This window comes from Idiotropiscis lumnitzeri, chromosome 3, assembly GCF_059441095.1.
Source record: "Idiotropiscis lumnitzeri isolate Australia: NSW breed Sydney's pygmy pipehorse chromosome 3, RoL_Ilum_1.0, whole genome shotgun sequence".
Lineage (NCBI taxonomy): Eukaryota > Metazoa > Chordata > Actinopteri > Syngnathiformes > Syngnathidae > Idiotropiscis > Idiotropiscis lumnitzeri.
Genome location: NC_142393.1, coordinates 22,185,659 through 22,237,015, shown reverse-complemented (window position 1 = coordinate 22,237,015; position 51,357 = coordinate 22,185,659). Strand labels below are relative to the sequence as shown.

The 51,357-nt window shown below is 41.9% G+C and overlaps 3 protein-coding genes across 5 annotated transcripts; 1 reads left to right on the top strand and 2 right to left on the bottom strand.

Annotated features, from left to right (window-relative positions):
- Positions 1-5,088: 5,088 nt before the first annotated feature.
- Positions 5,089-14,354, top strand: bcap31 (B cell receptor associated protein 31). Its single transcript, XM_088291495.1, has 8 exons — positions 5,089-5,219; positions 6,921-7,014; positions 8,962-9,062; positions 9,183-9,327; positions 10,805-10,940; positions 11,305-11,431; positions 13,301-13,401; positions 13,950-14,354. The coding sequence occupies exons 2-8, from the start codon at positions 6,923-6,925 to the stop codon at positions 13,974-13,976; spliced, it is 729 nt and encodes a 242-aa protein (XP_088147621.1). The 5' UTR covers positions 5,089-5,219; positions 6,921-6,922; the 3' UTR covers positions 13,977-14,354.
- A 1,028-nt stretch (positions 14,355-15,382) lies between these two features.
- slc6a8 (solute carrier family 6 member 8) lies at positions 15,383-32,496 on the bottom strand. Its single transcript, XM_088291494.1, has 13 exons — positions 31,648-32,496; positions 26,933-27,064; positions 25,883-26,150; positions 25,137-25,269; positions 22,688-22,822; positions 21,811-21,914; positions 21,584-21,708; positions 21,318-21,430; positions 19,825-19,962; positions 19,642-19,744; positions 18,317-18,417; positions 17,917-18,087; positions 15,383-16,973 (listed from the first exon to the last, which is right to left on the bottom strand). The coding sequence occupies exons 1-13, from the start codon at positions 31,958-31,960 to the stop codon at positions 16,839-16,841; spliced, it is 1,971 nt and encodes a 656-aa protein (XP_088147620.1). The 5' UTR covers positions 31,961-32,496; the 3' UTR covers positions 15,383-16,838.
- A 2,918-nt stretch (positions 32,497-35,414) lies between these two features.
- Positions 35,415-50,442, bottom strand: slc35a2 (solute carrier family 35 member 2). 3 transcript variants are annotated; one of them, XM_088289572.1, is made up of 7 exons: positions 50,308-50,442; positions 49,867-50,157; positions 43,126-43,308; positions 41,432-41,583; positions 40,902-41,024; positions 38,945-39,501; positions 35,415-36,104 (listed from the first exon to the last, which is right to left on the bottom strand). In XM_088289572.1, the coding sequence occupies exons 2-7, from the start codon at positions 49,928-49,930 to the stop codon at positions 36,077-36,079; spliced, it is 1,107 nt and encodes a 368-aa protein (XP_088145698.1). In that variant the 5' UTR covers positions 49,931-50,157; positions 50,308-50,442; the 3' UTR covers positions 35,415-36,076. The 3 variants fall into 3 exon arrangements, with proteins under 3 accessions (XP_088145698.1, XP_088145700.1, XP_088145699.1); XM_088289574.1 differs by having other exon boundaries at positions 50,265-50,395; XM_088289573.1 differs by lacking the exons at positions 49,867-50,157; positions 50,308-50,442 and adding exons at positions 48,180-48,210; positions 48,930-49,001.
- Between the last annotated feature and the right edge of the window lie 915 nt (positions 50,443-51,357).

Genomic DNA, 51,357 nt, shown 5'->3' with positions numbered 1-51,357 from the left:
GATCACTGAATTTGGCCAAAGAATACTCAGAATTGCCACAAGATTGACCAATTTTCCAGTCACAGAAAAAACATGGAAATGGAGAGAAAAAAAGTCAATTGTTTTTGTGCAAAATAATTTTTCTTCTCTCTGGGGGGTTAGCTTTCAATGGGCAACATTAACCTGTAGAGCTTTTCTGCTTTTAGCCGGCACAGCTACCAACCAATCGAATTACAAATTCCCTTTGAACAGTTGTGCTCTTTCAGACCGAAGTCATGATTAATTGCTTCCAAAGAAGTGCCAAAACTAGCGACTTCCAGTTCAAGAGTGTTGATGTTGCGCTGTATATCAAGTGTGTGTGTTTTTTCTTCCTCTGTCTTCTGTGTTGAGTGACAAAGCTGTAGTGGCTCAGTGTGCTTTGTGTCCTATTTTGCTGTGCGTTCTGAGTTGACATTCATCTCTGGTTTCAGTAGTGCGACCATGACGACCCGTTTCGAGATCGCAACGGGTAGCAGGTAGTCCCACGCTTCACTCAGCATTTCATACTTGCTCCTTTGTCCAACAGCAGAAAGCAAAAATATGTAAAAGTAAAAAAAAAAAAGTTAAAAATACTGTTTATATGTTCAGAGAGCAGAGGTTCGACTTTTGAACGAGTCAACCTGGCTGTGGCAGTGCCACGGGTGCAAGCATGGGCTTTGGCCCCTCTCCAACCAATCAGCAGCTCATGTGTCAATCAGCTGCATTCCATCTTGATTTACTTAGCAATGAAAGTAATTTAGATGTCTGCAGCCAAGTGAGATGTCATATTAGTGTTGTAAACGAGTCATTGTTTTAAACGGCTGTTTTGGAGTGCAGGGATTGGATTGGAAAGGAATAGCTGCTTGTGGATGGTCTTAATTAAATGATTTAAAATGGAAATGATGAAATATAAGATGTTGTACAGGCTTAACCGGGGCTACCTGGATTTCTGACGTGGTTAAAGCACCCACTTGCTCCGGTGTAGCGGCATGCCTGGTGACACATCACCAGTCGGGTAAAAATACACACAATCATGCACTGATTTTTTTTTCCATAAATCAACCATCCAGCCAACAGACAATGTCACCGTGACATTGGTTTTACAACTTTTAACACTGCTGCAGTCTTGCAAATAGACAATGCCACTAGGATGTTGACATCACCATCATCCTCCCAACAGAGCGAATCGGTTACCGTGGTAACCTGTATTTCATGAAGCATGACATCATGTCAGCAGAAAAACTGAAATTGATGTTGCTGAGGTGTCTCACTCAGGCGGGAAGTTACACAGTACTTTAACACCATGGCATCATTTGGGCTGACATTAGAAAAGAAAAAAAAAATCCCATCCTCTTGAGGGAATCAAGTGAAACGATTGGCTCCTTTCCTCCAGGGTTTCTCAGGGTTAATCCGCCTGGCAACAGCCAGCCGGTCCATCTTGTGCATCATTTATGATTGGGTGGTGGCCAGTCACATGACCACAGCTGCCATGTTTAATAAATGAACGGCAGGCTGCTTGGAAATGGAAAAACAGAAGGCCAACAGGGCTAATAGAGTTAGCTTTTTAGCAGGTCTCCTTTCTGTGTGTCCTTCTGATGTTTCTTAATCATTTGAACCAAGCACCGTGACGCCGCCGAGCTTCACGCCCCCTCCCCCAACAGGAAGCCACATTAGCCTGAGAATGAACTGCCAGGATTGGGGTGCTGCATGTTGCTGATAACAGCACTCTGGGGGGTGGGGGATGAGGGATTATGGAGGGGCGGGGATGGGGGTTTTGGAAAGAAGCCAAGCTAAATAAAAGTGGAGCAGCATCATAGCCGCTGCTTCATGCTGAACAAAATGTGTCCTAAAAAAACATAGGAGTCCCTCACCCATCCTCCCAACACACATACACATATGCACGCACACACAAAGAGCATCCTGTCGACCAGGGTTGGCCAAACTTTTTTTTTTTAAGTTTCTGTCAAATCGGTTATTTTTGTAATCATGAAATAATTCAATTCTTTAATTGTATTATGGATGTATTTAATCTCCACTAAACAAATTGTTTGTTTGACTATTTTAGTTGTACAATTTATTTAAAAAAAACAAAAAAACAGTCAATAATGATGAGTGGTACACTTGCCTGACTTGTGTGCGGGCTGTGTGGGATTGGTGCCTGCATTGGCAGTTGTACTTCAAGAAGGTTTATTTTAATATTTCATTGTGTCATATATAATACAGAATTTAATACATTGTTTGAAGGTAATTAACATTGGAAAATATTTTAAAAATTAAACTTTTTATGTTTTATTTTACTATCATTACATTATTTACAATAAATCAGGCAATTCTATGAAACATAAATATATGGTTGTTTTTATAGGTAAAATTGTTTATTTAACTATTTTAATTTGATCATTTGGAACAGGTATATCAGCCAATTTTTTTTTATTTTTTAATATTTAAAAACATACAATGGAACCGCAAGTTGCTAACTTAATAGGCTCTTTGGACCCGTTTGCAAATTGAAACATTCATAACTTGAGGTCAGTTTTCCCATTCAAGTAAATAGATATGCAATTAATCCATTCCAGCCACAAAATGAATTTACCGTACTTTTTTTTCCCCAAGTATGTGGTTTGTATGTATTTATTTTTTGTTAAATGTATACAGGGCCAGTGCATATAAATTAAACAGTTTGCCGTAAATATGCCAGATTATAGCCAATGGCTAATTTGCCGGTTGATGCTAGGCAGGTTAAAAATGGATATAACGCAATATATAAATAAATGAAAACACACCATTATAAAGAAATAAAACAGTTGAAAAACATAATTATGTATTGTTTATTAACTTCACTCGATGAGAGAAAAAGGGGAGGACTATCGCTCCTCCATTGAAAATGAGTCTTCTTCCATCATAAGATTGAGAAACTTTGATTTATGTGTTTCTTATTATATCAATATCTTTTCTAATCCATTGGTTGATTTGGCATACCAATTATGAGCTGTCTATGGGATTAAAGCGAACCATTTTGAAACCAGGAGAAAAGGGGAACTCTAGCTGAGCTCTTGCACTAACATTGAAAAGAAAGGCAAAGCAAATGTATCAATTGCAGTTGACGACAGAAACATTGCGAGAGGTGTGAAGAACCACCCAAAGATGACAGTCAGTGTCAGTGACATCACTGCCAACCTCCTCCGGGCCTTGGTGAAGCGATCACAATCCACAGTTGGAAGAAGACTTTGAGAGAAGAAATATACAGGCCATACCACAAGATGCAAAGCACTCATCCACAAAAGAATGGGAAGACTATATTTGATTTTGCAAAGAAGTACGGTGAACAGCCACAAGAGTTTTGAAACAAAGTTTTGTGGACTGATGAGCCAGTCTTGACCAAAGTGATTGGAAATGCCAGAGTTTCATTCTCAAATAAATGTTCGGCCTGTGAAGCAGGGTGCAGGTCATCTCATGGCTTGGACCAATAATGTGAATATCGAAGGTGCGACAGGTGCAATGCAATGTGGCCCAGACGGTGTCAGGGGTCCATGAAGGCAGGGGAAAAAGCTGCCGTCCAAAATGTGCGTGTGTATGCACTTGTGTTTTAGGCAGGGGTCTGGGCACACAAAAACATTTTTTGCATCTCAGCATGACACGAAACAATTATTGACTGGCTTCTCGTTTAAAAACTAGTTACCCATTAACTTATTGTGCATATGTGATAAATAATATAATATGATCATACTTTTATATGGTTCATAGTCATAACGGCCCTCCAAGAGAAACCATAACGAAGTTGTGGGCCTGTGGCCCATGACAAAAATGAGTTTGACACTGGTGTAATAGAGCATGCATTACACTTCCTGCAGAGGAGACTTGAAGGAGAAAACACCAGAAACAATAAATGAAAGAGGCTGCAGGAAAGACATGGAAAAGCATTTCAAATGAAGAATGGAACGGGATGCATAAGTCAATGGTTGGAGGCTTGAGGCAGTAATTGCAAGTAGAGGTTATGCTCTTAAATATTAAATGTTATTCATGTAAATTTGATTTGATATTATATTTCCAATACTTTTGCTTATTTGGAAAGCAGGTAGCTTCAAACAAAAGGTCCTCTGTTGTGAGATGTTTAACCCATGTAAATGGAAATACCATGAAAGAAAAGATGGACTTCTGCACTTTTGTGTCATAGTCATCATTTGATCTGTCTTGTCTTCAGTAGACAACAAAAACAAAGGAATTGCTTTGGATGGGATTGTATTTAACTTTTGAAATTATTATTTTTTTTTACAGGCATCCAACCATTATCCCAATGGCTTTATCCTCACGAGGGTGGCAGGCGTGCTTGGACCCGATCCCAGCTGACGTCGGGCAGTAGACAAGCTCCACCCTTAACTAGTTGGCAGTCAATCACATAACACACAATCATTCACACTCACAAGCACACTTAGGGACAATTATGAGCCTTTAATAAACGAACCATGTATGTTGTTTGAGTGTAGGAAATCGGAGTACCCGGAGAAAACCCACACTGCCACTGTGGGAACATATATACTCCACAGAGGAAGGCCGGGGTCGAACCCATGACCTGTGCACTGTGAGGCGTGAGTCGTGACATGCAAACCAGTAGTCACCCTATCTTTTGTACAATGAATTGGAATTTAATCCCATGTAAATGTATCTTGATTTCACCAGTTTTATTTACGCTAAATAAAGTAATCATTTGAACCGCATTTAGTATTTACAGTGAATAAAGCATCCAATAATTGCTTTGTTTATTCATTTTAAAAATAGAAATGTATCCATTCATTATCGATTTGGTGTGAAAAAACACATAAAAATAAAAAATAAAATGGCTCTCTAAAGCAGATATGGACTGTGGCTCCCTCTGCTGGACCTCAGACAGATTTAGTCCGGTGAAGCTCATTGGAGCCATCCAAACGTCGATTCGGTCGATGTGACGTCACGTAAACACGACGCGTAAGTGATCAATTGAAAATGTGCACCAAATTACACGTGGATACGTATCAAATAAAAAGACAAAAACCCAAAAATTACGCAACATGAACGCAACAAATGCGCGTGGAGTCCAGCCCCTTTTCGCGGATCTAAGCAATCACATGGCTTCTTCGAGATGAGCTGGCATTTCCCCCGGAAGTAGCAACTGTTCCAAAGCTGTACAAGTACTTCAACACCCGTATTACATTTGCTATTAGCGACTGGTAGTGATTCATCTGCAGGTGAGTGTCAGAGATTGTTCTTTTAGATTTTATTCTTTCACCGACTTTCCCTGCGGCCAGTTTGGGATTTTTACCTGCACTCGCCGCCAGTAAATAGACGGCGCCTGTTCAGCGCAACTAAGCACGCACGTATTTAAAACCTGTTCTCAGTCGTGGGTAACATAGTTCGCATTTTATTGCAACTTCCCGTGTGTACGATGGAACGAACAGAGAGTGTGTTTCGGGGAGTTTTCGTCCTAACGTGGTTAAAGGAGGACAAGATCCAAGATGGCCCATTTTTCACTAACAAGATCAGTTAGTATATATATATATTGATCAGGAAACTGATATTAGTTATATTTTCTTTTGTATCTATTCATTTTGGAGAAATTAAGAAATAAGTGACGAGTTGTAAAACGTCTACTTTTAACGAGGAATGTGGCCGCGCCCCCCTCCGCTCTCCTCAGGTACTGCAAGTGTCACTGAAGTTATCGATTACAAACTCTCCATTGGGAATCATTGTACTTTCATTGCTTATAACGTCCATAAAAGGTAATCAATTGGCACCAAAATTCATGTGGACATCGCTACCTATGTCCACATTAACATATCAAAAGGATTAACTTTTCCTTGTCTGATTTATATAAGAATGAGGAAATGTGGACGTGATCAGAGGAACATGGATTATGTTGTTAGGACGCTGCACACAGCTTCTTTGTTGATCATGGTGAGGACTCACAGCATAAAAGCACTAGTCAGGATATTTACAGAGACAGAGGTGGGAACGATTGACAAGCACATTTTGGCCCCAGTTTTTTGACTGTAGGCGACCCAACTACAACACGGCATTTTATTCTTTGGAACGTGACAGCTCCGGGCTACACATACACTTCTCAATGTAACCTTCCTATGAGGCCACACTCGGCTGTGGCGTCAGCCTCCTCGCTGGAACTTTTTGTTCACTGAACATTGACGCTCCCGGAGCGGCCCAAATGAAAAGCGTTTGCCGCTTCGCGATGCGCACCGTTCACAAAGACATCCTCCAGGCTCCATAAATGAAGAGTTTACACGTGTCGCACCGCTGATACCTTCATGAATTGGCCGCAAGCCGTGGTGGACGTGAACTTGCATGAGTGGCAACAGCCAGGCATCCCCAGCTCCAAGTCGCCGCTCAGAGCTGATTGCCACCAAAAGCTAATTGCTGCCCTGAGCAGTGCTGTCAATTTTAACACCGTCGAAGAATGTACTATTGCTACCCTTGGGGGGTGGGAGGTGTAAACATTGATGCCTGGTTGCCTCCTCACACTTAACAAAAATTAGCTTAGCTAAAAGTCCAAAGTAAAACAAGTCGGGGTTTGTGTGCACATTCTTGCTCTTGTCCGCTTCAGCTTGTGTGAGTGGAGAATCAATTGGCAGGGTAGTTTTGATTTTGTGGACGTCATCACATTAGCTCATGTTTGATGTCAATAAATCCAAACTATTGTGCAGAACGCATTTCTACTTTCACAGGTTGAAGTGGACAAGAGTAGTAATGTGCATTTGCATTTTGGTGGCGATCGGTCGCCGTTTTAGAAAACAGAACTGACAATACAAGCAATATTACTTCGCTTGTATACCTGCTGTGACGTAGACGCTGAAACCGGGAAGAAAATAACAAGCTGAGCTCCAAAAGGGGGCGTGCCAATTTGTCGTAAATCTCATCACCACATGTGTTTGTCACAGTGATGAGTCTCCAGTGGACTGCCGTGGCCACCTTCTTGTATGTGGAGGTCTTTTTGGTGCTCCTCCTCTGCATTCCCTTCATTTCTGCTAAGAGGTGCGTGCTTCAACACACATTTCGCCTTTTTTGGTGCTGGCTTGGTGTGAGCCTCTCGGGACTTCATGAGCCATGTTGTCGTGGCCCTGCCAAACTGGCAGTGGCCCTGTATATATAAAGAATATATATTTAAACGGTTCTGAAAATATTACTTCTGTGTTGCTAATTTGCAGGTTTATTTTTTTCTTTTGTCCTGTATGAAATCTAACTGAATATTTACTATTTGACATTTTCCGGGTTATATGTCTTGTTCAGGTCATTCCTTAATTGAAGGATGGACCCGAGGCACAAAATATGTGTGCTGCATAATAAAAAGATCAATGATGATTGATCAATTTAAGTGGATAACTCTCAAAATATTTACTCATTCACTGCCAGCCCAGGTAAAAGGAATGTACGTCTATATCCGTCAATGGCAGTAAATGAGTTAAAATCAAGAACAGGTTTATTTCATCCTATTTATTTAATTCAATTTGTACTGTTCCGATTGGCCAGTGTCAGTAAATTTCGGGTGGCCCGAACTGGTCTCATACTGGCCCCAGATCATCAGCCACTGTTAATTCAGAACTCTACATTAATATTCATATTAGAAGTCTGAATGGAATGTTCTAGATTTTTGTATGAACTTGACAAATTAGTGAAGTAGGGCTGCCAAGATGAGTCGACTAATTACGATCGTTGACAATGTTATTATGTATTATCATCTTAATTGTCTTTTTTTATCTCGTGTACTTACCTTAAAGACTTCAAGCTTTAAGCTACAGATGGTCATATAAGAGCAGCTGCTTGCTAGTGCGATTATGGGCCGATTTACATTATCCAATTAGTCGACTAATCGCGACTACTACTGGTGATTAGTCGACTAGCAAAATAATTGTTTGTGGCTGCCCTATCGTCAAGACAGAAGGAATCATGTGACCTGCTGTCCTTCTGGTGCTTGTTTGGCAACAAGATGCAGCCAGACAATGCAAATCATTCCGTTCAAGATACGTGTGGTCCATTATGATGAGGACGCGATTCACATTCACCACCAATATGATGAGTCACTGTGATACAATTCACGACGATTATGATTCGCTACAATTACGTTACAAGTCAGTGCGATCACGATATAATTTGCACAAATAATACGATTCACACCACAATTATGATGAGTCACGCTGATTGCAGTTTAGTGATTAATTATGTAATCTCTAATTGCGCACAATTCGCTTTGATTACAATTTACTACAATTCTGATAATTATTTGACGGGGACAATGAAGTCGAGCATAGATATAAGCTTGCAGCTGATGTAATACATATAGAGGTTATAGCTTATGCTAAATCTCACCTCCAGTCCGGAGTTGGGCCCTTCCACTGTACTAAAGTACAGTATAAGATATAAAAATATATCAATTAAAGAAACCAGACAACTCGATAATCAAATATTGCAATTACAGTATGACATAACGGTTTCACTTAAATAAATAAGAGCAGAAGCCAAACATGTTAGAAAATTTGCTACTATCTTATTTACAGGTGAGTACAGTTTTTGTTTAGTTTGTATGAGACGATTCACTCGGGTTATTTATTAATCCAATTGTGATACGAGTCATTGTGATCATGATACGGTTCTCTACGATAACGATTTCTTTTCCAATTCAATACATTACGATATGATTCACTCTGATTATACAATTCACTCAGACTAAAATTCACCGAGATTATGACTCATATTGTCTGATATTATTCTCTACGTTTGTGATTTGATTCATTCTAATTCAATTCACTACAATTGTCACTATAAACCTGGTATGATGATTCACTGGAATTCTGATGAGTCACTACATACTTATTGGATCTAAAGATTCACGATTACAGTATGCATCACTCCGATTATGATACAACACAATTCAGTCCACTTAAGACTCGTTCATTGTGTGTGTGTGCGTGTCCATGCTTCCAGGTGGAACAGTGTCTTTAGGTCTCGGCTTGTCCAAACCATCGCCTTATATGGCAACACTTCCTTCATGGTGGCCATGGCCATCCTTGTCTTCCTGCTCATTGGTGAGTGTCTATTTATGTGTGGTCTTGTGTTTGCGTTTATATGTGACAAATATTCGTTTGAGGGAGTTGGTTGTGTCCGAAGAAGCCACCAACTGATCTTTGGTTTGTTGTGTTGTATAGATGCCTTCCGCGAGGTGCGAAAGTACAGTGTGACCGAGAAGGTGGACCTGACCAACAATCCCACGGCCATTGAACACATTCACATGAAGCTGTTCAGAGCGCAGAGGAATCTTTACATCGCTGGATTTGCACTCCTTCTTTGCTTGTGAGAACACGCACGCACGCACGCACGCACGCAGTCCAGCTTGTCCTTCCCATGTCGTCACATTATCAAGCCATAGTCCAAACCAAATTAAATACATTTTAACCGCAGTCATTGAAATACATTTTAACCAGTCCAAAACCGATTTAAAAATTAAAAAAAAAAATGTATGTGCAAAAGAAAAATGTTCTATCGCGTCAGAAAATATTTTTCTGTCATGACAGGTCTAATAATCGCTAATTTTATTACATGGGTAGCGAAGAAGTCGTTTGTGATAACATTTTGCTTGCACCTGTGCTGAAGAAGTTGCTGTTGGGATTGCAAAGTGTTGTCCCACTGAGGCATCGTGTTGCCCAAGCTTCAAAATGCATGCGCTTTGAACTTAGCTCTTTGCATGCTTTTAGTTCACCACTAGATGACACTAAATTTGTTGTAGTAAGAAGAGCTTCCAACAGGGGGCAGTGCACCCACACATGCACACACACTTACACACACTCTCTCAATGCTGCACTGTAATAGACAGTGACTGGTGTATTTCCATGTTGGGAGCGACACAGGTTAGCGGAAAATGTCGGCAGCTGATCGGATATTTCCGGATCATCTCGGCCCCGCGGCCATATTTGGGCACCGTGAGTCACTTCCTCCCAACTCTTCTCATGTTCTCGATAAACGCAACCCTGAGCGCGGCGCCTTGATTTGTTTGTCCTTTCATGTACTGTCAGTTACTTTACATGAATGACATTAGTTCTGGTCACGTTACTTTTTGACATAATCAGCACCACGTGTCGACACCATGTGCTCAGTGTGTGTGCATGTGTGTTTCTAAATATAAGTTGACGACGTGCACTACATTCTGTGTGTGCTGCAGCGCAACGTGTGCGAGAACGTTAGCCGACTTTAAATGCAGTGGAAAGTTGATCGAAACTCATTTGAAAGTAAAACTGTCTCAACCCATTTAAAAGGCGGTAAAATAAAAAAAAAATAAAAAGATCTGAACTCATTTGATATGCAGCCAAACCCTGCTCTCAACTCGGTCTAAATTTGATCCAGTCTCATTTGAAATGCAGTCAAAACCTAAATTAAAATTTGTCTAAACCTGAAACTTATTTGAACTACTTGCTGTCCCTGTTCTAAACTCTTTGCAAATGTACGTAGTCAGAAATGCTCGAAACTAGGTCTGTACACTATATCGTCATCGCTATAATGGCAGCGTGTGTGATATGGAAATTGCAATAAAGTATCAATGAATACTTAAGGACATCTATGCTGACCAATCATGTGCAACCTTAAATGAGCGTCACCATCCAATAAGAGAACAGCATCTTTGGGCATAACCAACAGTAAGTAACTCAAATTATTTTAGCTGCATGCAAAAATGTATTTCTTGCATTGGATAATAAAAATGTCATTTTTGTAGCTACATGGGAAATAGCGCTGTTGTCATACTTGATTGAACGTTTGTGTGTGTGTGTGTGTGCAGGTTGCTGCGTCGTCTGGCCACTCTTCTTTCCCAGCAGGCCTCCCTGATGGCGTCCAACGAGGCCTTCAAGAAGCAGGCAGAGGGCGCGAGCAATGCCGCCAAAAGTTTCATAGATGAAAATCAGCTTCTGCAAGAAGTGAGTAGAGGGGCGCTGCTCACTTGCTTCGTTCTGATCATCACTGAGACGTAAGGTGCTGTCAGTGTGGCCGTCGTCTGGTTGCTTTGTGTGTCCCGATGGCGACAGTGAGGGAAAGTGAGATGATGACGTTGAGGATGAAGACGGCACGTTGGCAGCTGTTTGACTCCATTGCTGCTCAGCTGCTCTCGTCACTCACCGCGTTGCCTTCATTGACCTTTTCTCAGTCAGGACACTTGATAATTACATCACAAAATACAAAAGTGCTCATCATGTGGCCCTCACATTTTGGTTGCTCTCCAAGCGCGGTGCAATCTTTCACACCTTCTTACAAACGTAACCAAGACTCTTCCTCATCTGGCAGAAACTCAGAGAAGCCGGTCTGGAGGTGCCAGAGGTGGGGAAGAAAGGAGGCGGCGTCCACGAAGAGAACAAAACTCTGAAGGAGGAAGTGAAGACCTTGAAGGAGGAATTAGATGCCACCAAGAAAGGTGAGGAGGCTCACATCTAAATGACATAAACTATTTCTTTTTCTTTCCATTTAAAAGCGGTTCCTCATTCCTAGACCTGTTTTGCAGCATATGGTGAAATTGGCTTTTTAGGGTTGGCTCTGTGAGACATTAGGGTAGCCATATCCTCGCCCCATATACCGCTTAGCCAATGGCAAGCATGGCTTTTGTTAAATTGACTACAAGTGCCACGCACACAGGGCATGCTTCTAAAACAGGGGTGAGCAAACTTTTTGATTGGCGGGCCACAATGGGTTCTAGATTCGACAGAGGGGCCAGACCAGGAGCAGATGGATGGAGTGTTTTGGTAAAAAAAATACATTTCATTTTAAAACAAAGTGAACAGAAGCATTACAACAATTTATGTCTTTGAAAAACCACAGTATTTAGAAAAAACCTTAACAAGGTTTATTTATTTGATTTATTTATTTTTTTTTCCAATTTCGGCGGGCCGGATTAAAACGTTTAAAGGGCCGCATGTGGGCCCTGGGCCGTAATTTGCCCACACCTGTCCTAGAGATTCATTGCAATAACATTCATGAATACACTAAACTGCACAAATGAGACCAGGCAGTATAAGTCCCCTCCATCACGGGTTCCAGGTTCCCGGTGACTGTATTAGTCGGATTAGCGTTATTAACTTTGTATTTTCGCCCTTGCCGGTCATTTTACGGCATTGATTGCCTTTTAAATCCCGTGCGTCATGGAAAATGGCATTTTAAACTCACACAGAAAATCTCCATCAATGCATTAAACGTTAAATTCAAATATCTAAACAATGTGAGCTTCCCATCAGTCTATAAAAGATTTAGTCATAAGTCACTTATTAATGTGTAATAAAGTACCGTAAATTCCAGTTCAGGGCTCCCACCAATGTTGAGCACGTGAGAAACTGCACAATGCTCTGGCCCTCTCAGCGCACACGGTGGCACTTGCGTGCACCACGCACACACATTCCATTTCTGCCCTCATTCCTTCACCGCCACCCCACTTGAATCTGCAAATAGGCCACCACACCATTCCCGCTTCCCTTCCAGTGTCAGCCGTGCGCCTGAAGTTGCACACAGTTGTTCTACCAAAGTTTGAATATATTGACACACACACACAGCACTGACGTGACGCGACACTGCAGGTGAAATGCGGCCCCTTAATTGAGGCTATTTTACGGGTTTCCGAGAAAGCGGACTAGAATTTTTGGATGTTTTATTAAATGACTTGTGGACAATGTGGGAGCAAATTGATTCAGATTGCATTGAGACTTCGAGTTCATGAAAAAGTTTGAACAGCCCTGATCATTTTCCTTCATAAATTGTTGCAGGTTCAGATGAGCAATTTGATTTCAATATATCTAACATCAGACGAGTTAAGTGTTAAGCTGCTTTTTATGAAATGGGTGAGTCATAAATGGTTAATTGAAAACCAAAACAATTTTAAAGATGTTTTGGGACAAAATTTTGCTGAGTGCAGCTTTAAACAATGGCCCTAAAAGATGAATTGATTCTCAAAAGTAATGAATTTGATAATCAGCTTTCACCTTCCTTCTTTAAGGAAGTACATCAATACCAAAATAGATTAATTCAAAATGAACCGGGAACGCTCATGTTGACAAAGACCAACATTCTCGCTATAATTTGAATTGGGTTTAATTAGTTTTAGAAACGGAAAGGTGTCGTTTTTTGTTTTTTTCTTTTTAATTTGAGAGTTTTATTTATTTCGTTACATCTTTTTTCTCTCAAATTTTAGCTGTGGTTATTTAGTTAATTTTCGTTAACTATATTAACCTTGGGGCAGACAGAATAATTAAAAGTGACTTTTTCCAACACGAAGTAACATGCGTGTGCATGTTTGCAGCTCTGCGCAAGAGTGACGGAGATGTTTCAGCCATGAAGAAACAAGCGGCCAACTTGACGCTGGAATATGACCGACTGCTGGACGAGCACAGCAAACTTCTGGTAGCCTCTCTTTCTTTTCTCACTTTCTTTCTTTTTTGTGCCTTCCTTCCTTTCCCTTCTTTGGCCGATCTTGACCTTTCTTTTTCTCTTCATTCGTTTCTCTTCTTTCTCCGCCTCTTTTTTGTCTTTTGTTTCTTTGCCTCTCTTCCTTTTCTCTTTTTTTGCCTCTTTTCACTTACTCTCCATCTTTCCTCCTCATTTTTCTTGTCTTTCTTTTCTCTCCTGTTTTTTTTCCGTTTGCTCTTTTCACTTTTCCTTTCTTCACTCTTTCTGTTCTTTCATTTTCATCTTTGTCTTTACTCTCCTCTTCCCCCCTTCCTTTCTTTTTTTCGCTATCCTGTGTCTTATCACTTTTCTTTCTTCACTCTTTTTTCCCCCCTTTTTTCCCCTCATCTTTTTCACTGTCCTTTTCTTCTCTCTTGTTTCTTCATACCGATTAAATGCCTGCCAGTTAACTCTTCGGCGCATACACACAGTTTGCTGACGCTCGATGCCTCGTTTCCTCCAAGGCTACAGGAGGCACTGATGTTTTGTTTTTTCGTCTGCAGGCAAGTGGCGACAAAAAGTCTGACTGAGGATTCTGAAGATGGTTATTCTTCATCTTCATGGTGGTGGACCTCCTCTGTGGTGTGATGTCACTTCCTGTTGGACGCCTCTTTTTGTTGTTTTCTTTGTCTTCGGTTACTTCAAAATAAGAACTCATACACCCATTGTTGAGATGTCCCACCCTCGCATGGGGGCAAAGCGCATGACCCGAGCGGTCTATTGACTCGACAGGTGTTTGACTCTCTCGGCTCTCATGTGGCCTTTAGCATGGCTTGTTAGCCACACTTGCTAATGTGATGCTTTTTTTTTCTTTTTTTTTTGTTATGTGTGACTCGTGTGTCACATTGCCATGGAAACTGCAAACACAACCTGTAATGTGTCGCCTCCAATACACAACTTGACACAAATTTGTTTTTCCTGTGTGTGTTTATGTGTGTACATACGTTTAATGTGCACATAGTAGCTGGAAACAAGTTTGGGGGTGTTGAAAGGCAGCTGTTGGCCTTCTTTTAGAAAGCCCCTTTTTTTAGCCACTACCCTCCAGGATCTGGTTCCTCAAAGCGCTAACTCGAACCAGCCAACTGAGTTATAATTGGCTCTGTCATCCACATTGCTCGTGACACCGGCGCCAAATTGGGAAAGAAAATGACACTGCAGCGTCAACATTCAATGCTCCCGGTCAAAGATGTTCTCTGGAGAGGAGATGCTCCGCTCCCATTTCACTTGATAGACCACTTTACTTGTTTGACTTTACCAAATAAAACTAAAATCAATTCTGTAATAGTGACAAGATGGTGAGATCATCATATTATAGTAGCCATGTGATTAGCTCGTCTGCCTCACGCTTCTGAGCCAGGCGTGCTTATCACGGCGAGGATGTGAGTTGGGATTATTTCTCGTATGTGCCCTGACGTTAACTGGCGACCAGTCTGCCGTTTGTCTATTTGTGAATCGGAACAATAAAATATGTAATAGTATAGTTATATATTTAGTAGTCTTTATGAATTATGGTTTGGGTTTACCAACAGGTGGATTTTTTTTCCTGGAACACTATTGCTAGGCGGCACGGTGGACGACCGATTTGCACGATGGCCTCACAGTGCAGAGGTCGTGGGTTTGATTCCGGCCACGAACTTTCAGTGTGAAGTTTGCATGTTATCCCCGTGCCTGCGTGGGTTTCCTCCGGGTACTCCGGTTTCCTCCTACTTTCCAAAAACATGAAAATATCCCCAAAACCTAGAAAAAAACTACTTTTTTCAAATCTACATCAAAATTACGTTTGGGGTTGCATAAAGGCACCTTGCATTAAATTTGGATGTTGAGCAGTGTAATCAGTTCATGGAAGACAACAAAAATTAGAAATTTACTGTTGCAAAGCTGAAATTCTGAGCATTTGGACAATTTTTAAGTACAAAAGGTATCCAAACGATTCATCGTTTATGTAATTTGATTATTTTTATTGAACACAAAATTAATCATACAAAATAGTTGCCGAATAATTTGATCAAATTGACAATTTATCGATTAAGTTTGACACCTCTAGCGACTAGTCCATTGTGTGTACATGTGCCCCTGGGAGTAACTGGCGATCAAATCAGTCCATTTCTTGGGTGGGTCGCGACCCTGCTGGCCTGCAAATACTTAAAATCCACATCTATGGCCATTGAAACATGTTGAGCCGTGGTTTACTTGTTCCACAGTAACAAACAAAAAAAAGCTGCTATCATTAATAATATATTTTGTTTATTTTTTTAATAGTCTCTATTTGTTGAGTTTTTCATCTTTGCGGTTACCCCTCATGTTAAGTTTTGGGTAAATTAGACCCCTTATGTAAAAGAGTATTTGTTATGGCTTAATAAAAGTAATCATCTATAATTATTGTTAGTAATTGAGTTAATAATGAAATACAGACAATGTGAATTGGGACTCTTTCCCGTTTTTCACACTTTGGGGTCATTAGCACAACATCGTTGCTGTTCCTGACATCCAGGAGGATTAAACACCACTTCCTGCCAGTTACATTCCCACGCGAAAACGACAGAACATTATTTACAAGTTTTTCACATTTTCTTATATACCTGCGGGTTTCAAGTGTTTTAACTTCAATGCCGCTTGCTGGTCATGTGATTGGTGTGTGTAAAACGTTCAATAACAAAAAAAATAAATACAATTCTGCGACGTCATGAGCGACGTAATTTGTTTAAGCCAAAGGCGACAGGAAGCCTGAGGGGCGGCGGCTCAGGTGATTGGCTCGTCGCATGGAAGCTGATCCTACATTGACTAGATTTGGTACATTTTCTGATTTTGGTGATGACAATATATAAAAATGGACTGCACAAAAGAAAATTAGCGAGCTAAAATGATCAAACACTGAAAAGTTTTCTGCACTTTGAACGTTAAGGAAAAAAACTACAACAAAACAAAATCTATGTAAGTCAGTGTTAAAGGGGACATACGGAAAAAGTGCTTTATTAATGTTAGCATCCTAATATTTGTGAAATAGTTATAAAAATATGTCTCTAATTGTTGTTTAAAGGGTATCTTCATAAATGTTTTTTCAACGCCAGGTAATGCTTTTAAATTGTGTTTGTTTGGAGGGGTCGTGAGCATATGTCTCCTTTAAACCAACAACAATAAAATTCCCTTTTTTTCACGTCAGCAAAACAAAAGTCCGCTGATTGGCTGGTGAACAACATATGGCATTAAGACAAGAGCGTAAGGCAAAACGCACCACCACTTTTCAGTCTTCCTGTGCTGCTTACAAAGAGGGTGGTTTCCAGTCCTGGCTTTTGAGCAGCACCAGGCGCTTCACAGTGGTTTGAATTTGGCGGGTCAGACAGGAAGACGAGCGTGATAAAGTGCGAGTGAGCGAGCTTGGCTGACATTCGGGGTCACATGACGCTCTCAAAGATGATCACTTTGTTGTCATCACTGGCGGGCGACAGCGAGTTGAGCGGCTTAACATCGGGCGCCATGTACTCCAGGTGGTGGCTGCCCCACACCGGGCTGGTCAGACGAGCCCAGCGCTGCAAACACAAAACAGGAAGTCACGGGACAAAGTCTACTGGTGCACATCGTCCTTGGGACGTTGTCTTAAATGTTTAAAAGCCATTTTGACCCATCTCTTTCATCCCATCCGCATCGATGCAGCAAATCAACCTTCTTAAAGGTTTTCCTTTTTAGTTGAAAATAATTTGCGTTAACTTCCAGGATCCCACGTTGTAACGTTTTTTTCTCTTTGGTTCCCATTTTACATCCATCGACGTCGTGTTCGTATTATCTCTTCGGTCGTTTGTCTCAGATTTCAACCATTCAAACATTTCTCTCTGACGATAAAAGGCCATGCCCGCTCTGACTCGAAAGCGAAGAATTATGATTCGCCGTTCATTTTCTGTCCCGCCGCCCAAATGGCATCATTTACATTTGACGAAGTGCATTGTGAGATGTATACAGCACAGGTGTGGGCAAACAACGGCCCGGGGGCCCACATGCGGCCCGTTGAATGTTTTAATCCGGCCCGCCAAACTAGAAAAAAATTAAATGAATAAACCGTGTTAATGTTTTATTTTCTAAATAGTGTGGGTTTTCAAAGACATTTATATTGTAATGCTTTTGTTCACTTTCATTTAAAATTAAATGTATTTTCTTTTCTCTGATGAGGTGAGGTTACCAAAACACTCCATCGATCTGCTCCTCGTCTGACCCCTCTGTCAAATTTTAGAACCCATTGAGGCCCGCCAATAAAAAAGTTTGCCCACCCCTGATATAGCACCACAAAACTTACAAATGAATTAAAAATAAAAAGTATCCATTTTCTATGGCGCTTATTCTCATTAGGATCCGTTCAGAATGAAAATGATTGTGTGTCCAGTAACTTGTTTTGAAAAGTGCTAGAGCAATAAAATCATGACAATAAATTTCCCTGTCCAAACATCGTCTCATCTTTGTCAAGTGCTTGTGAACACTGACCTGTGTGAAAGAGCCTTTGGCGCGGAACATTTTGTAGACCACACTGACCGGGATGCAGAACATGGCAAAAAGGCCCAGACACCAGCCGATCGCTTCTCCCCACCACGGGTACACGTACGTGTTGTTGTACGTCAGTGCCTTGTAGTTGATCAGATGGAACAGGAAGATGCCCTGCAAGCCAAACACATTTCATTCAGTCACGTTCTCCAGGCCAACCAAGGAATGACAAGGTGACATCCTCCTTCCACATTTCTTCCACAACCATTCCAACTTCAAACGGTTCAGCCCGTTCACAAAAGATTGAAAGCTGTGAGCACGATGCCGTAAATTCCCACATTTATGGTGAAATTACGAAAAGAAGTGACATTTGACATATTTAGTCATCACACGCATGACGTACCATACACACGCACGGCGTGATGAAGGACCAGCACCACTTCATCCAGGGCAGTGGCCTGTAGCCGATCATACGCGCCACGTCGTCCATGAAGCGGTCGGCACCTACCGCGGGATGACGACAGCAGCAGCAGCAGCGTTATCATTGTCAATAGCAAAAACATTCGCAAAAGTTTCAGTAAAACATTAGGATTTATTTTACTGATACATTTTTATTTGATTGTCAACCCCCCAGGTCCCTTCCCTATTTATTGAGATAAATGAATAAATAATAATACATCAAATGTTATAATTTATAATTAATATAATTGCAATGAATCTACCAATTAGATAATAACATAAAATGCAAAATGTTAAACACATTTATGAAATTGTTTATTTTAATATTTTCTATTTGGATTATGTGTAATGCATTAATTATCGGCATTCGCAAAAATACAAAAGTGTTTTGTATTTTTTTTGTATTATTAATTTTATCTTTTAGAGTGAACAGAATTATTATAGCTCAATTCATTGTGTATTTAAAAAGCAATCTTAAATGTACTTTTTTCAAATTTTTTTCATTTTACTGTTTTTTTTTTATTTACCAAAAAATAATCTGTTATTTAGATTAATCCATTATTCAGATTTATTAGCTAAAAAAATAAACATGAAAAAATAAAATAATATAGTGTTTATTGTAATAATAAAATTGTAATTTATGATCAATTATTCAATTGAATTTATGAAATCCTTGTGAAAATTGTTACATTTTCTAATGTTTTTTTTTCTTTTATCATTTGCAATAATTAGGGCCACACACAGTAAGTCAAGGAACCATAAATCAAAAAGAAATATATCACAAGCCTCATAGCATCAAATTGTCTAAATCACATTAAAATATTAAATGATCATTTTGAGTCACTGATGGTGTTGTGGTACACTCGCCCGAGTTGTGTGCGGGCAGCGTGGGTTCAGTTCCCACTCAGTGACGGTGTCTATGTCTGCCCTGAGACTGGCTGGCGACCAGTTCAGGGTGTAGTGCGCCTTTCGCCCGTAGTCAGCTGGGATAGGCTCCAGCACCCTCCTGCAACCCTGTACAGGATAAGTGGTGTGGATAATGACATGACATGACATGACATGATCATTTTGATGTTGTAGCATCCCTCCATGTTCCATAGCGCTTATCGTCATTAGCGTGCCGGAGCCTATCCCAGTTGACTATGGGACAAAAGTGTGGTTCAGTAAGGAATTGCAAAGGCAATTATGCTATGAGGCTAAAGATAAGCTTAATCAATCATTTGGATGACACCATAGCATATGTAATGGCTTTATCTAATGTGCTTGTACCGTAGACCCAGGACACCACGACACATTCCCAGAATGCCTGCCACAGGAGTGTCATCCCGCTGGCTGAGTAGTAGTCAAACAACTGGAACACGTACATTCCTCCCTGCGAGCGCAACAGTCGACTGTTGGATTCACGGACCGATGCGGCGTGAGGCCAAAGTGTTGTTGGCGGCGGCCACCGACCTGCGTCACCATGGAGAGGTCGATGATGAAACAAATGACGCAGCAGAGGGCGACGGCGATCTCCCTCTTGTAGCGGTGTTCGTATTTACTGGGCAACAGATCCAGAATGCCCGTCACGAAACCTTCAACGCCGACGAACTGAAATTGCACACACGGGAGGGACACTGTGACCATCGCACCAAGCCGGGGTTATTATAGTTTGGGATTTTTCATTTTAGTTTAGTTTTTAGTTTTAGTTTTTTAGTTTTTGTGGCGTATTTGTCAGGTGTGATTTTTATTTAAAGGGTAAAGCATTGCTCATTAAAAACTCAAAAATGTGATTGACTTATTAACAATAATGCTGAATAACCATGAACAAATGAAACATAACAGTTCACTTCAACTTGTGTGCAATACGTCCAAGAAAAGTGCAGTGCATTAATGCTGCTTCTAAAGTCAAAGCGCTGATGAAACACACAACAAATTATTGAAAATGTTGCTAAACTTTGTGGTTGTAGTCTCCGCACGCCTTTTGCAAAGCTATTATAAGCGACATTAAAAATGACACAAATTCAATCATTTCATAAATTAGTCCACTATTAACGTGACCCTTAATCCGTACAACTCAATTGAAAAAAAGGATTACTTTTTGAGAGGCAGACAGATTAAGGGAAATTTGGGGGAAATTATTCATCATGGTCTAATTTTTTGATTAGAAAAACCTGGCAATTGAACAGCAGTGTGCACACTTGTTAAATTGCCATACATCATCGTTAAATTTAAGCGCTTGCATGAATGTGCGCATGAGAGAGAGAGAGAGAGAGATGGCAGTATGCCGCACATGAGACTAGTATCTTCGCTGGACTTCCACAATGTCGTTTTAGTTAGTTATCATTTTTCCCAAAACATTCTCATTTTCATTTTATTTTGTGAACAAAAAACATCCATCCATCCATTATCTGTACCGCTTGTCCTCACTAGGGTCGCGGGGGTTGCTGGAGCCTATCCCAGCTGTCTTCGGGCAGTAGTCGGGGGACACCCTAAACTGGTTGCCAGCCAATCGCAGGGCACACAAAGACGAACAACCATCCGCGTTCACACTCACACCTAAGGGCAATTTAGAGTGTTCAATCAACCTGCCATACATGTTTTTTGGGGGGGAATGTAGGAGGAAACCGGAGTACCCGTAGAAAACCCACGCAGGCACGGGGAGAACATGCAAACTCCACACAGGAAGGCCGGAGCCAGAATCAAACTCACGACCTCCGTATTGTGAGGCCATTGTGCTAACCAGTCGGCCACCGTGACGCCCTTAACGAAAAAATGTGATTGGAATATTTGTTTTAGATATTTCATTTGTTTTTGCTTACGATGATAACCTTGCACCAAGCACATGTTTGTGTAGTTTGTTGGTGTGCGTGTACCTATGTATGTGTTAGAGTGAGTCTGTGTGGACAAAAAATCGTGTCCGGGGGTGTGCGTACGTGTGTGTGTGTGTTGTCTTTGTGTGTCACCTGACTATCCAGACCAAGAAGCAGCAGCATGAAGAAGAAGAGCGCTGCCCACAACGGTGCCACTGGCATCAAACTGACCGCCTTTGGATATGCAATGAATGCCAGACCAGGACCTGGAGTGCATATGTATACACACACACCCCCGCACACGCACACACACACGTTTAAGGGGATGGAAAGTGGCAGTCCCATAAAACCCCAAACTCGATTAAGCTAGCTCCACAATGTAAAAGCTTGACCAAACATTTAGCATCCGAAGTGGTCACCTGACTCGGCGACCTGCGAAATGTCCACGCCCTGCTCGGCCGCCATGAAGCCCAGGATGGAGAAGACCACGAAGCCGGCAAAAAAGCTGGTCCCGCTGTTAATCAGTGCCAGCAAAAAGGCGTCTCTGAGGGCAGGAAAACACAAAGTTGAGTGGCGGGCAGGCCTCTTTCGTCACCCCCCCCCCCCCCCGTTCGCCACTGGAGGTGCACGGCAACGCTAGACGTACTTGTAGCAGTCGTTGTTGAAGCGGTTGTAGCTGCCCAGAGCTGTCAGCGCTCCCAGACCGATAGCATATGAGAAGAACACCTGCGTGCCGGCATCGATCCACACCTGCGACGTTCAATGCTCAATGTTGATCATTTTGGCATACACGTGTAGAAATGTGATCATTTGTACATGTAGTAGCTCCCAAAAGTGGACAAACCCCTCACATTTTATGCAAATTTTATATCTTTTCATGGCATAACACAAATAAATTGCCCTGTAAAGTAATCGGCAAACCTTTTGTATAACGGTAGAACTTTACAGTAACCGCAAAATATCTCAACCCAGCCATTCATTTCTAAACCGCCAGCAACATCAGTCAGGACCACCCTAAGTGAAAATGTCCATTTCAGGCCCAATGAGCCCTTCATTTTCCCTCCCGGGTGTCACGTGACATGTTAAGTTTCATGAGTAAATGGCGTGTTAAAGGGTGTGTTAAATTCAGTGTTACTGCTCTCCCATTGCAAGTTCAATACGGGACGTCATGGAAAGAACTCGATGAGGATCGGAAGCAACAATTATTCGTCTATGGCTTGGAATGAGAACCTTGTCGCTTCCCCTTTGATTGGAAACTTTTTTCAGGACTCAAACTATATCTTTGGACAAGGACTTTCACTTCAGACTAGAACTACTTCTCATGATGACCAGATTCTCTTGGGACGAGAATCTTCTCTTTAGATTAGACTTTGTCCCTTGTGGCTAGAACTTCTCTCCTTTGTTGCCTTGGAGCTATTCTATATCTTGTAACATATCGGGATGAATGAGAGGCAATCATTTTGTGCACTTTATAGGTTTTGGTCAGTCCAGTGTGTCTCATATGTCAGAGATCCCAGACTGACCTGAGCCTCCTCCAGCTTGGACCAATCAGGTTTGATGTAGTACACGATGCCGTCGTAGGCTCCGGGCAGCGTGACTCCACGGACCAGCAGGATGATCAGCACCACGTATGGGAAGGTGGCCGTGAAGTACACGATCTGAAACACACACACGTGCATGACCATATATGTTTGCCTGCGGAATGTTGCGCGATGACTTGAAAAAGCAGAGAGGGAAAAGGAAAACCAGTAAAACACAAACATCAAGTTGAGTGGAAATGTATTACTCTCTATGCTCCATCCGACGCTTGAAAGACCAGCGGGCGAACATTTCTGTGGGAAGCTGTGCAAATGTGGTGGAAACACAGACAGCTCTCCGGAACTGGTTCAAACTCTTCCAAACATCGACCTGAGTCACCTTGAGCACCTCGTAAAGTTTTTGCGCCGCCTGCTGTTGAACGCCATCGGGGATGTTTGGATTGAGAGCCAAGCTCCGTGAGAGTGCACACGCACACACACTTACACACACACCACAACATTTTTCAATCACCATCCATTGTCTATACAGCTTGTGAGGTTCAGGGTCGTTGGGTACATCTTGGACAATCGCATGAAACACAAGCACCAGTGGCGGAGCAAAGATTTTATCCTTGGGGGGGTCATGGGGTGGCCAAGACTATCCCAGGGGGTCCACAAAACAAAACTTTGGAAACATGTTATCAACAATCACCATCCTTTTTATATTGAATTAAATTTGAAGGTGCCTGTTAACGCACACACACACACACACAATTCCAAATAAACATTTTATATTTTGGTAATAATTTTATTCCATAATTGGTTCAATAATTAAAGAACATAATGTTAAAATGAGAACTACTGACGGAAAAACAAACAATTAATATTTTTTTCGAATATAATCAATAATTGGAATATTCTTGAGTAATTAATTTCTAATTAATTGTGGGGATTTTTGGGACTGATTTTGAATGTGCCCTAATTTTTTTCTCAGTCACATAATAATACTATTATTATTATTATTATTAATAATAATAATAATAATAATAATAATAATAATAATAATACATATCATAATAATGATATAAATATTAAAAAATATATATTTAGGGACACATAAAGCCATCACTGATTAAAATTAGCTAATGACCAGTGTTATCAATAACAACATTTTATGAATGTGTTGAAGATATATTTTATCCCATATTTTACTCGATTAGTATTGCAAAAGAATTGTTCCACAGCGTGACCTATGTTTGACCATATGCATGAGAAGACTTCAAGAGAAGCGGATGCCTGAAGACTGGATCAACGTCTGCAACATCAAAGCAGATGTTCCGAGACACACCTCTGAAACAAAAGGACTGAGACTTTAGTGCGGGAGCACTAAAAGGCATATCTGCCTTGTCAATCAGTTAACGACTGCCATTGTCTGTTTTTCCTCTCGTGTCTGAAATGTTTCCATGTTCCTGCTGGTGCTCCCCCCTTCATCCCTTCGTGCAAATACATTATATTGTTAAATAGAGGGCTCGGCGGAGTTGGAGATGAGCACACCTCCGTTCGTTCTCCTCGCGAGTAAAAGATCAACTCTTGTCTTCCTTTCATTCATTTTGCCTATGTTCAGTGAATGCTTAGGTGATTGAACCTGACAGAATGGAATCAATTATTTTATTACTCTAATAAGATATTCTACATGCTTTACATGTACATTTGAACTATTTCTTCAAATCAAATGCCTGGTTTAAATTGTTTAAAAAGGGGGCCTCTGTTCGATGACCCCGACAGGCAGAGCGGGAGAGCGGGAAGGCACCTCAACACTCTCACCAACCTCCCCGGCCCGCAACCCCTTCACTCCATGCTGAAGCTACAAAGCTACAATGTCCCATTGTGTCACGTGATGTCATTGCTGGAATACACATACCATCTTCATGTGACGCATTATGTAACATTTGTCTACACACAACTACACACACAACTACACACACACATGCGCACACACGTCGTGCCTCTCAGTCACGTCCCACTGCAGAATAAATGACCCCTCCTCCTCCGCAAAGGACAAATTACAGACTGCCACATCACAGCGTCGCCGTGTCCCTTCTCAGGCCTCCTCCCAACATCGTTGCCATGGGAACGCTGAGTCTGCAATGTGACTGATGCGTGCAGCGTGTCCGTTTGTACGTTCGAACAAGGTGCGCACACGCGTTCGGGGTTCGAGTTTGGCTCGTCCGGTTTGAGAGCTGCCCACGTGACCTTTGACCACGCATCAGTGATGAGTGCACCACAGCGCATCACACGCACGCACACGCACACGCACCCCTTTACAAGGACAGTATGAGTTAGGTCCTCATAACTGAGTCTGAAACTATGCTCCTCTCTTTCTGACGTCACCATCTGATGTTTGGAGCAGTGTGAATGTGCGTCGTGTGGTAACGGCGGGTTCTGTGGGTTTTACCTTTCCAGTCGATTTGACGCCTTTCCATACACAGAAGTAGATGAGCAGCCACACAGCAATCAGACACAAGGTCAACTCCCAGTTGATTTGACCCGGATCATCTAAGCCCGATGAGATGTTCAGAACCTTGTTTCTGCGCACACACACATCACACCACAAGGCACATTACATTTCACGTGACAAATTACACAATTGTCACATCACCTGACACACTACCTGTCAAATGACCTATCACTTGACATATTTGTCACATGACACATGACATTACTCCATGTACATGCACACACCGCATGTAACATACTACATGTAATATAACACACATGATCACGAGACACACAACTGTGTGACAACTTTTGGGAGACTGCATGACATGATGTGCCCCGTTACAGTCCATGACAAATAACCTGTCACACGACATATCACATGACATGTGACACACACACTGTAACATAACAACACTACATGACATAAAACCTGACACACTACATGATACATAACACATAAAAAGTCGCACAACACACGAGACATTACGATGCATCACACACTACATTTAATGTGACACGCTTCTCCAAATGTCACACAATATGTAATGCATGTCAAATTATATGACCTATTACATTACATGCCGTAACCCATGACACACTACTGCACACCACACAGTTAGGCGACACATTAAAATACAGGACGCACTCCCTCGGGCAACATATTCAGGTAGCAGGTCACACGACGGCGTTGGCAGGACTCACTCCCAGAACTCGATGATGGGCGATCTGGCCTGGGCCACCTGAGCGCAGGTGAGGTTGCTGCCGGTGATGGTGGCATTGTCGCTGGCATTGGTGCATTGGTGGAGGCTGAAGGCTTCCACGCAGGAGTTGGTGTTCCAGGGGTTGTCGCATGTGGACCACGGCAACTGGGCGCTGAACGAATTGATGAGGTAGTACAAGGCCCACGCCAGCACCATGATGTAGTATATGTTGCAGTAGAACACGATCACCATTGACGCATAGCCCAGACCTAAACGTAACAAGTAAAGGACAGTGCTTGTCAAACTGTTTTACTTCCTCAAAAAATATTTGCCGTCCAAGTACAGCCAAATGATCAATATTAAAAGTGACCGTGAACTCCCATGAAGAACACCCACTCGTGTAGAATGTGCCCCCATTTATATAAAAAGCATGTTCCCCCCTCTGTATATTCGTATAATCCCCAGTCTACAGATTTGCCCGTAGCCTTTATAATTGGAGTGAATTGATGGATAGAATAATGACTTTAAAAGTATTTTTAAAATCACGGTTTTGAAACTCATGCTCTCGCACTGTCCGCATTTTTTGCTTTTAAATCTCTGCAACATGTTTTGAATGTTGTACTTCTACAGTGATTAAAGCATATCGGGTATGTTGTGTAAGGAATGTGCTATAAATCAATGATTCTATTTTCCTTTTTTCGTTTCTTATTAAGCTATCTAGATAATTATCCCTTCCTGATTTGGGATCATTTTTGGTCCAAAAATAATTCAATTTTACAATAAACACAAGTGAACAAGTGTAATGTACCGGATTTAAAAAAAAGTTGAAGCTACTGTGACATAATGGACAATTTGATGATTTCATGAAGTGATTCTTTTGCATAGGAGCCCACGGACCACACACTTTGCAAAATTCTTTATTTTCACCACGTGCAGCACATTTTGAGACCTATTTGTGGGAAGCATACTTTAACTTCCCAAAAACATGATTAGGACATGAAATGTGCGTGTGTGTGTGTGTGTGAGGAGGGATGGGCGTGTCTTGGCCTACCCTTGAATAACGGTGCGATGTTCCACACGTTGATGCTTCCCGCCTTCATGAACTGACCCAGTGAGATCTCCAGGAAGAAGATGGGCACCCCGCCCACAAAGACGATCAGCAGGTACGGGATAAGGAAGACGCCTAACAAAGAACAGAAAGTGACCTCGTCAAGTTAACCGTTAACCTGCTCGACTTTTTGTCACGTCCGCCCATAACGGTTAATTCACAACAAACAAACAATAAATGTACAGTAGACCAACATACAATCGGGTAGCTGGTGACGTAATACTCTAGTCATGAAAAACATAATGTCGCAGTGACAGTTACACGAGTTACATTTTTCGTGTTGAAGAAAGTTGTATAAATAGATCACGTGGTGGCCTTGTTTTGTTGAGCAAAGCTCAAAAAGCTCGAGATCAGCTAAGGACAGCAATATGAAAATGAGGACAAATGAGGACAGGAATATGAAAATGAGGACGATGATGTAAACTGTGCATTATTGATATATTAAAAATGACAAATTCAAGCAAACATCGACATTTGCATTAATACAGATTTTTTTTTTTTTTAATGGGCTCAAAGAGGACACAAACGGCCAGCATTGAGCCCAAAACTACACGTTGTTGATATTCATGACAAGCTGCCATTCAGCGTTCACGTCGGCGGAATCACGTCAGGCGAGAAGAATAGTGAGGCGCGTTAGCCCACTAAGCTGCAGTCCGTGCTACAGTTAGCAAAATAATCTGGCTAATCCCAGCTAAATCATTGTGCTAATTGAGTTTTTATTTTTAGAAAAACAAAAGAAAATGAACACACAGACATTGTTCCAAGACAACAAGAAGCGTTGAACGAGAGTTCATTTTGTTGGGACACATGGCATAAAATCCTTTCATAATCAAACATTAAGATAAAATTATTCACGGTGCCTGTGGTGATGTAAAAACCAAATTCCAGGTTCAAAGTTCAACTTTCACAAGCGAATAGGAGTTGAGTTCAGGCCAGAGTGCAATTTGTCTCTTCAACAGACATACTGTAAATAGCCAACTTGACTTCCCTGATTAGCATTTAAATTGCTCTTCCTTTTTGTAACCGGGATCTCAAAAATAGTGTCACAGAAAACAACACCTAAAGAGACAAAGAAGTGTCTGAGAATATCCTTTTTCAATCGGCTGATTTCATTATTGGAGCTTTGAACTGATCGCAAGAGGACTGCCCTCATTGTCTTTGAAAATGTTTCGCCTCTCAATAAAGCGGGCTTGATGACTTCATGTTTAGGGTTGATTGAGTCAACTTTACTACTCCACAGTGACGTTTGACGCTTGAAGTCCACTGATAGCAAACCCCGCGCTTTTAATATCTCATCTCCCAAATGGCCATTTTACAGAAGATGTATCACTTATCCTTCTTTTGCTGTCGCCACACTAGACTGCGCTAAAGCGCAGTGAGTCGCTTTCAGCATTAGTTTGTGTTGTAGCAAATAACTTCTATGCCGAGTAAAGTTCTCATTAGCAGGCAGTTGTTTTCTGTGAACAGTTTGACAACAAAGATGAATTTTCACTTTGCGCCACTGCCCAATTACTCGCCACCAATCCCTCCGTATGGTATAAATATTTTAAGATTAGCGGTGATCATAATAGTTAAAGCTATCAAGGCTAAACGCTATTCCCGTCAACCACCATCCTATTTTCATACTCTCTGACCGGCGAAGACGACTGAAGACTACGTAGCCTTGTTGGCTGGACATTTCGCTGCCCCACAGAGCGTTGTATTCCTGTGACAATAGTAGACCAGCAAGTTGCACATACTTTCTATAGAACTCAGGAAGAGATCAAACAATTTGTACAGGAGAAACAAAACAGTAAAGAACTCCCACTAATCCGAATAACTCCGTTTTATCAAGTATTTGTAATTGTTTTTTTGGTTTATTTCTGTTTATCCGCACACATATGTCACTTAGTGAGACTGGTTTGGAGCGCAAATAAGGGTTGGTGCACTGTCCCGAAAAATATCAACGACATCATCGATTCATCGACTTTGACACAACTTTCATCACATTGTAGTCGACAAGCGAAAGATTTGATGATTTTCAACCTCTAGTTATAAGCTAGCTGGGACAACACTCGCTTGGGTGTTGGTGTTGAAGCCCCATCGATTCAGCCCCTGAGCAAATAAGCGAGCCGCTGTCACCCCGACCGGTGTGACAAGTCAGTGACATTTTTGTAATCTTTTTTGAGATGATGCCAATGAGTGGATGATTCGCAGAAGCAAACAAACATCTTGATGCGTCCTGGTCAAATGTCATCAATGTGATTTGACGTCTACTTCAGACCTCCCCGCCAGCAGGTGGCGCCAGTCACTAACGTCTGACACCTGGAGGTCGGCCAATAGGATTAAAGGATTATTGTCAACTGGCGCTAAACTGCAGCGCACGTGGCGTCAGGGATGACCGCGTCACGCTTGTACACACTGAAAATATCCCACAACACGCCGGGCTTCGTCACCATGGCAACGAACCATCAATAGACAGGAGAGGGGGTGGGGCAAGAGACAGGTTACCCTGGCAACCAGACTGATGACTCCGCCGAAAGACTGGCGGATCCTGGAATCTCTCCAGAAACACACACATGCACGTACAAACAACCCACAATTGAGCACATAAACACACACACAACATGAAAAACACACGAATATTTACATAGCACACAGCACAAATGTGCACACCTGTGCACGAACACGTGCCCACATGCACGCACTCGTGCACGCAAACAGTTATTTGAATGTATCTCGTTTTGAGGCCTGCAGATCATAAAATAATTACGGTGTCGTGAGAATGTCTTTGTGTTATTTGTGTGTCTTATGTTTGTGTATGTGTGTGTGTGTAGTCATGTTTGTATGCGCGCGTGTGTGGGTATGCGTGTGTGCGAGTGTGGTTGGTGTGTTTATGCGTGTATTTTGTGTGAGTCAAGTGTGCATATGTGCATTGTTGGGGTGTGTGCGTGTGTGTGTGCGTGTGTGTGGGGGGGGGGTGTTGGGGTGTGTGTGTGCGTGTGTGTGTGTGGGGGGGGTGTTGGGGTGTGTGTGTGTGCGTGTGTGTGTGCGCATGTGGACGGAAGGCGGAGGGTGGGTGGTTTGAAAAGTGTGTGACGGGATGGAGGAGGAGACGCTGGAAGAAACGAGGAAGGAGGGAAGGAAATGAGAAGGAGAGCTAACATTAGCCGCAAGCAAAGGTCCGAGCTGACATTGCCGCCCACAGAGTCACTGATAAATGGCGGCATGACCTTCAAGAGGAGTGTGACCTTCAAACTGCGCCAAAGTCAGCAGGGGTGCGGCGACGCACGGCAACTTTAGGCTTCATTCAACAGGCCTTGAATTTTGTAAGAAGGTTGGCGCTGTCTTTGTAACGAGGTGAGCGATTGCTTTTGGCTGAATGCATACGACAGCGTAGACGACGGACACAAAAGCAGCAGATAGTGACCTTCATTTTCATCCTGTGAGAGCGAGGGGACCTTTTCCTCTGACTCCCCACTGACTACGGGCGAAAGACACACTAGACCCTGAGCTGGTCGCCAACCAGTCGCAGGGCACACGCAGACACGATCACTGAGCGGGAACCGATCCCACGCTGGTCACACGCAAATCAGGCGGATGTACCACTACACCATCAATGTTGCTTTTCACAAGTCGAGTTGTTCAAGTGAGGCAAGGTGACCTGGGCAAAATTGCGGTTTGGATGCACATTCCACGAGTCAAATGTTTCGCAAATGATTTCTTCTGCAACATCCACTTTAAATGGGCATTATGTTCTTCTTGTCTTTGGTGATTTCATGGCCACTGACTGCAGGATCGCTTTCCACCGCGCTGCTTCTTGTCATCTTTTCTAAAAAGGATTCTCTCTGGTTCGCTGCCATGTTGTTAGAAAAAGAAAAAAAGGAAGTTTTGTTTGGAAAAATACGGCATACCATTATTTTATTACTTTTTCTTTTTCTCATTACAATTCGATGATTTTATTAAATGTCAGTGTCTTGTTAGTATGTTTTTTTCTGGAAAATTTAGATTTTCTTTCCTTTCGCTATGAATATTTTTCTTGGAAAAATAAACCTTCATTTTTACAGAATTTTTTAATCTGATGAAAAACATTACTTAATTTTCTCCTTATTGACTTGCATTCATGCCTTACTATTATTTTTTTTTTATCATGACAAAATACAACTATCCTAGTATTGTTATAACCTTTTCCATGTAAAAGTATTTTTCTTGTTGTAGTTGGTTAGTATGTGTAGATAGAACTTAGTCTTGATAACATTGACACTTTTTCCCTCTGACTTAATTGCTGGTTTTATCACAAATTCTTATTTGGAAAAACACGACTTTTGAACATTGTGCCTTTTTCACATTACATTACATGTTTTTAAGTTGGTGAAAATTAAGACTTAATTCTGTTAATATTGACTTTTTTCTTGCCTTACAGTGAGAATTTATCTTACAAACGTAGCAGTTTGTCATTATTATGTTTTTGTTTCATAATTAACTATTTAACTTTTTTTTCTTGTTCTATCTTGAAAAAAAAACTTCTCTCAGGTGGTATTCGGACTTTTTCTTGGAAAAAAATAATTGCTTACAATTTTATGCCTCGGAAAAAAATGCCACTAGTGTAGTGCAACTTGTTTGCAGTGCGTCGTGCAGGCGAAGTGAGTGAGGGCTCGAGCGCTTGAGCTTTGGCTCACCTCCTCCATTCTTATAGCACAGGTAGGGGAACCGCCACACGTTCCCCAGGCCGACCGCGAAGCCCACGCACGACATGATGAAGTCCATCTGCCTGCTCCATGTCTCGCGTTCCTGACGCACCGGCGGCGGCCCCACGACCACGCCACCTTTCTTGCCCTCGGATACGGGTCCGTCTGACCCGGGTCCGCTCGGGCCGGTCCCTGCTGCCGCCGCCGCCGCCATCAGCCCTCCTCCAATGTGAGACCTCCTCGCCTCCTCCGGGGGCAGCAGAGAGCAGTTTGAGGGGTTGGGGGGCGCAGGCTGTCTGTCCATCAATCAAAAAGGCGCTCGGTCAAAAATATCCAAACGCTTTCCCTCTCTCGCCCTCTCTCTGTCTCTCGCTCTCTCTCTTTCTCTCTCTCTTTCTCCCTCTCTCTCCCCCTCTCTCTCCCTCTCTCTCTCTCTCTCTCTATCTCTCTCTCTCCCTCTCTCTCCTTCCTCCTTTTCGAGTGTCAGCCGTCAATCAAATCAACGTGGAAACGTTCCAAAAGAATCAAACCCAAATAAAACGTCCAAAGTTTCCGACGTCGACGTTCAGAAACAATCCACAAAACACTTGAACGTCAGCTTGAAGAATCTCATCGGCGGGCAGATTGAGGGGAGGGAGGGGGGTTCACCACCCGACGAGCATGGGGTCGCCGAGTCCTCCTTCTAGTCCGAGCGTGGTGGGTGTCGGGGGGTCTTCACCGGAACGCGCAAGGCTTCATGGAACGAGACGCAGGCTGGGTGGGGGTTGGCTGATCCTGCTGCTGCTGATCCTGTCAGCGCCCGGGCGGTCAGCGGGAGCCTTTTAAAGGGGATGCTGCTCATGGTGACGTCACTGCTCACGCACCGCCCCCACCTTCTCTGGCGTCACAGTCAAGGGTCTCCCTCGCATACATGCGCACGGTACTGAAGCGTAAAGTGGATGAATGAGCCTCTAAATATAATGAGAATGAAATGAGCGCGCGAGAATTATCACGCGTGGTGTGGAGCATCATTGGATAGCACTCACACAAAAGTAAACATAAAAATAACATTCTCAGTCACGCGAGTTCAGACACACACAAACCCACACCGACGCAAACACGCTGCACACACGCGTGCGCGCCTACGTGCAAAAACACTCACATGGCGCACACGCAAATTCTGACACAAACACACACGCGCGTCGACCCCACGCGCACACACTTCCATATACTGTACGTAACAATCACTCACAATATCGCTCATTCGCTCATGCGCGCTCACACGCACGCACAGACACGCAAGAAACACAATTAAATAAACTCTCACATGCAGACACATTCATTCATTCAAACGTTCTCACATTCATTCATACAAAATCACAACATTCATCCATCCATCCATTATCTGGACCGTTTCTTCTCCCAGGGTTCAATGCAAAAACACACGATCACACATTCGCGCCCATGTTCTTTTTTTTTGCTGGCTTAGTTGCTTCTTTTAGAATGCTTTCCACCTTGTCCTTTGGTCCCATGGACGATGTTATGTAAATCAAGTTTATCATTTCAATATACAGCACTTGGTAAACACCGACTGAATGCAATCGCGTCACCAACCATCAAAAGTGTAAAATGCAGGTATGTGGGGACGGTGCTGAGACATGACGTCGTCAAAAATTGGATAATTATAATAATTGTATTCATCGTCCTTAACCAAGTCTTTGTCTCCCTCGCGTGGTGGCAAGCGCGAACTTCAACCATGCGCTCTAACAGGACAGGAGATCGTCTTGAAACCCGAACTTTGGCCTGAAACCTATGCCTTGTTTTAAATCTGAACCCTTCTTTCCCCAGTGGGCATCTGACGTCAATTCACGGTGACATGAAAATCATTTAATTTTAGTGACACATTTTAATTGTCTGGCACTGTTGTCCATCTCTGTAGAAATAGGTCCATTTTCATCTGAACTGCTATCATGCGCTCCGTTTTTACATTTGCTTCAGTTGTGTTATCCATTCAGACGTTGTAGGTGGAAGTGCTTTTTTTCCAGTTTACACTAATAGTCTTTCTTGCAACTATCAGAAGAATATACATCGCTGGTGTCCATATGTTGCATGTTCTCGGGACAAAAGAAAACGTGGTAAAAGAAAACAAAGGAAGGAACAACAAATCAAACCAATTGGAAAAAAAGGAGCTGTGCGCTATGTGGAAAGACAAGAAATTAGCTGAGAAAAAAAAATCTCTTATGTGATAGTAAAAGGAAACAAAAATTAAAATGCATGGGTTTTTAAAAATAAACCAAACCAGTTTGATAAAAAAAAGCAAGTAAGAGAACATATCAAAGAGGTCAAGCTTTGAAAATTGTATATAATTAAACTCATAATCCTCAAACATTGGGATTGAGATGATTGTTATTTTGAAATGTAAATTGCTCTCACACACAAGATGAAAGTGCAAGCTAAGGTTTGATCGAATCCAAATCTATATTTTGAATTAAAGGAAGATGAAGTAAGAAAGGATGTGCGCAAAGTTAAATTTAAGAAAGCGACTGGATTTGATCATTTGTCGAATGAGTTGTTGAAGCGACCTGGCTTATTTCCAGTTCTTTTTTAAGATGCTGTTGATTTATTTTCAACAAGACCTGGTGCCTAACGATTGGTATAAATCTAAAATCAAGCCAATTCCAGAGTCAGACCGCAGATCTTCGAATTCCGATGAATTACAGAAGAATAAGGCTCCCATAACGAGAGATTGTCATGGTACTTGGAATACAATAATTTACTTGCTGATGAACAGAATGGGTTTCGGGAGAAAAAAGCTTGTATATGGACCACATTTACTCTCTTGTTACGGTTGCAAACGAGAGACTACAAGAAGGACGAGTCAACTTTTATATATTTTATAGACTTCAAGAAAGCTTTTGACAGTGTTAATCGTGAGTTACCGAGCAATTTGCTATTAAGGATGGGTATAGACGGTAAATTTCAGTTCAAGCTATTTAGAAAAAAATGCTATTGTGTGTTCAGGTAAATGATTATTATGATTGGTTGGCATCACCATATGATGTTAAACAGGATGACACACTGTCTGCCACTTGATTTATTAATTTAATGTTTATGAATTGTGGAGTACATGTCGAGTTCGAGAGCGCAGGTTACGATCTTACAAAAATAGCAGAATTAGGACAGCGAGTGTTGCATCATCATCTTCTACCAGTATGTCATCAAACATGGCAGCACTGATTCTTTTGGCAATTTTGCTGCCTAAAATGATATGAAAACTTCAGTAACGATGGCAGCCATTACTTGTACTATTTGGGCTCCCTACACCAGTGGTTCTCAACCTTTTTTTTTCGGATCTGGTCCCTAAATTTGGCGATATGGTCCGGACCACCAACGGGGTGGTGCTCACCGCATAATGTGCAGACCGGAACGGGGTCGGGGGCCAACAATTTTTATGAATAAGGCCGCAGGGTTGAGGCCAGAAGGGTAAAGAAATAGCCTCCGGAGGGCGGGGGCTGACCATCATAAAAGGGTCAAGTGCCCAGCTCTGGTAATAAGTAAACGTACTGGCAGACGGAATTTTTCACATTTAAGTTAAAAACATTATTTTCAAGATTTTACATGATTTGGGTGATAATTACCAAGTATTCACATGGTAATTTTCATTTTTACACGATACGGGTTTTTTTTCGTCGAGTGTGGCAGCTATATACTTCCGTAACATTGTGAAAAAAAATCTGAAACAAAATCTCTGCAAACACTACCACATATAAAATGGCCAATTGCCTTTTAAGATTTATTGTAATTTGAACATTGTCATGTATAGAAGAAAAATCAACATGCAAACAATAAAATAAAACAAATAGTTTAATGCCTAAGCTTCTTGGTTTTCCGTTTTTTTGCTACCGGACATGAAGGGCATCTCGTAGTCTCCGCTTCCACTCACTCTCCGAAAACTTGAAAAGCGTTCACTCTCTGCAGGGGTTGAGCAGGTGGACTGAACCATTTGACGTAAACGGAGAGGGGGAGGCGTTGAGAAAGCTTCCTAAACAATTACACTTACGGTTGCCACCAATGCATTGCAAATGAAATATATGGGTAAGTGTACGTTTATTACCGAGTGTCATATTATTTTGTCAGGATTCTCATTTTATTAGGGGCCCTGACCCCCTGTCCACCGTGGGCCCCGAGAATCCTTCTCTTTATTCCCGCCTTCTCGGCGCCCTTGCTTGTCAGTAAACAATGCTATAATATGATAGGAATATAAATACACATATGTCAAGACAGAGTCATGTATCAAAATAGTACTTTAAATTTCACTCTGAAATGGCTGTTACATTTTCAGTCATTTCAGATACACTGCGGAAAAACAAACTTCAATACAAGACATGCCCTCCAAAAGCTACGAGAGGATGGTGCTCTCGTGTGTGCGACAGGTCGCGTCTTAAGATCCTTTCTCCTTCTTGCGGTACCTGCACAACAGAGACAGCGAAAGAGTTAGAGGAAAAGGAGGAAGAGGTTCATGGTTAGAAACCTGGGGGCAAGCAGTTCCAGGATTTTTTTTTTGGTGGGGGGGGGGCGGCTATTTAAGCAATAATCAGAATTATTGGGACGGACATGTTCGTCCTTCACTCTCATGATGGATGTCAATCTACAGGATTTCACTACGCTATCAACTATGTTAATACATGTTAGTAAGTAGTTGGTGATTAGATGGTACGTGTCAGTTAAGCTGAACTGAAGGGCAATAATACATTCTTTGCTTACACCAGGAGTTACAACAATCGACATTCCTGCATCATTTTTTATATATATATATATATATATACATATATCATCATAGTATGTGTAAAATGCACTTGCCATCAATTGTGAACCTATGGATGTACATTTTGATGTATGAATGCTACTGTGCCTCAAAGAGATCATACTACCACCGATTTGTTCAGCCGAGGTGCAAGGAAACAGTCATCACAAATGACTTTTTTGTATTCCTCCAAGTGACGAAGTAAGTGCTTTGCATTTGTTACACATGCTGTAGTCATGAGGTTGAGTATGTTCACTAAATTTGTCTCCTTTGGGTCAGCACAGCAGTAAAACAGCAGCAAATGAGCCTCTTGAATAGTGAGGCGCCATCCATGTAACAAAATTAGCGATTACTAGACCTATGATTAGATTTAAAAATAAATGTACATTGCTATGACAGAATATCTTTTGTTGCATATTAATTGTGGGTCTTTAAAATGAACATTGAAAAGTCACACTTTTCTACACTCTCCCTTTAATAAAATAATCTCTCCTTCTAGGATCACACGATTGACGTGATGTAACCTGGCATTTACTTGATAGAAATCAGTCATGGGGAAAAAAACGATTGTTTGTTTTATAGATGCATCCATTTTATGTCCTCATTTGGGTCGTGGATGAGCTGGAGCCTATCGCAGCTGACTGAATGACAGGTGGCGTTCACCCTGGACTCGTCGCCAGTCAGTGTAAGGGCACATAAAAACAATAAACTGGTCATCAGCCAGTCTTGGTAGCTATAGACAAACATGGGACCGGTCGCCGTCCAATGTAATGGCACATACAAACTAAAGAGTTTACCAGTGAATGTCAGGGCACATACAAATGACTGGTCGGCAAGCGATATAAGGGCACAATAACAAAAACAAGTGTTTCATGTGGACAGCTGCCACTGGTTAACATCCATCACCAGTTCATGCGGCGGTGACATGATGTCAGCAAATGCTGCGGCCCCGTGACTCAACGGATTTGGCTCAAGTCCGGACGAGAAGGCACCAATCTAAGAGTCTGCAGGTGCGCTGCTCTCGTGTTCTTCCTTCTTTTGTCCAACAAGCCGGTCGAGGATTAAGTGATCAATCCTTGGCGTGTGCTTGATGCATAAAGGATCAACAACAATCAGTGATCAATAAGGCTTCTTTCTCCATGTAAGGCTCCTTCTCCTCCTCCCGTGCGCTTTGTGCGGCCAGTTAGTCAGTTAGGTGGGGGTCAAAGGCAGACAGAGAGAGGCTGTGATCGAAAATTATTTTTCACTCAAACCCCCCGCATAGGACTCTCGCATGCTAACTTAGTCGTCATGGTACGCCTCTGTACCGAACATTATTTTCTGGTATAAAGTAGATACTATGATGAAAATGAAACAATGATAAAAGTTTATAAATAGAAATCGGTGCCTCAAGCGCGTCGTCACGTCCCCTTTGTAAAACATTTCTCGTCCTCCGTGCCCAATCTAAGCGTCAGTGTGGGACGGGCCGTTCCGTCGCTGGGACGGAATGCCCATCTCTGGCAATTTGAAAGAAAAGAGATGTAGAAAGGCTCATTTGTAAACTATACACTTAATTGTCTGTGTCCTACTTTTTTCATTCATTAACTATGATAAATCATTACCATGACCAGTGTCTTCACATTGCTGAATGGCATTCGTTATTAAAGATACCAAGTATCCAAGAAGTAGCTCTCAGTTTCACAAAAACTGGCGGCCCCTGATCTAGTGTCCTCAAAGTATTTCACAATACATCATTCACAATAAAATCTAAATATATTCTATGATTCAATGCACTTATTAATTTCGGGAAATTGGTTGGCATTGGTACGATACAAATTCATGAGTTGAGATGCCAAATGTTTAATAGTCGAGCAACGCATCACAACGCAGATGGACACGACATAAAGCGCTCAACTTAAAACATGATGCATTTACAATTAATTACATAAATATTACACAAAGTTCCAGTAGCTGAGAAAGATCCTGTACGTTGTCATTTTGCGACAGCAATGACATATCCAACAACGCAAACAGAGTAGTTCTTGAGTGTGCTCTAAAAAAATCCCCATACAGTGTCGCACCGCATATCTACGATTTGATTCTCCTATACATTTTTGGGGGATCTATCAGCCATTATTCGCTAATAAAACTCACTTATTTGCTCGTGCGCCTCCTCCAAAGCCAAGTGGAATATAAAGTATTGCTTTGGCGCCATCATGTGGCATCTATGGCGCAGATGTGGCCCGAAAATGTTATGTTTTATATTTATTAAAAAAAAAAAATTCTTAAATTATTATTGTCAATTAAATGAAAGACAGGACATAATTAACTTGTTTTTCCCCTTTTTTGAATCGTTTTGCAACGTGGACGCTATGATTTGTTTTTATAATGTGAAATGTGTGCCTTGATTCAGTAAAGATTGATGAAACACTGGAGAAGGAAATAATGAGTGAATGTTTTCGAACACAGCCCGCGAGAGAAAGAGAGCAGAGGAGGGGATTCAAGGGTCACTTCACCACCACTAACTTGGTCTGAAAGCCCTCCATGTTGGCGCCGTCCTCAGTTTTCAACGTCGAGGAAGAAAAAGACAAGAGTTGGTGTGGCGATTTAGGGAGGCTGTACATGTAGACGGCACCAATGACCAGCCCGGCACCGACGGCAAAAAGCAGGTCGATGTGGAAAGCGAACAGGTAGAAGGACATGATGGTGGAGATGATGATGGAGAAGGAGGTGGCAAAGCCTTTCAGGATGTTGTCGGCATACTTGACCACCACAGCCACCAGGAGGCCACCAAACGCTTGATTGAGGATGGTGCACCACACCATGGGCGTGTAACCAGAGAAGAAGCCACGTTGGGCCACGGCGGCACTGTCATTAATGAACAGCGTCAACATGCCCAGCACGGTGCCAAAGATGCCCAGCTGCACATTGCGCACCCACACTGATGCTGAGCTTCGCTTCAGGATCTTCTCAAAGTAGACGCCGGCAAATCCCGACGACAGGCAGCTGATGACCACTGCCGTGAGGCCTATGGAGTAGTTCTGATTGGCTTTCTTCGTCTCTTTGTTGCCCCCTTGCTGCACCTGCCGACCAAAAAGTGGACACGCGTGGTGAAGAGGGCTGGGTCGTATAGTACCATCCACTATAGCATGAATAGTCATTTCTCCCACTCCAAATAAAAAAAATCTATTGTATCAGATTTCAGAAATAAAGAATACATTTTTTTGGGGGGGTGAAATGTCGACAACAAATGGGAAGGAATCGTGGAGAGGAATGAAATTTACATTATCTCACCCTTTGGTTTTTTTTAAAAATAAATAAAAAAAACTGTAATTAATATATTAAACATCAATCAATCATTCTTCCTGTGTCAGTGGTTCCCCCAAATTTTTATAGTAAGTACATAAACCAGGAAAAGTATATCAGTTTCAATTTTACCATGTTTTAGAGAAATCAGTAAATTCACTTTAAAAAAAAAAAACCTTTTTAGTCAGTAATTCTCAATGTCTAGGTGGGAGGCAGTGGCGGCCCGTGCACTTGACACCTGGGCCTTCAGTGAAGTCCTACTTGAATAAAATCCCCCTCATAATGCCGTCATTTATGACACCACGGCTGGAGAAATAAAATACAGACGAACACTTATACACTACTGAGTGTTGCAGGACCTAGCTTTTTCTTGAAAGGTCCATCTTGAAAATGGCCTGGCAGGTGTTTAATTAAATCCACACTTATCCCTCCTTCGGCCATTGTGGTTTAAAAAAGCAAGTATATATGTTATATTTTTGAATGGTCGCCAGTTACAACTGACGGTGTGTTGATTCCGTATCCAATCACAAAACGCGTTCATCGCCCTCATGATCTGATTGGCTATTGCAACTGTTACACAGATAAGAATAATAGAGCAACTCACACAACTTTTTATCAAATCTCAAAGTCCACTGACTTTGACAGAAGAGATGCCCACACAATTGCATCTTGAAGGCCTCGGAAAGAAGAGTGCGTGCTACTGGTATTGTGAAACCTGCCTGTCAACACGAGTTAGCGGAATTCTGACTGAATAAAATCTCTGACTGAAAAAAAATACAATGCTACGATAGAATATGACCTCAATCAGAAGAATATGATCATTTTTTTCTTGATTATGTTAGGCCAGCAGAGAAGGCCTTGAAGGCTCGCCACTGGTGGGAGGCATGTCAGGGACCGATCACAATTTGTCCATTCAAAGTCACTGTAAATACGTCGCTAATATCAAAAATAATGGGAATGCTTGACAATGTTGTGTCCCATTATGTGTTAGCATTAGCTTTACGCTAGCGGCTTAAAGCTAAGATGTGTGATTATTTTAAATACAGTAGGTGTAATTCTCTTTTCATATAACAGAGTTTAGCCAAGTCAAGTGCAGACGGGCCCCTTAACAGGAAGTCAACAGAACATGTCGAGGCCTTGTTGGAGTACAAAGAGATGAGGGCGGAGGGAGGCCTACCTGTACAATTGCGACGCCAATGAAGAGTATTAGCAGTGAAATCCACTGTATTTTGGACAGACTCTTCTTCAGCATCAGCACACTGAAGAGTGCCGTGGTCAGGATTTTAAGTTGGTATGTCACCTGAGAACCAACCACGAGAATGGGAATCATCACCATCAAGAGTTAGCACACCTTTCTCAATCACCCCCCCCTCCAAAAAAAACATTCTTTCAATAGTATTGTTTCACGAAAATACAGCTACTCTGGCATTGTTTTTTTGTGCATATAGTGTAAATATATTGGCATTTGAGGTTTCAAAATAAATGGCCAGTTTCTATACCTGATAAGAACTAACGTTTATTAAAACTATGCAGTAAAACAACCCCATGCAAAAATTTAAACAAAAAAATTCTTAAAGGTTATGAATTGAAACAACAACCAACTATCTGAAAGCGTGGTTTGATCAAGTCCAACAAGGGTTAAACTGCCTGCATTATCAATCATAACAACGCTTGCATTTGTCTAATGGTTGTGATTCAAGTTGTAACCTGGAAGCTGGCGGCGGGCAAGTTGGAGATGGCGATGTACTGCAGGTTGTTCTGCAATGTGTAGATCAGAGATGGAACGGCCATCTTCAGTGTGTCCCTGTATTGTAGCAAGACGGTGTCTACTAGGAAACACACTGTCTCCTTTACATTGACTGATGGACCACACAGACACACACACACACACACACACACGAGAAACATGAGACAATTAGTTTCATTATGTGGCAGAAATAAGCAGACCATTTCTTTAGTCCAAAAATACATTCAAAATAAAACGTCCTGCAATCATTTTGAAGAATGTAACAGTAAGTTGTTTACATTAATTTAGTAACATTTTGACAATACTGATAATTGTGAGCACATGCACTAGGGCTGGGCGATATGACCTCAAATCAATATCGCGATAAATTGGGTGATTTTACCTCGATAACGATAAATGCGCGATAAATTCCCTCTGAGGACCAAAATCAAAATAAATGGCAGGAAATGCATATTAACTGCTTTTTTTTATTGACCAACTGGTACACATTACTTTCAATGAAAAATAAAAGTACAAAAACCAGTTGTACAAACATTCCAAATAGCTTGCTTTGCATGATTTGAACAATGTCACAAAGAACAGGAGAAAAAGGGTACCTCACAAAATCTTTTTCTGCAAATAGATTGTGCCGAGATGCTGTAATGCCATTTGCAAAGGCCTAGATTTGTGTAAAGGTATCTTGTAAACAATATAAATAATGCCATGTGCAAAGGAGCTAGTCGCCTGTAAACAAAATGCTAAATAAAATGGAAAAAAATGTCAATGGAATGCCAATGCCAAATAAACGCGTGTGCTTCATCAGGAAAATGTGCCGTCTCGAGCACTCTGGTGCGCGGTCGCCACTTGTCGTCTATGTACTGCACATTCAGGCTCATCCATGTTGCGACTCGACCACAAGTCGGATGTGAATGCAAAATGCTCGACATGTCTACGCTCCCGTCCCGATGTTGTCCATATAAGGAAGTGCTGTTTGCGACAAATATTTTCGTGCCTCTTGTCGGCTACGTTCATGAGGCGTTTAAATCCTGCGCGCCCCACTTTAACTAGAGGAGCTATATCTTTAGAGGTATGTGCTAGGCTATCGCGTCCACCTCTGAGACGTTCTCTCGTATGGTGTCGCCTCCGTTATGGGCTGTTGTCACTTGTCGAACCTTGCTTCTCACTTTGAACTTTTAGTACAAGCTCCAAGTCAACAGCATGGTTGTGTTGTGGGTAGTGAAAAATAAAAGGTTGGACGCGCTGTTTCAGGTGCTTACGACGCACTTTGTAGTTCATGTTCTTTTGCTCAAACATCGTCTTTATGGAACCCAAAACATTTCCAAACGACAGATGTCGAATTTCTTTTCGGGACAAGCGCGACAGGAACAATTTCAACTTCGTCTGCAGCCATGTCAGCCGCTTCAGGATTTGAATCGACAGCTACGAACGACGCGTTCTGTTTACATTCTTCTACAGCGCATGAGTCACGTGACTACATGCGCTGTAGCCGTCTTAAAGGGGCATGAATATCACCGCAGACAGAAACTACTTTCCTTTTTCTTTTTAGACACCGAATTTACCGAGATGGGCAAAATGATGTCGGTCATTGTAATACATTTCGGTAACGGTAAATTTTCGGTTTATCGCCCAGTCCTAACATGCACCCATGACTTACATCTCTTCTGCAGCAGGATGATGATGAGACATGCCAGCAACTTGAGGACCTCCGCCATGACCACGGCCGACGTGACCAAGAAGCGCTCGCCGGGCAACATGCGCACGTATTTGATGCTGAGGATAAGCGACGCATTCTGGACCACCAGCACAGCCAAACTTATGTACTTGAGCTTGTGGCTCACTGACACACACACAAATAAAAAACAAAAAACAAAATCAAACATCTCGTCGCTGTCAAGCATGTTACCAAAACCACAACTATTTAGGGGAGGAAAAAAACCCCATCTGGGATGAGTTGGTATTATGCTTGATAATGTCATTATATACCATTGGACTCTCACAGCAGAACAACATGAATCCAAAGTGTTAATAGTGAATTTCAGCAGGTATCCTATTTTCCAAGCGAGGGCAGAGGATACATGTTCTGGCAGGCAGTAATTAACTTTATAGGTGAACCAAAGAGGTGAAAACTAACCAAGTGACTTATTCTGTAGTCCTGCGATCATTTTTAGGAACTGTAGAAAATATGAGCAAGAACCTTTTTTCCTATGTAGATTCTGGTAGACACCTGCCAGAATTATTAATAATGTGTCTTCAAATGAGTTTTAAAAGTGGACAGAGAGGGGGCGTGTCTAACATTTAATGGGAGGTCATTCCATTAGGGAAGGACCGGCAATAGAAAAGACCCGATCCACCCTGAGGCTCCGCTTAGTCCTCTGTACCTCCAGCAGCATTTGGTCCACAGACCTGAGGCAGCGGGCAGGTGCGTAGGGGTGGAGGACCTCGCAGAGGTACACTGGGGCAAGGCCGTTTAAAGATTTGAAGAAAAACAGAAGTATCTTAAAGCGAACTGTAAAGTGCACTGGGGGCCAGTGAAGAAAGGCCAAGATTGGAGTTATGTGAGCCGCCTACCGAGCTCCAGTTAAAAGACAATCAGCAGCATTTTTCACAAGTTGGAGGCGCTTGAGCGAGGACTGGCTGACTCCAAAGCAAAGTGCATTGCGGTAACCTAGCCGAGACATAAAGGTATGGTTTACTGTTTCGAAGAGCTGCTGAGAAAGAAATTACTTCACTTTAGCCACCTGATGAATGTAGCTGGATTGAACAACAGCACTGATTTGCCGATCTAATTTAAAACTCAAGTTCGAGACTGTTGGCTTTCGATAAGATTCAAGGGGGCCAAGGTCAACAGGGTTGAAAGTAGAAGTGGCACTGGGAGTGAACACCATAACTTGTGTTCTCTTCGTTGGAATGCAAGAATTTAAGTAATATCCAGATTTTGATTTCCTCTAGACAGGATAAAAGTGGTCTCAAGGAGGGAGCGTCGTTTCTGCTCAGCGGGACAGAGCTGACTTTCATCCATATAGCAATAGAAGGAAATTCCATGCTTTCGAAGGATGGAACCTAGTTGCAGCAAGTACAACGAAAACAACAAGGGCACCAAAACAGAACCTTGTGGGACACCACACAACAAAGGGGCAGAACCGGACTCAGAGCAACCTACGCAAATACAAAAGGTCCTGCCAGCCAAATAGGATCTAAACAACTCTAGAGCGCCACCACTAATGCCCTCATGGTGCTGTAAACGATCCAGAAGAATTCGGTGGTCCACCATGTCAAACGTTGCAGTTAGAACTAACAAGACAAGTCTCCAGTGTCGTTTGCCAGGAGGATATCAGTCATAACTCTGTGCTATGCATTTTCTTGAAACCTGACTGGAAAACCATGACATTGTGTTAATCTAAGAAAGATCTTAACTGCGTGTGCACCAGTTTTTTTTTTAGAATTTTAGAAATAAACGGCTTTCTGGAAATGGGTCCAAAATTCGACAGCACGTCTTGTCAAGGCCAAGTTTCTTAAGCAGCAGTTGCACCACAACGTGTTTAAAATGTCGGGGCACGACACCACAAGGCAAACTGCCGTTGATAACGGCCAAAACCGATTCGCCAATACTTGGGCGAACCGGTGTTGTTTTCATCAATAATGACGATGACGAAAATATTTCGTTTACACCCTTTTTTTTCATGACGATAACGAAATGACGAGCTAAACGTGGCTCTTTGATGACGAAAACATTACATAGCGTACATGAATTTTCGGTGACGAGACGAGAGAGGACGAAATTATTAGCGGGCGGTCCAGTCCGTCAGATGTTCAAAATCTATGACATCTCTTCCAGTGGCAGGCCGTGCATTTCACACGTACATACTTATTTTATTTTTATTTCAGATAACTGTACTTAATGTCTGATGAAATTGTCATCTTACATGTAAATGCTGCCGTATTTATTTTGAAGTACCATGCCTTTTATTTTTTAAATGTTTAACCGAAAGTTGCATGTTACAGAATTTCCGTAAGCTTTATACAAAGATCGAGAAGCACTGGTCGTAGCGGCATTTTGTCAAGTAGATCGGTTATTTTTTCCTCGTCATTCCTCGTTGTTTGCCAAAGCCCAATATATATGGCAAATATAAGAAGTTTTGAAGCATCACAGTTTTTGACTGTCAAGGTTTGCAGGCCAAAAGTGCTCAGTATTATTTTTGCATTGTTTATTGTGATTAGCTATTTTTGTCATAAATGTGATGTGTTGTTTTATGTTGCATGTTTGAACTTTTATTTCTACAGTGTGATGAAGAATAAACATCTGTAAAAGGAACTGGAGTCTCTTGTTCGGACACTTCTGCGTCAATGAAGATTCCGAGCTGAAGAAGAAGCACTAACTGCAGGCCCATGCGGTAAAGGGAAGCGTCGCGTTAACCCGTTTTGTGTGAATCCAAGCGACAAGTTGACAAGGTTACGCAAGGACGCACATCGAAGGTTGTGCGTTGAAAGTAACACAAGTACTTGTTTTGTACCACTAAGTTGTTTCACAGAGACATTCATGTGTTTTTTTTTAAATAGCTGTGGGCATATTTCTACAATTGAAGCGTAAGTAAACAAGTAAATCACCATTCTCCCAGTTGTTAGCAAAGTATTGTTCAGTCATACAAGTATCTTTTTCATGTTTAAGCCGTGTTAGGAGTTATTTGCATTTTGTTATTAGCAATATTCTTAATCAATGATGTAAGTGTTGTGATATTTTGGTTTGGTGCGCATTACGCAAAGATAAGGTAACAAAGATTTACATTTCATAATTGCACTCATTAGAAAATACATTAATTCAAGCTTTCACACATTTAAAACTGTAAAATGGGCTGAGGATAGGTAATCAGTTTGTGAATTGATAATCATGTTTTTTACACTTATTAATGCTTAAACACACACACATAGACACTTACCGTATTTTCGCAATCATAAGGCGCACTTAAAAGTCCCAAATCTTCCCCTAAACTAACACAGCGCCTTGTAAGGCGACTGCGCTCATTATATGGACAAAGTATCACTCGCGACCATCAACCCTTTTACTCATTGGGCTGTTCGGAGTGCATTTAGCACACCCTGCTGGACAAAGTGTGAGTCATCTATGCTTCAAAGTGACCATGACTATACATTATGCGACTATGGTGTTTGGGTGATGGTGTGGGAGAAAGCTGGACAAAAGGGCAGCTGTCCACAATGTTGTAGTCTGTCTTATCATTTATGTTATTGCAAGCAAGAAACGTCCCAGGTTTAGACAACAGACAAAAAGCCCAAAGCATAACAGCAAATCTCTCTAAACAGCCATGTGATTGGCTGAGTCTGAGTGGCTCCCAGAAGGCATTGCTCTAATGGCTCCCAAGAAGCCATTGCTATTTCATTTTGATTTCTTTTTGGTATATTGATGGCATGAGAGATACATGTTTTGTGTTAATCTTATTTCTTTGTTTGCTTCTATGCTGAGTTTTTTTTTTTTTTTTTTTTTTAAACCGTGACTCTAAGGAGTGTGGGTGACCAGTGAAGTCCCTCCCCTGACGTAGTCTTGTAGACTATTGCCATGATACCTATTATTGGTTAGAGTCATAGTTAATGATAGTGATTGTCAATGGTATCATGGCAACTGTCTTTGAAATGTGGCGATTGCTTATGGTATTGAGGCAAAGTGAATTGCCATGGGCTGAGTCAGCACGAGCAGCCGAGCTATTGCTATGCTAAAAGCAGCTGAGCTAGCGCCTTGTAAGGCGGCTTGCCCAGTGTGTGCATCAAAGACAGAAATAGCACCCTCAATAGGTGTTGTGCCCTTTGAGGCAGCGCGTCCTATGACAGCGAAAATACGGTACTTGTTATTTTAACACACACGGACACCGTATCCTGAAGATGTGTTTAGTTAAAGTAACCTTTACACCGTGAGTTGTGATTTTCTGCCTGCTGGAGTCCCTGGTGATTAGTTATTGATGTTTTACTGTCTTCTGGTGATTAGTTTAGGCTAAACAGACCTTCATTGTATTTTAATTTCTTGTCTCCTTGTGATTCTTGAGTCAAGCTAATAAAAGCAGAGCCGGTGAAAGGAGGAGGAGGGAGGAGTCGCACGGATCGGCTGCGAGCGGGCGAGCTGCTGCTCGCGGCCTCTCTGTCCCACTCTTTTCCCCCACCGGTGGTGAAAATGAACAACAGTGTCTGGTTCCTCCTGGCCTTTCAGCTAGCGTTTTATTTCGGCCGTTAGATTTAGTAAGTTATTTCAGTAAGCTCTCCCAAAAGGCGTCAGGGCATTTAAACCTGACAAAAAGACTACATTTAATATGTCATACACAAAAGAAAGTAGCTTTCTGCCAGCTGATGAGGCAACCCATGAAGGCATTAAAGGAAGATAATGCAGAGCAGACTTCACTTTCACAGCAAGAGGACATAAAGGAGCAAGTCGAAGAAACAGTACAGGATTTACAATATCAGACTGGGGTGGATGATTCACAACTACTTCCTGAAACTGGGAAAACTGGACGCACCCGAAAGCTAACTAAAAAGGGAAACGCTCTGCTAAGTGACTATTTGAACAAGCTGAATGTGAGTTTTGTAAGGCTGTACAATTATCATATGAATGGTTTGAAACGTAAAATTAAAGATAATGATGTTGACGATCTGATTGATAAGATTGTGAACAAAATAAATTCTATCCAAGTTAACATGGATAATACTTACCTTGAAATAGAGCCATTTCAAGTCCCGAAACCTACATTCGGAGAATGAACGACATGTCAGGCATTCACCAAAATTGCAAATGTGAGAGCTTCAGAAGACACAGCTTAGCCTGATGATTAGACAGTGTTCGACAGAACAGTATCCAGTATCTCCTTAGCTAAAACTGCAAGGTCAAAGGCTTCATCCAATGAGTCTAGCTATCCTGTCCATAAATGCTAAACGAGCAGCAGGTGAAGTTATGGCTACGCAAGAGGTGCTAAAGATAAAGAATGCCAAACATCAACAAAGGGAAGAAATTCAAAGACTTGAGGTGGAAGATCAAATATCATTGGCTGAAAGAGAAGCTAAAGAGATGGAATTTAAGGATCAAGATAAAGGATAAAAATGTCCTTTATTAGTCCCACAATGGGGAGCTGAGAGTGCCAAGAAAAAGGCTCAATTAATAGCAGAAAGTTAAGCTGGAAAAAAGAGAGAAGAGAAATAGAACATTTGGAAGAACTTAGAGGGCATGTTGCAGAACAAGCAAGAATAAGTTTATTCAGAAGTTTTACACCCGCCACATGGACTTAACCCTTTAAGTAATCAATTTATTCCAGTTCAACAAGTACCATTGTGCCAAGAGCCTACAGTACAAGACAAACCCGGTCAAGACCAACATTGAAATGAAGTAAAAGCCACTCTTCAATATCCCACAACCAACCAACCAAGTTCCTGCCACTCAAGTAGAGACTTCATGAGTCGTCAATTGACCTTGTGAAAACTCTTGCCGAAGCAATCATAGCTCATCGAGTTCCAATCCCAGAACCTGAGGTTTTCAAAGGCGATCCTAAGGCTGGGCAATACAGTCCGCTCTGTGTAGCGGACCCTTGGATTTCGAATAAGGACGCAAAGAGTTTCAAACAGGTGTCGATAATCTTTTATCTCTGAACAAGCATGTTCAGCATTCTGCACCGTGAAAACTACAGAACAACAGAAAAACACAAATTGTAATAGTGCGGTTTTTGTCATGTTTACAGGTGATATTGTTTCCAAATGAAATCCTGATATATTAAATTTGTCTTTGAGTATTTAATAAAATAAATAAGAAACACTAAAACTGTGGTCAAGTAGAAACAGCAGCTCTAAAATCATATTCCGTCTCCTCTGTGATCGGTAAATCAAGCACCCTCCCTACTTATGAGATAATGGTTTAGAAATTAGTGCCAAAAACCTATTATGTGATTACATTGTTACTTAGAGTCATCAATTTTATCAGAACAGCGTGTGTGTGTGTGCGCGTCCTAGTGTGCAGTAAAATATAGAGTGCCAAAGACGCCGCGTTTCAAAAAACGGTTTAAATGGGGGTGGCGAGTTACAAAAGGCACCTTATAGTGATGTTGACTCAGTCCGTTTGCTCAGGGAAAGCGACTGCAGAAACGTGTCACTTCGTGGCACTCCCGTGTAGCAACATATTAACATTTTGCTCCACGTCCACACCTGCCTACGTCACTTTTTCCCACCTGCTTCACTTTCAATTGAGTTCATGTGACATCAAGTTGAGTTACTTGTCCACGAGTTACAAACAACAGGCGTTCCTAACTCAAGTCGCTCGTGATTCTGGCTCACCTCTAGGATTTTGAAAAATGCCTACAACTACCACGGCTTCTAGAAGAACACCAAAACATTTCTTCACACAACATTGTCTTACTTTCATGGTGTTCCGTTCTCGTCGTCCCGTCCACCGCCACCAGGTTGGATTTTGCATCAACCATGCTAGCACTTGCCCAGCTAACGCTCTTGGCGTTGAGACAAACGGAGGCCCAAGCGCGAGGCCTAACGGGATGACCGAGAAGCGCTGGGTCCAAGAGACAGGGTCTGAACCAGGGCGAAGAGTTGCTGCAGCAGTACCGAGACTGCTGGAGGCAGAGAGGAAACCCGCCGAGGAGCTGTGACGTTCGGGTAACAGACAACTCCAAGCGCTGTTGCAGTGCGAGACGCCCTGCGAAGACGTACCACTCTTTCTGAATAATGACTTTGCATAAACCTTGGGATCTCAACAAGGTGAGAGGGTCCGCTACAAAAGTGAGACGTCTTCACGGATCCTACTTGCTTAGGCGTCCTTCTACGTCACGTGGTGGAATTCTATTACCTGTTGAGCTGGCAAGGAATCCGATTGGCTGCTGACAAGTTCGCCTGATGCTAGTGCAGACCAAGACGCCATCTTGAACCGGGAGTTCTGACGTGTCTAAGTAGTTACCCCCGAAAAAAAAACTATCCCCTGGCCGCGTGAGCGCGCACATTGAGACACACACTTTTTGTGGTTTTGATTTGCATTCATTTAAACAAAGTTTTGCATACGAATATTTGTATTAGTCGATGTGGTTTTCAGTGCCTTATTCGCTACAGTTTAACACAAACCATGGATTGATTCAGCCGAAATAGATGGGAAGTTATGCAGATTTGCAATTGTTATACCAGCAAAGTTTTTACAATGAAATCGTTTTTAATGGCCGTAGTGAATTTCAATAATATACTGAAACGCGATATAAAAGGGATAGAATCGATTAAGTAGGATATGTTTTTCATGGGATCAAATTTAAGTGGAAAGGTGCGTGGTGTCCCCTGTTAGCGAACCGGTAGTTGATTTCCAATTGACTGTTTGTTTGTTTTTTTCCTGGAACGACCGATAGCTATGCCAAGAGAAGCCAAAAAACAAATTATAAATAAACAAAAACTCGCGTTCGGCATTTGACTGGTGGTGCGTTCAATGACCACTTACACAGGAGGACATCTGACTAACACTTACTCATTAAAAAAAACTTTACACCTCGAAACAATGTGGGCTTCCTAACAGGGTGCGCCAATACTAATAGTGACTACCGCTGTTGCACCTAGAGAAATAAACAATACGCACGTTTGTGTTTGATTTGCGTATTTATGAACAAGGTTTGGCAAAAAAATGCTTGCACTTGTCAGTATTTTATTCTGTAAATTATTTACTCAAATTTAACACATAAGCTCAGCCCGTTTACATATGATATAACAAAAAACTGTTGCAAAGAAACCGTTATTGATAACGTAGTGGATGTAAAATGTAGTGAATTTCAGCAGGCAAACAGAGAGGATACATATTCTGGAAGGCAGTAATCTCACAGGTGAACCCAAACCACCAAGTGGTTTACGTTGTATGTTTCTCGAA

Bases quoted from the DNA above. Each gene is read 5' to 3' on its own strand.
- slc35a2 (XM_088289573.1), bottom strand. From the start codon at position 48,965: ATGAGCTATGATTGCTTCGGCAAGAGTTTTCACAAG. The intron at 41,584-43,125 runs GTAAGTCATGGG...GTGGTCCATCAG, and splicing joins CATCCTGCTGCAGAAGAGAT to TCAATGTAAAGGAGACAGTG. The intron at 36,105-38,944 runs GTTAGTGGTGGT...TCTGTTGTGCAG, and splicing joins ATGGAGGGCTTTCAGACCAA to GTACCGCAAGAAGGAGAAAG.
- slc6a8 (XM_088291494.1), bottom strand. From the start codon at position 31,960: ATGGACAGACAGCCTGCGCCCCCCAACCCCTCAAACTGCTCTCTGCTG. The intron at 25,270-25,882 runs GTGAGTCCTGCC...GTGTGTGCGCAG, and splicing joins CCCATCATCGAGTTCTGGGA to AAACAAGGTTCTGAACATCT. The intron at 18,418-19,641 runs GTACAAGCACAT...ATCCCGCGGTAG, and splicing joins CGTGGTGTCCTGGGTCTACG to GTGCCGACCGCTTCATGGAC.
- bcap31 (XM_088291495.1), top strand. From the start codon at position 6,923: ATGAGTCTCCAGTGGACTGCCGTGGCCACCTTCTTGTATGTGGAGGTC. The intron at 7,015-8,961 runs GTGCGTGCTTCA...CCATGCTTCCAG, and splicing joins CCCTTCATTTCTGCTAAGAG to GTGGAACAGTGTCTTTAGGT. The intron at 11,432-13,300 runs GTGAGGAGGCTC...GCATGTTTGCAG, and splicing joins ATTAGATGCCACCAAGAAAG to CTCTGCGCAAGAGTGACGGA.